We start from the raw sequence: 51998 nt of genomic DNA, 5'->3' as shown, positions 1-51998 counted from the left end.
AGTGGATGGTGGGGCCATAAATGATAGAGTAAAAGAGAATGAGATAAAGGTTGTCAAATGGATATAGACTATTTCTATGGGACGCACGAAAAAGAAAAGATGGTCTATTTCTATGGGATGCAAGGAGTACATTTTTACATTCCAAGGAGGGGGCGAATATGCTATTTTCAGCTCGATTTAAGGGAAAGTTTAGGCTCTCCGAACGGCTAGGAGGGGGCGACACCCCCCCTCCCAAAAGATCCGCCAGCCCTAGCATGATGAGCTCCATCTGCTCCAGGTTGAAGAAGCTGCAGGCATTGTTCGATTCTGAAGAGAAACAGAATGCCTTGTTTGGGGCTGAGGTTGGGTCTCATATTTTCCAGTTCTCCCTTATGAGAAGGTGGGAGTGGGATCATGTAGATTTTAGCCAAATTTTGTGGAACTTACTGCCTGTATAAAAAATAGTAATCCGTAATTGTTTGTTGGTTTCACGGTGTTTTTAGTATTCTCCATTAATGCACTGACTAATTGACAACCCTCGAGCTGTTTTAACTACGTTGTATCATTTGATGAATTATATTTATAACCTGGCAAAATTTCTCCATTGTGTTAATCCCTGGTATTCGCATCATGATGAGATGGTAATCATTTCGTTAGATGAAATGAGGAGAGTAGTATAATACTCCCCCTCTCCCACAATAATAGTCTTGTTTTGTCATTTTGATCCGTCCCACAATAAGAGTAGATTTCACATTTTATCCTATTTATTCCACTCACATTTTATTATAAAATTATATATATAATGGGACCAATATTCCACTAATTTATTCAACTTAATTTTCTTTACATTTCTTAAAACTGTACCAAAATTAAATAGGACTCATATTGCGGGATGAATGGAGTATAATATAAGTAGGATAAAATAACAATATAAGATAAGTCAAAAAGATGTTTATCTAAGATTATATTATTTGAGTAAGAATAAAATGAATAATTTTGGCTTGGAAAATGACTAAGATACATTGCTACGGGCCAAGCTATTCAGAATAATGCAACTAAAAGAAATAAGATTAAACATGATCGTCAGTCACAAGTAAACATAACAACCAAACAATTCTTGATGTGTAAATAATTGTGGAAGTAACACCTACGCTGCTGGAGCATGAATTTAATGGTGAAAAAGTTAAAGTTTTGTACATCAATTCATAATTTGGCAAACTAATACAAGTCCAAGTGAAACACAAGAAATATCCATGCAAATCGCATTAGTACGAAGAGTTATTTTGCTTTCCCCATAAGCATTACTTCTACCATTTCCCACAAGAGCCTCTCACAATCTATTTACATTCAAGACAAGATACAAGTACGTGATATCCCTTCTCAGAAAAAAAAAATGCAAGGAAGGAGTAAGGCTCCTAATCTGAGTCTTCTATTTCAACAGCAGGAATCCTGCGGAAACGAGCAAACTGCCGAAAGTAGGATGTCTCACTGTCCTGTGGAATCACCGATCTCTTTCTCTTTTGAGTGAATCCAGGTTCGTAAGTAGCATCAGACAAGATCCCCATAGTGCTATCCTTCTTCTTGCAGCTACTCTCTTGAGCAAACCTGAAAAATAAACAGAGCTTCATAATGGTACATATTTTCACCCTGTGTGAGGTACTGAAACATCATCTGATGTTGGATGATAGGAGTACTATAATCAGATCTGTCATGTACACGGTGCCCGACAACTCAATAGAAACTACAGAAATTTATGGAATGGGCTTATTGATCCTATGCCTCGCCAGCTGGTAAGTCTTACATGTCACCATGCAGTAGCTTTCCTATACTAGTAAATAACTAAATATCCAGCTTGAAGAATGATGAACATTCAAGGAAGAAAACAACTTCTATAGGAAACAAATTACAGGCTTCCTTTGGTTTTAAAACCAATCAATCAGTAAATACTAAATACCATCGTAGTGGTATAACCATAACCGCGCTCAGAATAATATCAGTTGAATAGATGTTTTCCTTACTTACAAAGTTTGGCCCATGTTTCAGGAAAAAAAAGATGGGTTAAAAACAAGGCTACTTTTGTATACACCAAACATAATGAAATGTGAGAAACAGGAGTAAATACTTTTACTTCTCACTCAAACATCACAAAGTTTATCAAGATTCAAGAGAATAATGACAAAAGAAAAAATCACACCTTTCACGAATGATCTTGAATGCTTCTTTTGTTGCATAAGGTAAACCAGTCTTTGGATCACGATAACTGCATTACACCAGAAAACAAATTATCTAAATTGTGATATGATGTTTAATAACTTAATACAAGTTAAGAATCAAAATTTGATCACACATATGATGACAGCAGTTTATACACAACTATTAATTTTTATTTATGTGATTTTATTTTATTAGGGTGAATTACTCTCTTTCTTATTTTATCACATTCTCCATCATTATATTAAATTTTCATGCCAGATCTAAGTGATATATATAAGCATTTTGAGCAATACTCCACACTAAGAGTACAAGCAAAGAAACAATTTATGTCTAATATTTTATAATTTTATGTACTTACAACACCTAGAAAACTAATATTGCCTCCGTCCATATATAATAGTGTTGGTAGTGGATAACATGGGTTTTAATGCAAAATTGGTAAAGTAAATGAGACATAGAGAGAAAAAAGTGGTTGAAGTGTTATTAGTGGAAATTGGGACCCACTTCATTTGAGAGATCCACTTAAAATAAATACATAGAGACTAATTTTGGTGGACGTCCCAAAATGGAAAAACATGACTATTTGTGGACAGATGTAATATCAGCCATTTGGATTTCAGGCCATTCATTCAAACGAGAAAAAAACTAGTTTTAATAAAAGAACACATCTCACAAAACTTACATTGCTGGAACCCCTGTAACCGCACAAACTGCCTTCTCTGAATCTAAGAAAATGCGATACGATAATCAGTCGATAGCAAAAATGCAGACTTGAATTGGTATCAAGCTGATCTGTAACCCTATGTAGCAAAACTCAAGAGTCAAGCATGCACAGATGTGGCTAGGAATGTGGAAGAAATAATCAGCTGTATATACAGTGATTAAAACCTCGTTAGACAAAGGATGTGTAAATATAGAGCAATATAAAGGCAATGAGTCAATATAGTCTCAGTACAAAAGCAGCATGCTAGAACATGATGGTGATGACAATCAAAATCATCTCACTTACATGGAGTGGATTTGGTTGAGACCCCTGAATCAAACGATGATCCATTCATGAAGGTTAGATATGAAAGGCCTGTACGCAAAATGTACTGAGTTACATTACACATAATTCAAAACATAGTGAATTAGGATATGAAAAAAATCTCTAATCACTAGATACTCTCTAAAGTAGTAACACGTTTAGGATGGTCAGGAAGGGAGTGAACACTTGCCATTTTTAGAAAGAAATCGTATCTGCGGACCACTGTAAACTGCTTTGTGCACAATAGCTCTTTTTTTAACTTCTTCTTCTCTTGCTAACACCTTTTCCAGGTTTCTCACGTTCATAATTTCTGGCACATGGTTGCATTGAAAAGCATGTAGAGTTAATAAGCCCCGCCTGCAACCAGATAAAAAGCTACTACTCCCTCCGTCACGGCTAAGATGACACATTTGTTAGTCGGCACGGGATTTTAGGAGTTGTTGGTTAATGTATTTAATTATAGAGAAAAAAGGTGGGTGTAGGTATTAAATGGAGAGAGAAAGAGAGTTGAATATTTAATTGGAGAGAGAAAAAAGTGGTTGAGTGTATTAATTAGAGAGAGAAAGTTACCAAAAATAGAAATGTGTCATCTTGGTTGGGACAAACTAAAAAGGAAAGTGTGTCATCTTAAGTGGGACGGAGGGAGTATAATACAAGAGGAGTTCCATGGAAAACACCTGTTTGAGCTGCTTCCAGAAGCATCTCTTCTTGTGTAATTTTCTTCTCCTCCCCGGCACTTTTTCTTTTAATAGGCTGAAATTTGAGATGACAGTTATCATCAGGACATATTTACAAAAATAATTAGTCGCTCAACAACTCAAGATAGTTAAAAATGATGCAAGGAATAAGGAATCAATAAATTGCTTCCTTTCCTTTAATGCCTTCCAAACAAGTCCTTACTGTTCAGTAGCTTATCAATTGAAACATTGATTGACGAAAACCGTATAACTTTTTGCAACAAAAGCCTTAAAAATTGAAAACATTCATTTCTGTAATTCAACCATAAACAGTGCCAAGGAAGTTTGAATTATAGCCAGGAAAATATCACAGAAGTTGGGAAGAGTTTTCTGGCCAGTAGCTTTGTTGATGGGAGTAAATATTTCAGACCCGCATAATTGAGAAACTCAAACTTTAAAGCACGTTTTGTTTCTGTTAGACTACAAATAGAGGATCGATATCATATTTATAATACCTTCCATGAATATTTATGGACACAACCTAACGTAGGGTTAGTTTTTACTATGGCAGTATCAGGATAACTTCACTTCTCCAGTGAGTTTGTAGAACTTATAAATTTTTCTTGTACTAGTCAATTTTTAATGTCCTTTAGATTTGATTATGGATTCCTGGAGCTCTTGCCCATCCGTTTAGGAGTAAGGTCATTTTCTAGAAAATCGATCAATCACCTTCTAGAAAATCAGCCATACTAGATCTCATGCTTCTCACCTAAACTAGTGCAAATGCAAACAGATGTTCCTCTTTTAGGAGTTGAAAATGTATGATACATCAATAATCATTTCACTGTACCTTCATCGTAGCTTGCAAAGCTGCACGAATTGCATCCCTTTCGGCTTGCCTGATGATTACAGAAGTTCTAGTTGATTTTCTGACTGATTTTTCAACCTCAGCTTCATCAGGGGCATCATGATGTTCTGAAGGAGTTGATTCCTCTAGATTATTCTCATCATTCGGAGCACTTTCTACCTTAGAAGGTGTGTTGTCTTTCTTCTTTTTCTTCTTCTTTGTCGATGGATTTCCAGGGTATGTTAGTTTCTTTTTTTTCCTTGTCCTGTCCCAAAAGGAAAGCATAAGTTCCACAATCACTTGAGGCTATTAAAACTTGAACAATAGAAAGTCAAACCTCTCATCAGGTTCATTTTCTCCTTCATCATCTGCCTCAGGCTCCTAACAGCATGTTGGGGATAAAAGTAAGAAAAATGGAGTCTATGAGACTGCAAACCTTGATAAAAAAAAACTCACATCTTCATCGAAGTCACTGTCAAAAACATCAGCAACTTCTCCTTCTTCCGCATACTCTTCATCAACCTCGTCCTGGAAATATATGCACGCACAAACTTCGTTCAGTTAAAAAACATCATCATATTAAGTGGGTTTGCAATTACAGCAGGTGTCTTTCATTTCACAGGCACTCACGCATAAATACCATGATTGTGTGCAGTAAAATGTAGTCTGAGACACACATCCAGGGTAGAGGGGAGTTTAACGTAAATAAACGATGAGTTCTTCAAATACATGATAATGCTAGTATGCTGTAACTCCATAACCAACATTTTAACAATCTTCACCAACATTGTATTGTCCATATATCTTACATCTTTCATTTTTATTAAAAATAAAAATAATATACTACTAGACTTGAATCACTTGTCATTGACAATAATTCATATAGATGCCCACCTCTTTGAGAGCATCTTGATTCCAGAAGAGCTCATCTTCCTCAACCTCATCATCAAGCAGCTGTGTCATCCTACGAACTCAATTTCAGTGAAGATTATATTAAGCACAAAAACAATTTGTCCTCGGACAGGAATGTATTGAGCATACGATACCGTTTGCCCCTGCTGGCTCGACTGGCGCGATTGAGAAACACATGTTGCTGCGCCTCTGCTTTTCCGGCGTCCATGAATTCCGCTCCGCCTAATTTAAGAAGGCTCCGCTGCAGCCCTAATCTCAGTCAGACATTTAATCGAACATCAGATCCACAATTGCTACGGCAAAACAGACACAATCCAACATGCTCAAAGGCGATTAGCACTGAAACTATGAATTCATTTCAAATTGCAGGAGCTTCATCTTACCAGTGTACCTGGTTTGTTCTTTTTTCGCGGGACTGACGGAAACAAATTTGGGGAATAATAAAAATGATAAAGATGTAAATACGATTTTTGTTTAATACTCTCACCGTCCCATAAAATATGGGCATTTGAAATAACACGAGTATTAATGCACAATTAGTAAAATAAGAGAGAGGAAAATAAGAGTAGTTTCGTGTTATTGGACAAAGACACATTATTATTCCCGTTTGATAAGAAAGATGGGATATGAGAAGATATGTAAAACAAGATAAGAAAATATGGTTAAAGTTATAATTTTAGTAAGATTGGAGAGGGCCCTTGTCGTATATTAAGCTTTAAGTTAAGCTTAACTATGATATCAAACAATTAGAAATGTTCATATATAATTCTCTATCTTAGTATTGCTAACTTATCAAACACGTATTTAATGAGTTGTAATGGTGAGTTAGACCATCTCCAACCATACACCAAAACCCATTTTTGGTGTAAAAATAATCTCTAACCATACACCAAACGCAAACTCATTTTTGGTGTTTTCTACGTATTTACACTAAATATGGTGTTACTGCAAAAATTTATGAGATATTGCAAATCGGTCCATTTTTATTTAATTATGTGAAATAAAACACGAAAAAAGAATTACAATAACAAATGAAAATGTTCGATTTCAAAAGTATTTGACTTGATATGACGCAAAAAAGAAATAAAATGCTCCTCTGAACTTGCACTAGTTGATCAGTTGTGGGAACAAATACAAATTTCGAGTCTTGAATTTTTTCAATTTTATATCCATATTGTGGTATGTTTTTTTGTAATTGTGATATTTTTAAATATGTTTTGATTTATGTTTTAATTTTATCATGGAAGTGTATATTAATTTTCAAGTTAGTGTATTTTTTTAATATAAAGTACATTTAATATATAATAAGAAAATTTATTTTATTATTTAATTTAATTTAATTTTTTGAGATAATGTTGTGGGCTTAATGTGTAATTTAAATAAGTATGTAGGTGTAATTGAAAAGGTATAAAAAGTAGCGGACGTGGAATATTCTTTTGGATTTGAGTTTTGTGTAAATGATTGGAGTAAAATTACTTTTGGTGTTAACATATACCCAAAAATGGGTTTTAGTTTGGTGTAAATGGTTGGACATGGCCTTATAGTGTTGGAATGCCCCTCTCACCCACCGACCTGCGATTGACGAAATCTCCATAGTCGCCCGCTGCTCTTTCTCTAAGGCGACGACAATTGCAAAGAAGAACCACCGTAGGTTAGAAGTTATGGGTTTGAATTGCAAATGACCAAAAATTTACATTATTCAATTTCAAGATCTTTTGTAGATATGCTTTTATGCTCCTGATAGTTTGATTTAACTGTAATTGCTCTTCTACTCCAAATTAATTCATTCTTTGAATCATGTAAAAAACTTTTAGGGTCAATAGATCCGCCACTTGCAAAATGAAAGGGCTTTATCAAATGAGCGGGATTTACATTGATTTTGTTGATAGGGTTCATAAGGTCAGTCTTAGAAATATAGAAAAAATCAGAGGGTAGTTTTGAAATTTCCTACTATAATGTGGCCGTAAATACCAAACCAAGCATGTGTTATTAAGGACTATAGATAACATACATCAATTCAAACACCACAAATAGAAATGGAAAACCAAGAAAAACATTGCTGCAAAATGGTTGTGCTCTTATCTAAATGAAAGATAAACTCTAATTCAAACACACCCTTAATATAAATCGGAAGAAATAGAAATGTAAGATTTTTGTCCATGAGAAATTACAGTTTCCATGAGGGCATATATAGATGAAAGGGTGAATTGGTGAATTAGAAATGTTAGGTTTTTGTCCATGAGAAATGACAATTTCCATGAGGGCATACATCGATGAAAGGTTTTGAACTGTATTTTCAATTATAAGTGGTGCTAGTCTTGAATCGAAAAAAGTACTAGTTGCATTATGTTGACTGTAAATTGTACTACCTGTGATATATTTTACACATGTACTCATGAATTCATAATGAGTATTGGAGAGATAGGAATTGATAATGCATATCTCTTGGTTGTTAAACTTATCAATTCATTCCTGTTTGCAAATCTTGTGATCCAGAAATAAAGAAAAACTCTTTCTTTTGTAGAATCAAACCAAATAGTTGTTTGTATTTTTACTTTTAGTTTTAAATAGTTGATCGATACCAACAAGAGTACTCTAATTCAATGGTGGATCTACTTGAAAACAGAGGGATACAACTTTATCCCAAAATATTACTCTATATTTAATTATCATTTATGATTCTTTTATAACAAATTCAAGGCAGTAGCATAGTGATATTGAGTACTTTCTGTTGAATGCTAGGAACCAGGTTCGACTCTCCTTCGAATTTGATCACACACTAGCTGGCCGACGCGCCAGCGCACATGGCGCGTACTGGAGTTGGTGTGATACCCAATCGCCCCCTGAGCGTCGTTTTTGACCATATGAATTTTGATTTTTTTTAAAAAAAATTGGCGAAAATTTTTTTCTCACTTCCCCAAATATAACGGCTTATTACTATGTTCTCCCATTTTTCATTTTTTATCACTCAATTTATCCTCGAATCATCTGTAAATATCTCATTCATAAAAAAAATCACACCAACTCTCAACATTTTTATTCTCTCTAATTTTCTCTCCACATTTTCATTAACAATTATGCAAATATGTCTGACTAACAACCACCATCCAATCCGAGCTGGAGCTGGAGCCAATGGAGCACGCCGACGCCGAATTACTTGACATTGGGTACTCAAGGATCAAAGATGCCCAACATGTCCGGATCGCGGCCAGTTGTCTCTCGTCCTTACCTGATAGACATGCAGCACACTGACGCACCATTTGGGTGGACTGCCTACTCGACGGCCAACTACGTCCTGACTCAATCTTTGTCCCAATGCTGAAGTGGACAACGTTCTAGAGTTCAATGTCAGCAAACCGTACTCACCGGGCGAGACTGATAAATTGTTCGAAGTGTGGGTTGCCACTTCGGAAGATCCGATTGTAGGAACCAACCAAAATGAAGAAGTTTTTGGATTGGGTCACTGAAAGATACAAAGCTGTCCGGTCGGATGGAAGTCATGGAACTGTTGTCCACAATCAAAAGATGCTTCACAATCATTTCAAACAAGCAAACGAAGATATCCTAAAGTTCAGCGGCATCTACGTCAATGAAATGAGTCGGAGCGGCAGCCGATTAAGCGAAGCCAACGTTATGGTTCCGGCCAAGCTTATCTTCCAAGAAGACACCCACAAAGCCTTCAAGTTTGTCACTAATTGGAAGAAGGTTCGAAATCTAGATAGGTGGGCGGGTGACACCCAATCCTCGTAGGACTCCACCTTGAAACGGTCGAGGTCGCAAGTCAACCCCTAATGAGGACGAGGTCGTAAGCCAGCTCGCTGGAGCTAATTTCGGTGGTTCCGACTCCAGAGTGAGAGGGACCGAAGCCGGTTATTGACGTCATTAAATTGGGACTAAGGCGACGAAAGCTAGTTGCAGGCGAGGACAGACCCAAGCCCACGATGCCCCTAAGCTCCACCCCCTCCCCCGCCTTCTAATCCGACAAATTTATTCAGATATTTAACCTAGGCAATTGCGGCTGACACTAGCAGGATGAATCCACAACAAGAATGGGTGCATGGCTTGCTGGTGCTGATTGAAATTTGAATCCCTCCAACATGAATTGGGCCTACCAATCATGTCGCGTCCCCCGCCACAGAACTAGTTTTAACTTTTAGTTTCTATGTAATTTTTAATTTTTAGGATTTAAATTTTGTAAGCTTTAAGTTTTGTGATATTATTTTTGGGTTTTTAGTGCAAGTTTTATTGATGAAATAAAATTTTAATTAATTGTATTTTTAAATTGAAATAGAAATAGTATGACCTTTGAATGGTTAAGGGACGGCATGAATTGTTACAAGTGTTGTCCCTTAGTTAAGAGGTGGAATAAAAAACTGGTTAAAAGGAGTGCGAGATCCATGAATAATTAAGAGCCAACTCGCCATGGAGAGCATGGGTGCTAAAGAACGTAACAGTTTGAAAGAATGAACAATTATGCTATATTATATCCGACTTGTAATTTATACACGGGTTTTAGTTTCACACATATTTGAAGAGAGAACGTGGGAAAATATTTGAATGTCAAATATTAGGTACCGAACGTGTTTGGAATTTAAAGGGGGTCAAACAATATTTTTCATACTAATTGTTTGGATGGCGCGCACTAGCTAGTCTTGACCTTGAATATATTTGTTTGACATTTATGTAGAATGTTAAGAGAATGAGCCAAATAATATGGTTTTGTTTGACATTTATGTAGAATGTTAAGAGAATGAGCCAAATAATATGGTTTTGTTTGACATTTATGTAGAATGTTAAGAGAATGAGCCAAATAATATGGTTTCAATGTGGGATAACAATGTGACCGCTTTTTAATCTTCAATTGTGTGTAAAGACATGCATGCAAGTACTAACTCAAATGTTTGAAAGAGAGCATCTATATTTATTACCACTACTACATCAAACCTATTTAAATCTATCTCCAAAGGTGCTTCAAAACTTAAAATGAAGTAGAAAATATATTTAATGGTACTGCAAAACTAATTTTATTATAGTTTTTAAGAAAATATAATTATTTTTAAGTTTACACTAATATTATACCAAAACACTTTTCAAATTTTAATTTTTGCATTCAAGTACAAATTATTTTATATTTATCAAAATAGGAAAAGAGAATGAAGAATAAAATACAGAGAGACTGAAAAACTTACCGGAAGCACAGCAGTGATGGAGAAGAAGAAGATATGAAACAATAATCTAAATTAATTCTATTAATATTTGGTTACTTATTAGTTAGTGGGTTGGGCATATTAGTATAATACACATTTTTATTAATTAGTTAAATTAATACTCCATTATGCCTAATACTACACGTTTTCTCTTTAAATAACGAATGGAGCATAAATATTGATTAGTTATGCCTATTAATATTGATTAGATATGCTTTAGTAAATGACGACATAATTTGGTAGCTTTTAATTGTCAATCTTAAGGATTGGATTATTTTAGTTTAAAAATTGACAGAATCATTAATTTTAAACTAATATTATACCTAAATGCTTAATTATCAAACTAAATACGCAATCAAATATAATAAATAATAGTTAATTAAACATTAATAATTAAAATGATTACATAACATTGAAATTCTAAAATAGAAAAACATAAGCCAAATGCATAAAATAAAAACAGAAGACTACTATAGATAAAAGTGACATGGATCAGAGTGTAATTTAGATAAAATATATAGGTATGATTGAAAAGTATAAAAAGTAAATGAGTGGAGAATATTCTTTTGGATTTGAGTTTATTGGAGTAAAATCAATATTTAATGTGACATTTACATTAAAATGGGTTTGGGTTTAGTGTAATGATTGGAGATGCTCTTACTACTAATTCCTCAATAAAAAATAGTTTTGTTTTGCATTTTGGGTCATTCATAAAAATTAGTTTCTGTCTGTTTATAATAAGTCACTATCTCTAATGTAGTGGATTTCATTTTTTCATTAACAATAACCACCCTTTTTTCACAATATCTCTCTTAATTTATCAATTTTGTAGTATTAATACTAATAGTATTGTTAACAAGACTATTTTTTAGAGCATCCACAACGGCGGCCGTCCACGCGGGACGTCCGCCATTACGCATCATGGAGGCGGACGCGGACGTGTGATGCGGACACTGGAGTTCCGCGGCATTCCGGGGACATCCGTCGGGACGTCCGCCATTGCGCTGACACAACGGACGTCCCGGGGGACTTCCCGATTTTTCATTTTTTAAAACTCTATATATACAACTCGTTGAACTTCATTTCATTCACACCACTTGTTTTAACGAGTTTCTGTCTCTACTTTCATTTCTTCATAAGATAAATGGAGCATTTCGATAGTGATTCCCCCGCTACGAGCGAGTCACAAACGCTGACTTTTCCCGTTAGAGTTGGGGGAAATGCCGGCGAAAGTGCACCGATGTCCGGGGTGATGCCCGGAATGGAGCTGATATGCCCCAACCTCAAATGGCGGGGATGATGCCCAGGTACTACAATATGTACCCCCCTTGGTGCGGGATGATGCCCCAAATGCCCGGGATGAGTGCCGCGATGCCCAGGATGATGCCCCAGATACCCGGGATGATGCAGGGCATGCCTGCCGCTGAGGGGGGAGCAGGCAGGGGGTCCCCAATCGCCTGGGGACAATGTCTATCGCCCCTACATGGATCTATTGTCGGGTGATTCCCCCCAAAGTACTCCTTTGGAGACTCAGTTCACCGGCATCGAGACTTTCTCTTTTGAGGAGTTGGGGCTATCTCCGGTCAGGGATTCTCCCACTGAGATGCCATCGGCGGGAGGGAGGACGCGGAGGCAAGGGAGAGGGAAGGGCAAGGCCACTACCTCGTCTGCGCGTGCGGGGAACGAGGGTGGGACGGGGCCCGGGGGGAGGAAGCCGACAGGAGAAAGAGGACCATCTGGAGCATAGAGGAGTGCGTCGCGCTGGCGAAGGCCTGGATCAGTGTAGTCGAGGATCCCTACGTCGGGGCTAACCAGCATATCGACATAATGTGGTGGCGAATTAGCCGAAGTTACCTCCAATTCAAACCGCCCGGTGAGAAGCCTCACGATGGAGAGCAATGCCGGAAACAGTTTGAGCGGCTGAGGAGGCAGCTCAGCCGATTTGTCGGCATCTACCAAAACAACCTCCGCACGGCAACCAGTGGCATGTCCGCTGATGATGTGAAGCTTCTGTCTCACCAGCAGTACCCCGACAATGAATTGGGTTTCGGGGATTTCAAATATTGGGAGGTCTATCTTGTGGTGCAGACTTCCGTCAAGTTTAGTTCGGGTGTTGAAGCTGGCTGGCCAAAGCGGACGAAGATCAACCCCTTCGGGGAGTACAGCAGCAGTGCCGATTCCCACGAACTCCCTGAAGCCGAGGCAGAGTTCCCGACCCCTCAATCCCGCCGCCGTCGCCCGGTTGGGCAAAAATCCACGATGCGGATGGCTAGGGGAAGCGCCAGCGGGTCCGGACCCGAGGTCGAATCGGCAGCTCCTTCCCAGATCGATCCCGAGCTCCCCGCACTCGCCCGCATACTTTTAATCATCATGGAGAAGTGGCTTTCAGCGACTGACCCCTTATACGAGATTATGCTGAAGGATATCATCGACAGTATGCGGCGCGATTTGGGTATGCCACCCCTGCCCGAGAATTACGACGGGACTGTTTAAATTGTTTAATTCCGTAAATTTTAATTCTGTAAATTGTTTAATTCCGTAAATTGTTTAATTTGGTGAATTTGTGAATTTTTATTATTGTGGGAAGTCCGTCGGGATGTCCTTGGGGATGTCCGTCATTGTGCAGTGGGATGTCCTTATGACGTGGCAGTGCAGTGGGATGTCCTTATGACGTGACATGAGGTGTTTTTGGGAAGTCTATCGGGATGTCCGCCGGAACATCCGTCCCACCGTGGATGCTCTTATAGATGAAATAGCACTTCATATAATATAAAAATATGAAAAAAATAAGTAGTAGAACACGGAGTTTCACTTTTCTTAATCCTATATCATCATTTTTTTATTTTGTGAGATAGCCAAATCCAAGAAAGTCCTTGTAAAATATGAATACTCCTATGTCTAGTATATTGTATAATATTCGGTACCGGCCTCTGGCGGTACTTGCCCTTACATTGACGAGAAAAAAAGGGATTGTGAGATTTGCTTTTCAAATTCAATGGCGGCACATTCTGTTTTAATGAGTTTTATTTTATAAAAAAAAAGGACTTTTATTTTATCAAAAAGGAAGGTACGTAAAAAGTTGGTGGACTGATTGGAGGTGAAAAATATCACAAGTCGCTACTTATTACTGCACTGCGATATATAATGGGGACATTAATAATATTATGAATGATGCAATCAGCTTTGTATTTTTTTTATCTTCTTAATCTTATACTCCAATTAATAATCAAATTTAAATGACGTAGAAAGCGATGCTTCAAATTTAAATGACGTAGAAAGCGATGCTTGTTTTGTGTGTGATATCTCTTTGAAATTAAAAGAGCCATAAATGAATATATATATATATATATAGAGAGGTATAGGGGGTGTGTTAAGGTCCTTCGCAGCTTTTCAGTCCAATGTTCTTTTTAATCACAGCCTTTGGATCCTTGAATTGGATGGTTGTGATGATCTGCATTATTTAACGAAAAATTTGCATTATTAGTCGGTGTGCATTATTCAACTGAAAATCTGCATTATTACACTATAATGGTGCATTATTAGTCGGTGTGCATTATTCAACTGAAAATCTGCATTATTAAATGACACGTGGCATCAATCTAACCGTCGGATGACAAAATCGTGAGGCTGAGATTAAAAAGAACAATAGAACAAAAGATACAAAAAGGAAATGAATACATCCCAATATATATATATATATATATATATATATATATATATATATATATATATATATATATATATATATATATATATAGGGTAGTGATCTATGGCAAATACCCCTTAACCAAATAACTAGAGAACAAATCATAGCCACAAGATCAAAAAAATCAAGGGATAGTATTAATTTTTGAATTCAAGGAGAAATTAGTTTCCTCAATCACAAATTTACTCCATAATAATAAGGCGGGGGTATAATGGTCATTGCATAGCTATAATAACAATCTCGAAGGTCTGTTTCAGCTCCAGGTGAAGATCGGAGGAGATCTCCGGCCACTCGCCGGAGGAGGTGGAGGGGTGCACACTGTTGGGCGACGTGGCGACGGTGGTGACGGTGCTTGAGGAGAGTTACGGGATCAGCGCGATGACGAAGAGGATTGATAGTCTTCGTCATCGACGGCGTCGTCCTCTTTCAATTTGAGCGGTCTGCATGAGCTGCTAGCTGCTATTGTCTGTATTTGTTTAATATGATTTCAATTGAATCTATATATGTGCGTTGGATGCAATCATGATATTCGTGCATTCTTTACATTTTTATCAATTTTTTAATTATTAATCGCTGGCACATCAATCTTGCTAATTGCTATTGTCGGTATTTGTTTAATATGTTTTCAATTGAATCTATATATGTGCGTTGGATGCAATCATGATATTCGTGCATTCTTTACATTTTTAAATATTTTTCTCCATATTAAACTTTATTGTGAGTGTCTATCAAGGAATCTGGTGTGATATTTTATGGGTTTGAAGTATAAGTCTACACACGCTTTACAAATGACATTGTACAGATCCAAATTCTTTGTCTTTTGTTAACTAATAATGATGTGTTTTGTAAACAAGGGTGAAGTAAAATCATACTAAGAGTGATGTGTTTTGTAAACAAGAGTGAAGTAAAATCATAACAAGAGTGAAGTAAAATCATGTTAAGAGTGATGCGTTTTGTAAACAAAAGTGAAGTAAAATCATGCTAGAGTGATGTGTTTTGTATACAAGAGTGAAGTAAAATCATGCTAGAGTGATGTGTTTTGTATACAAGAGTGAAGTAAAATCATGCTAGAGTGATGTGTTTTGTAAACAAGAGTGAAGTAAAATCATAATAAGAGTGATGTGTTTTGTAAACAAGAGTGAAGTACAATCATAATAAGAGTGATGTGCTTTGTAAACAAGAGTGAAGTAAAATCATAATAAGAGTGATGTGTTTTGTAAACAAGAGTGAAGTAAAATCATGCTAAGAGTGATGTGTTTTGTAAACAAGAGTGAAGTAAAATCATGCTAAAAGTGATGTGTTTTGTAAACAAGAGTGAAGTAAAATCATAAAAAATTGTGATTTTTCTGTCGATTTGCTGACTGAAAATTTACATTTGGTAATTATTGGGCGATAATGTCATGCGTTTTTATATAGATTCACATTAATTTTGAATTAATCTCTGGCGATTCTTCTATAGCATAGTGCCAACAGCAATTTCCAAGTGCCGGCCATTACAAACAAAACCTCTTCTTCTTAATTGCTCACAATCTCTGTTATATATATATGCAGTAGGACCCCTTTTAAAACATGTACACGTATACTCCCTTAAGATACACCAATTTAATCAAACCTCCCAATATTAAAGTACTGTGTAACAAATTAAAAAAGAAGCAAAGATAAAATACTCCCATTCCATATCTCTCTCGAACTCCCCTCCCAAAACCCGCCGCCGGAAGTTCTTCTCGACGAACTCGGCGCTTTAGCAGCCGTCTGAAATATGTTATTGCAGCTGCTATCTCCACCATCGCGCTCCGCAGTGGATCCTGCGGAAGTTTTAATTCTGTGAATTATCACCTGCTTCTAATTTTATTTTATTCGCATTGTTTTTTTGCTTTCAATTGCAGCTTATATAATCATGCTAATATTAGTAATATTAACCTCTCCTCCCAAACAACCGCCCGAAACCCCAGCCCCAAATCCCCCATCCACCGTACCGCCCGAAACCCCAGCCCCAAATCCCCCATCCACCGTCATCATGTTGATGGAGTTCAGCAGAAGCAGAGTTTCAACACGGCAGAATCACGTTGTCTGTTATAAATTTCATAATGTAATTTCCAAAAATACCCTTGACATATTTTTATTATTAAAATAAATAATATTTGTTCCATTAAGATGTGTGGCTGAGATTTGTTCTCTAGTTATACACTTAAGATTAGTTATATCTTGATCACTAGCATATATATATATATATATATATATATATATATATATATACTATACTATACTATACTATACTATACTTCAATTTGTACAAGATTTGATGATCATGGTTCTAATTTATAAGATGTAAGAAACATAAATAAATGCTAACATTGATTACATATCTGTGGCATTTGAGATAAGAAAAATGTTTTAGAGATATAATGACATTGCCATAATAGGGATTAAGAAGTAATAGTACATTATAATTTATTTGTCATTAAATTTGTATTCTGTACATTTACCTTGCTACCCCTACATGTATGAAACGGTTTATTTGTATATAATCATAGTGGAACATTAATTATCTACACTTACTTTCCAAATTTAATACTATATAGAGTATTTAATTTCTAAAATACAAATTGTAATAAGGTTATATAGCTTTACTTTCCGATATATAAATTTTAATAAGTTCTAGTATATCTTTACTTTTCAAAAATAAAATTAAAAAGAGAAAAATATTAATTATATATTTGAAATATTCAATATATGAGTTAACATATGTAGTTATTTTTTGAAGGTTCAAAATAAAGAAAATATTTAAGAATTTATAAAAACTAAAATTTGATACTCACACTACTACAAGATTACTAATGGAGCATACAATTTTTATTTTAAGAATTTCATAAATTTACTTTTAATTCTTTACTTTTAAACTCAATTTTAAGATTGTTATATTGAATTTCGATAAGAAAAAAATAATCACACGTTCTTCATAAAATATTAGAGTTCATAACTTAATCCATTACATCATAAAAATACTTTCATAATACTAATTGAGTTTGCTGTTTTGATTTTATAAATTTTATAATTTGTATTTTAATTTTTTACTTTTAAAATTTTAATTTCTTAAAATTTCAAAATTTTGGAATATTTTAGTTGAACTCTATATAAATAGAATCTCAATAAATTTATAATACAGTGACATTAATATGACCTCCAAATGAAGCTTTGTTTTGCTACATAACACAAGCTAAAGAAATAACACAAAGAAAAAAAAATTAAATATTAAAGTGTAAAATGACTAAATAAACATATCTTGCTATATTAAAATATCAAATTATTTTACAATTAAAGGAGTGTAAAATATGGTTACTTGGTGTAGTATTAATATTATAACAATTAATTTATAATCTAAATCAATAATTTATTTAAAAATAATAGCTTTAAAAAAATAATGTCTTTGATTAAAATCATGAATACAGTAAATATGAGAATAATAAGCATGCTTTAATCTAATTATCATAAGTCTAAAATATATCTTTTCAAAATAACATAAGGGAATATTAGTCCATATTTGAATTAAGTTTATGGCAAAGTGACATAAGGGCATTATGGCATAGAGACATTAGGTCTCTAAATCATTACTCTTGAGATAAATACTCGTGAATAATGTGTAGCATATTACTCTTCAATTACTAGGCATTATTTTGTAAAGGGGATAACCTGGTGTAATATCTAAGTTTAAAGTAATTAATTATATAGTGAAAATAAATATAACTGCCGACGGTTTGATATAGTCAAACCAAGCGATTCAGCAGTTTAAAAGAAAGAAAGTTTCTTGGAAGTGTTTGGCAACGTGAAATTAGAATTCAATCTCCCGTGTTCCCAATTATTTACTCCACTTGTCAAACTTCCAACCGCGGCGCCTAAGTCAAACAACCCCTATATATATTCCTCAATTATCATGCACATTTTATACTCTTACAATAACATAGTACTATACTTGCATTTCCACCCACAAAATCTTCTGAAATATTGAAATGGCTCGGTGTTGTAAATCTACTCATCTTTCAATAGTAATTTTTCTTATCATTTTGATAATTATGAAGCCGAGGATCGTGGCGGGGAGGCTGCTGCCGGATAAGAATCTTCTGATCCAGTCTCTTCCGAGAGGCCGCGTGCCACCGTCGATGGCCAACCCGTGCACCTACATTCCCGGTGGCAAAAGCCGTGGACGATGCGTTATTGCCGTTGCCACTAGGGAAGAGATTTCCGGCCAGCCTGCAGCAGCACCCTCCTCAACATGATATTCCATACTCAAACGAGTTTCTACAATTTCATTGTTTTTTGTAAATAGTATACTGTGATTGATTATGTATTTTTTATATACTAGTACTACAATTTAATTATACTTCTCTCAGTTGTAAAAATTGAGTATGAATTTGTGTCTTGTGAATCTTGTGATGGTCAAAAATTTACAATCTAATCAATTGAATTGAGTTTCCTTTCCTCACGTTTTATTGAGAGAGAGCATGCAGATGTGAAAAGGATATATATATATATATAGGGGAGCGTTATTCTCCTTTTCACATCTTAGATCCTTTTTCCTTCTTAATATTACGCGTTAGATCTAAGGCATCAACGGATCAGATTGATTCTATAAAACTGGTTCCGTGTTGCATTATAGAAGGTGGTTGTATGCATTACAGGGTTATTATTGACATTTGACGGAAAAGTAACTGCCACATTTTGGTATCTGCGAATAATGCACCACATGGTCACGAGTAATGCATATAATTGACTATATAATGCACAATATGTGAACTGTAATGCATACGAATAAGATGTACCATGTTATGATGTTTGGACACACGTTTCTTGTTTCCCCTAAGGGTTTAATAAGCTTAGGGGCTAGGGTATAGTACGTAGACACGTATGTAATCTTCACATGGTAACGAGTAATGGATATAATTGACTATATAATGCACAATTTGTGAACTGCAATGTATACGAACAAGATGTGCTGTGTTATGATGTTTGACACACGTTTCTTGTTTCCCCTAAGGGTTTAATAAGCTTAGGGCTAGGGTATAGTACGTACGCATTAATAACAAATTATAAAACGATACGAATAATTCACCAAATTGTCACGAGTAATGGATGTTATTAACTATATAATGCACAATATGTGAACTGCAATGCATACGAATAAGATGTACCATGTTATGATGTTTAACACACGTTTCTTGTTTCCCTAAGGGTTTAATAAGCTTAGGGGCTAGGGTATAGTACGTAGACATTACTAACAAATTGTTGTTATTGGAATATACGTATGTGCATTATTTGGTTTAGGTAGTGCATTATGTAGCTGTTAATTGTCATTATCTCAGTATATTATGCATTATTAGAGGTATTGTGTATATGGGTTAATCAACGGATTGAAGATTACATACGTGCATTTAGTAATGTCTACGTACTATACCCTAGCCCCTAAGCTTATTAAACCCTTAGGGGAAACAAGAAACGTGTGTCAAACATCATAACATGGTACATCTTATTCGTATGCATTACAGTTCACATATTGTGCATTATATAGTTAATAACATCCATTACTCGTGACAATTTGGTGAATTATTCGTATCGTTTTATAATTTGTTATTAATGCGTACGTACTATACCCTAGCCCCTAAGCTTATTAAACCCTTAGGGGAAACAAGAAACGTGTGTCAAACATAATAACACAGCACATCTTGTTCGTATGCATTGCAGTTCACAAATTGTGCATTATATAGTCAATTATATGCATTACTCGTTACCATGTGAAGATTACATACATGTCTACGTACTATACCCTAGCCCCTAAGCTTATTAAACCCTTAGGGGAAACAAGAAACGTGTGTCAAACATCATTACACAGCACATCTTGTTCGTATGCATTGCAGTTCACATATTGTGCATTATATAGGCAATTATATGCATTACTCGTGACCATATGGTGCATTATTCGTAGCGGTTTCCAGCCATTATTAGATTACTATTGTACCCTCATAATGCACAAAATAGGACAAATAATGCAACACGGGATTAATTACCCAATGTTGATCTGGACCGTCCATTTCTCTAATCTAATGGCTGATATTAAGAAGGAAAAAGGAGGAAATATAGGAAAAGGAAATGAATACATCCCTATATATATATATATATATATAGAGGTTAGTGATCAATATATAACTAATCTTAAGTGTATAACTAGAGAACAAATCTCAGCCACACATCTTAATGGAACAAATATTATTTATTTTAATAATACCAAATAGGCTAAGGGTATATTTGGCAATTACATTATGAAATTTAAAATCTCTTCAGATTTTTCGTCAATTAGGGATTTCGGAGTAGAGATGGTTGGAATCTCCGATGAGATTAGTGGCATTAAGAAAAAACTGGTTGGAGGTGTGAGGCCATGCAGCATTTTCTGGATTGTTGGGAGGGCTGGCAGCGGAAGAACAGTTACTGCGAGGATCATCCTTGAAGAGCTGTTTTATTAATAAAAATTGCACGGCGACGCCCTCCTCCACCGGCGGAAACGGGGTGGGTGATGCCAGCGGTTAGATCGGGGTGCAGGGGCACCGTGGCGGAGTGTCTGGCCAACGAGGATGAGGAATTCGAGCTGGATTCGGAGTCGAACAGGCGCATTCTAGCCGCGCGCCGCTGCTCACTGTGCTGAAGTAAAATTAAAATCCTCCACTCTTTGTTAAAATCCGCCACTTAACCAATTTTGAAGTACTAGTTTTGTTAACAATATTACTTCAAAGAGTGCAAATTATTACTGATTTTACTTCACTTTTGTTAACAAAACACATCACTCTTATTATGATTTTACTTCACTCTTGTTAACAAAACACATCACTCTTATTCTGATTTTACTTCACTTTTGTTAACAAAACACATCACTCTTATTTTCATTTTACTTCACTCTTATTCTCATTTTATTTCAGTCTTGTTAACAAAACACATCACTCTTATTGTGATTTTACTTCACTCTTGTTTACAAAACACATCACTCTTATTGTGATTTACTTCACTCTTGTTTACAAAATACATCACTCTTATTGTGATTTTACTTCACTCTTGTTTACAAAACACATCACTTTTATTCTGATTTTACTTCACTCTTTTTTACGAAACACATCACTCTTATTGTGATTTTACTTCACTCTTGTTTACGAAACACATCACTCTTATTCTGATTTTACTGCACTCTTGTTAACAAAACACATCACTCTTATTCTGATTTTACTCCACTCTTGTTAACAAAACACATCACTCTTATTGTGATTTTACTCCACTCTTGTTAACAAAACACATCACTCTTATTCTGATTTTACTTCACTCTTGTTTACAAAACACATCACTCTTATTCTGATTTTACTTCACTCTTGTTAACAAAACACATCACTCTTATTCTGATTTTACTTCACTCTTGTTAACAAAACACATCACTCTTATTCTGATTTTACTTCACTCTTGTTTACAAAACACATCACTCTTATTGTGATTTTACTTCACTCTTATTTACAAAACACATCACTCTTATTCTGATTTTACTTCACTCATGTTTACAAAACACATCACTCTTATTATGATTTTACTTCATTGTTGTTTATAAAACACATCACTCTTATTACCGAGCAGCGCCGCGCAACTGGAACTCCCTTATGCGGAACTCCATCAACATGATGACCCTCTACTTTATATTTTAGTCTACTCAAAAAGCCTGGATTTGAATCTACAATCTTATCAACAATTTAAAATACACAAAAAAGATTTCTTTATGATAAACAAAGGATACCAAAATTAATTAAAATTTTTAATTAGAAAACACGATACATCCAAGAAACTGCAGCATCACCTTCTTAACAAAATCAAGGAAATTTGAATGCTACAACATCGAATTCGACATCTATATCACACATATTAAGAAGATGAAAAAGAGGAATGAATCATCGATTTCTTGCAATGAGCAATAGCTGCATTAATGGAAACCTCAATCTCTGCGGCGCTGCTGCTCCGCCGGAGAAACTGCAGCTCATGCAGACCGCTCAAATTGAACGAGGACGACGCCGTCGATGACGAAGACGAGCAATCCTCTTCGTCATCGCGCTGATCCCGTAACTCTCCTCAAGCACCGACACCACCGTCGCCACGTCGCCCAACAGCGTGCTCCCCTCCACCTCCTCCGGCGAGTGGCCGGAGATCTCCTCCGACCTTCACCTAGAGCTGAAACATGCCTTTGAGATTGTTATTATGGCTATGCAATGACCATTATACCCCCGCCTTGTTATTATGGTGTAAATTTGTGATTGAGGGAACTAATTTCTCCTTAAATTCAAAAATTAATACTAGCCCTTGATTTTTTTGATCTTGTGGCTATGATTTGTTCTCTAGTTATTTGGTTAAGGGGTATTTGCCATAGATCACTACTATATATATATATATATATATATATATATATATATATATATATATATATATATATATATATATATATATAGGATTGTATTCAAATCCTTTTTCCATATTTTCTCATATTTCCTTCTTGATCTCAGCCCCACGATTTTGTCATCTGACGGTTAGATTGATGCCACGTGTCATTTAATAATGCAGATTTTCAGTTAAATAATGCACACCGACTAATAATGCACCGTTATAGTGTAATAATGCAGATTTTCAGTTGAATAATGCACACCGACTAATAATACACCATTATAGTGTAATAATGCAAATCATCTGGACCGTTGATGAATGAGATCTAACGGTCCAGATTAAGAAGGAACTTAAATCTAAGGGGAGAAAAGGAGTTTAACACTACCCTATATATATATATATATATATATATATATATATATATATATATATATATATATATATATATATATATAGGGAGATGATCAAAATAAATATGTGTTTAAATCCAGAAATGCAGACCAAATCTTTGCCCTAGGATTAGATGATCTAATGGTCAATAATTAACCAAAAACACGGAAGGTCATAATTAAACAATTTTAGGTCATATTATAATATTTGGGTTTAATGTCATGCTAAGATCGTTTTAGGTCATGCTTTGTTAGCATGACCTAAAAATTACCTAATTATGACCTAAAAGTGCCCTAATTATGATATTGTTCTGCGTTTCTGTATTTAAATCTAGTTTTGCATAGATCAAAACCCTATATATATATATATATACATATATATATATATATATATATATATATATATATATATATATAAAAGGATGTGATCATATGATAACTCATATTTATGGTGATAATCTAATAACCTATCATTCTATGGATGAAATATATCATTTTATAAAATAGAATATCATTTTATGGATTAAAAGTATGCTGAAAAAATATCATTTTATAGTGTATAAATATCATTTTTAGTAAAAATGATATTTTTGACCCATAAAATGATATTTGTCTATTCACTTGTAATCTTAGTTATTGATTTTTCTCAGAATTTATTAGTGATTTTGCATATTTATTTCTTTCGAGACCTTCTTAAATGGAAATAGGATCACTCCCAGTACCCGCATGGCAACAATGATGAAAGTGTATATAATACGATTTATGGAGGTCAATTTTATTGATTGGTTTTCATTTAAATGTTATCAATTAGTTATTCAATAAATATTCTGTTTTTTGTTACTGTTATGACTCAATCATCTCGTTGTTATGTTCTTCGTTGTGTGTCATCCATCATCATTGTTTAAATCTTCAACTATGTTTTTTGCATATATTTGTAGCATAGAATTGTGATCAATCTCGAAACCAATCTTAAAGACCAAACTGCTGAACCTATCATTGTTAGCTTGTTATAGGTCATTGTAAGACATTTTTAGTTTGTTTTAGGTCATATGATAAAATCCGAATTTGAAAAATGCGGATGTCATTTTTAGATCATTTTAGGTCATGTTTACTATCATGACCTAAAACCGACTAAGAATGACCTCCATATTGTCTAAAAATGACATATGGGTGTGGTTCTGTGGTTATGCTGTGATAGCATATTTTATGACTCGTATATACCTTTTTTATGTTCTATTATGACTCCTTTTTACCGTTGCTATGTTGTGATAGATGATATGACATGAATATGCCATTATTATGCTATATAATTTATAAAAGAATGACTTGTATTTAAGTTTTTCAAGCCCCAGACATTTTCATATAACAATGACCCTTATAGATAAAATTAATTTGTCACATTAATAACTAAAGCAAACTCACAATATCAAGATGCAATGAAGTTTTACTGAGGAATCAAACCATGTTCTCTTAAATTACATATAATAAAATGTCAAACATAAAATCCAATGACATATCTAAACTACAAAAAACAAGGTGATGAATGGAAAATTCTAAAGTCCCTCATTTCAATTGGTGAATAAAATAACCAATGTAACCGGCCATGAATATCAGTAGTGTCCCACTAGACCCTTTTCTGACAACGCCTTTTCCATTGGCCCTAAAATCACAAAGTGGCCATCAAATCAATTTAGAGCATGGCAATACCTTGAATGAGTCATTTACTTACCGAACGTCAAAATACATCATAATAGTATCTAGATAATAATATGTAAAGTAATTCCAAAACATTTCATTTCTAATTACTATATTTCACATTTTCTGTTGTATACTTGCTCCCAACATTAGTAGTATCCACTAATGGCTTCTCTGGAGTAGGACTCAAAGGCAAGGGTTCCACTCCTTCGCCAAATCTAAAACACTCTTGAAAGCTCTGTCCCAAGAAAACGGACAAAGAACGAGGGGCCCAGAAAGAGGAAAGAAAAGAGTACAAGCTGCTTGACAAAGACGCACGTTTGAACACCTTTACTCAAATCCTTAGCCCCAATTGGACCCCGATTGGCTCCTTCAAAGAAGGTTTGATTCCGATTCCGGTTGGCCAGTTGACTCTATTCTTTAGTTTCGAATCCGGGACGAGAAGCTCCTAATTCAGACTCATTTCCGACTTTCTTCGCTAATTAAACGCTTGAAACCGGGTAAAATGTAGCTGCACACTTTGTTGACCCCTCCTTTTCTAGTGGCCATGATAGCACAAATAGGATACACATAACAACATATAAAGTACAATGAATACATACTTTCAGCATAATTCGTAATAAAAGCATAGTAATATCTGAACAATTATATTAGAAAATAAATATGTCATATTTACATGCCTATTACGTCATTTAATATCAAAATTCAGGTCATTTCTATATAAACTCGGTTACAACAACAAAACAATTTATTAACCTGATAAATATGTCATTTATTAGCAACAAATAGGTCATGGTTTTACTGACCATAGGAAATCAACATATTTACTGTACAGAAATGTAATTGTTCCCAAAACATCATTCAGAAAGCCCACAGTCACATAAAATTAAAAGTAATTTCATCAGATGTTCCTCAACCCTTCTTCTAAACCTGTTTATGTTCGAATTTCGAATTTCCAACTTATTCCAAAATAAGAATGACCGACAATGTCAACAAAAAAATTCTTTTCCGACAGCCCCAAAACCATATTCGTTGTATAATTGTTTGTATTCGCAATCGATTAAATGTGACGATTTCTAGAGAGAATTCTTCCTAAAAAAATACAGTTGACCACATAATACCTTTTGGAGGGTCCTTTTTGGGTTCGCTTTTCTTCTTTCCAAGGCACGCGTTCATAAACTCCTCAAAAACATGAGAAACGAACTTCAGTTCATGCAGATTATAGCAAATCACAAAAATGCGCAACAAGAAAAACCCTTAACCTTTCCATCTTTGCTCTTGGTTTCAGACCCCCCGAGTTTCCACCATTGTTGTAGACGTCGTGAAATAGAAATCAGTGGAGAGTAATTGTAGAAAGAATAGGGTTTCAGAGCAGGGGTTCAATCATTCTCTTTAATTTCACTCCCACACGTATTAAGTTTTGATGATATATCTTTGTTGAATCCCATAAAATTCGCATAATAAATAAATTTAATCACTCCCATTAAATCTGCCCACTAAAAATGGAAACGACGGTTCCACTTATTTGCAATCCCGCAAATACCCTCATATGACCTAATCCGAACTTGTTTTGACACAAAAGAAACAACTTTTACGACAAATCGTAGCCCTTAAATAATAAATCGAACGGTTGATAATTGAGCTGTATTTTGGTACTTAAGGGCCTCTTTTGATAGATTAAAACCCTATATATATATATATATAGTAGTGATCTAGGGCAAGTGCCAATTAAGTACATAGCTAGAGAACAAATCTCAGCCACACATCTTAATACTCCAAATTAATCTCATGGCTTAGCTATTTTTACATGTTTTAAATAAAAATTAATTAACAAGGGTGAGTGGACCGTAGCCATGGCGGAGATCGAGTTCGTCTTCCAGTTCGAAAACTTTGCACCAATTTACATCCGGCATCGGCATCAGCGTCATTACAGCTAGGGCGGGGCCGGATTTGGAAAGATGTGAATGGATGAAATCATCAGTGACGAGTAGATTGAGCCATGCTTTGCAAACACGCTAATTGCAATGCTTCGCACAGAGAGCCTTGAGAGGATATTGGGGATGATTTCTGATGGTAGATTTGAAAGGAAAGATGGCTTCATTTTGTAAATGGATGCAGAGATTTATTGTTGTGCAGAGAAAGGATATCAACGTTTAAATAGTGAATGAAGGGAGCAGAACTACACTATGTAAATATAAAGAAAAACTCAATTATACTATGCTTTTCTCAAGAAAAATGGAATGATGCTCATCACTATAAACACCTTCGGATGCACTATTGAGGTTGTATATCTAGCAATATACATTATCTATGCAACCAAGGAATCCAGAGTAATTACAGTATTTGTTTACAATCTTTTTTTTTGTTTCTACTACTAAAATACGTCACTATAGCCAAAAATCAAAGAAACATCACTTAACTGTGGAACACATCACTATTAGCATGATTTTACTTCACTGTTGTTAACAAAACACATCACTATTAGAATGATTTTACTTCACTGTTGTTAACAAAACGCATCACTATTAGAATGATTTTACTTCACTGTTGTTAACAAAATACATCACTATTAGCATGATTTTACTTCACTGTTGTTAACAAAACACATCATTATTAGCATGATTTTACTTCACTGTTCTTTACAAAACACATCACTCTTAGCATTATTTTACTTCACTGTTGTTTACAAAACACATCACTCTTAGCATCATTTTACTTCACTGTTGTTTACAAAACACATCACTCTTAGCATCGTTTTACTTCACTGTTGTTTACAAAACACATCACCCTTAGCATGATTTTACTTCACCTTTGTTAACAAATCACATCACTATTAGCATGATTTTACTTCATTGTTGTTAACAAAACACATCACTATTAGCATGATTTTAATTCACTGTTGTTAACAAAACACATCACTATTAGCATGATTTTACTTATGTGTATCAGAAAATCAAATTTAAGCTACTTCCGGTTAATTTAATTTTGGTCAATTAATTTTTAAAAAATTAATGAATATAAGCTCACATGAAAAAAAAACCATTAAAGAAAGGACAAACAAACTGATGCATTCCATAATGAAAATATTACACTTCCATTATCTGATTATCATCAGATTTACACTAAGATCATCATCGGTTCATCATCACACTTACAAAAATAACAACAGTGTAATTAATTAATCAGCTAATTAATATGTAATTAAGGTGCAGCAAAAGCATCATCCACCCATCTAATCCGAGGAACTGAACTCTGGTTTCCATCAGCAGCAGGAGGAGGACACTTTGCAAAGCGGACTTGAGCTTGTTCACGCGCTTACGGTGGCGGATGCGGCGGAGCACCACCGCTTTGTCGAGTGTGCCGACCGGCTTCAGATACAAGTGGCTGCTCACAGCGCCGCCGTCTTCCTCCTATTCATCTTCCACTTCTTTCTTCTTCTCGACTAATTGGGAGTTCATATTTGTTTGCTTTTATGCAAGTGCTAATTAAAAGGAACTTTGATATCTGATAGGTTCAGATTTCTTCTCTTTTATATTTGTTCCATTAAGATGTTTGGCTGAGATTTATTCTCTAGTTATATACTTAACATTAGTTATATCTTTATCAATATATATATATAGAGAGAGAGAGTTTAATGTGTGACAGAAGTTAAATACATTCCCCAAAAGGGTTTAGTAATCCATGGGGCTGGAGTATAAATAATGTACGAAAATTGGCCTTTAATGTACATGCGTAATACTAAATGATGTACATGTGTAAGGGTTGAATGTTTGGCGGAAGTTAAATCCATACCCTTTGGGTTTAGTAATTGAAGCAACTGGTTTTCGTTGTGTTACGCTGTGTTTGTGCCTAATTCCTTGGTCCAGAGGATTCGCTAGAACACAGGGTCTAGGAGATCGTGAACTTTCAGAATATCGTCGTTGCTGTAACAACCTTTCCTCAAAACCTCAACCCTCTACACTATTGGTTAGTATAGGGAAGTCGGGATCGAATCCACGAGGACGGAAGGGTAGGAATGCATAGAGAGAACTTTTGGAGGGGTTGACTGCTGCCACGCAACTTGAGGGTCGAGTTTTAACTTCTAGGCCTGGGAATTTAAATCTAGTCTATTCTAACTACCAGACCTGGAGAACTGAAAGAACGTAAAACATAAATGCATGCATGATTTGTATCAAAAAGCAACTTAAGAGCATTTATGAAATTCCTGGGTCAAGTAAAACAGTTTCCTAAATAATCCAAACACAAGGTTAGCAAAAGGAAATGGGAGAACAAATTACTCTAATTAGCTACTGACAAAAGCTGCAACTAACAAACTAAAGTAGTACGACTACAACTACCGATCGACTTCATCTCTTCCAACAAATGAACACGGAATGAACAGAGTAGACAAGAAAAACAGAGCATACTTCAGATCGAGCGTCGAACGCTCAAATTAACCTCGCAGTTATCAGATCTAAACTAGTGGACTAAGTAAAAAAACAGTAACAAGGTTTCCCATGCAGATCCGAGCTCACATATTCCAGATTCGATCTATTAACAGAAATCTAAGCTTGATCTACCAGAATCAACACCAAATAAACTAGATCCACAGTGTTCAACATCATTCCCACTCTGATTCAACCTAAATTCAAAAGATCGACTCCGATCAACACTGATCTCAACTCCGATCAACCAAAATAATTGCAAAACACATCCAAATCAGTAATCAAAGCACTAAACATTAAGATCAACCGAAAACAGAAATTTAAACTAGATTAAACATAGGTCGAAATGAGTCACAAAGCAATCGCTGAATTTCCGGCAAGGAAATCGACGAGAAAAGAGCACGTGCAGAAAGTAAATTGTTTTTTCACTCCTTCTCGGAGTGGTGTTACACCTTCAGCTGAACATAAACAAACAACCACTAACTACCCCAAAACTCCATGGAACCAAGTGCGCGAGTGAATGTGTGAAGAGTGAGCCCAAAAATACTAAGGAAAATTCTCTAACTTCGTGTCCTCCTCCTTCTTTGTAAGCTTCCTGGTATTTATAGGCGTGGCTCAAATCCCTAGGGCAACGGTCGTCTTGATTTGACGATTGTACCCTCGCGGAATTCGCTTCTTTTCTTCACTTTTCTTCTCTATTCTCTGTGCCCTGGTAACGTTTTTCATTCTTGGGTTTGGCAGATTTTTCACGCACCTGGACTTATAAATGCATGTTAGCACCTTAGAAATCACAGAATTCATACGTAAAATAGATGCATGAAACGAGCCTTATCAAACTGCTCACACTTAAATCTGATCTATGAATGGTAACGGAAAGTGGTCCTTCCGCGTAGCCTCATTTAATTTCCGGTAATCTATACACATCCGCCACCCGGTTACTAATCTTGTGGGCACCAACTCATTCTTCTCATTTGTAACCACTTGGATGCCTGACTTCTTAGGTACCATATGGACCGGGCTTACCCACTTGCTGTCTGGAATAGAATATATGATACCCAGCTTTAGCAGCTTGAGTACTTCTTTAAGAACATCTTCTCTCATATTCGGATTCAGCTTCCTCTGTGGGTCTCTGTGAGGTTTGGCTCCATCCTCCAGGCGGATATGGTGCATGCAGAGATCAGGACTAATCCCCACCAGGTCTGATAGAGTCCATCCTATAGCGGTCTTATTCTTCCCGAGGACTTCCAGCAACTCTTCTTTCCGTTCTCTAGTTAGGTTACTGTTGACAATCACTGGGAACATCTCGTTCTCTTCCAAATAGGCATATCTGAGGCCTGGGGGTAATGTCTTCAGTTCCTTCTTTGTTGCACTTGTCTCCTGGGGTAATAGATTCTTCTTTTGCTCTTTGGTTATTAATCCTTCATGTGCTGGTAAATGTTCCCCACTAGTGACACAAGCTAATTCCTTAGACCTGGCAAAATCTGGACTTCCACAAAACTACAGAATTGCTTCTACTAATTCTTCATCAGTCATTCCCAGCGTGTTGACTGCCTCACACTAACTGGCCACCTCCTTGCCGATGGAGTGACTCAACTCTGAATTTTCCACCTTTTCCTGCATCAACTCTGTCTCAAGAAATTCTTGTACCAGAGGATTAATTACATCCACAGCATGCATATTCTCTATATCCAATGGCTTTTTCATAGCCTCATCAATGTTAAAAGTAAACATCTCTCCATGATAATCTAGACAAATGGTTCCATCAAACACATCAATGATTGTCTTAGCGGTGCGTAAAAACGGTCTTCCTAAAAGCACTCCACTAGACTCAGCAGACTGGTACTCACTCATCTTAATTACATGGAAATCAGCAGGATACAGAAAATCATGCACCTTAACGATTACATTTTCTAAAACGCCCTCAGGACTGATGCATGACCTATCAGCTAACTGAATTACCACCTTTGTTTCCACCATCCTTACTCCCTCCAATTTCTTATAAAGCGAAAGCGGTAAAACATTTATCGAAGCACCTAAGTCACACATGGCATGCTCAACATTAATGTTCTCAATCGAGATAGGGAGAGTGAACATACTAGGGTCAGTACGCTTGGAAGGCATTCTTCTCTTCTGGATCATGGCTGACACAGTTTCTCCAATCACAATCTTCCCGCTGGGTTTGGTCTTCCCAACGATGAATTCCTTGATAAACTTACTGAAGACGGGCAGCTTAAGAGCCTGAAGAAACAGTAGGTTAATTTCCGGCTTTCCAAAAATTTCCATGAAGTCCGCTGGATCTTCCTTCTTCTCCCTAGGTTCACCTCTGTGGGGAAAGGGTTTCACTTGCCTCTCACTGTTGCTAACATTTCCCTTAGAAGATTCTCCAGTTTCTCTGCTGATTTCTTCTATCTCCACCTCAACTCCTGGACCTGGGGGATGTTGGTCAGCTGTCCGGGGTATTGCTTTCTCACTGTCTGTACTCTGGTTGGCACTCCCTGTTCCTACCTCCCCTGTTTCAGTTTCCCCTGTTCCGGTTTCCTTTTCCAATGGAGTGAGAATGGACTCTCCATCTTTCTTCACACTTGGCCCATCATATCCTCGCCCCGATCTCAGGGTTATCTGGCTGATATTTGCCCTATCTGGTGGTTTAACCGAGGCGGAATTCTTCCTTCGTTCCCGCGCATCTCACTCAAAGAAGTCGCGATCTGAGAGAGCTGTTTCGCTAACATGTCCATGGCCGCCTTCTGCCCAGTCTGCGCATCTTGAAGCTTATGCACCACGTCATTGTTGGATTGCATGTTGTTCTGAATGTGATGTTGCGAGTTCACCAGATCACTCACCAATTCATCAATGCTCTTCGGCTGGCTGGTGTTCGAAATTACATGGACCTCCTGTGTTGTGATACTGCAGATTCTGCTCTTGTTGATTTTGATGATTGGGCTGAGAGTTCTGATTATTGCCTTGATAATTCCTCTGGTGTGGTGGCTCAAAAGAACTGGCTGGATTGTTCTGATTCATGTTTGCCCAGTTGGGTTGGTCATTCTGCTACCGATTGCCCCAATTGTTCCCCTCATGATTTCTGTTAATCCAATTCGGTTGTCGCTCCTGAGGGTTTGCATAGCGGTTTCCTTGTTGTGGTGGCGGCAAATTCGGATCATTGTCAGACCATCTGAAATTTGGGTGATCCCTCCAGGGAACATCCCTTTGCCTGCCTGGGTTCCAACTTCCGTTTGGATTCCAGCTTCCCATTGCATTTGCTTGAGCTTGGAAATCTCCTTCGTTCTGCTGACTATAGCATTGATACACTTCCTCTGGACCAGACAATTGTTTGGTCTTCTCTCCTCGGACTGGGGAATTGCTCTTTCCCAAGGCAATTAGGATTGCCTTCTCCAGCTTATCTATCCTTTGATCTATCCGATCTTCACTCTGCACGTTCACTGCTTCCACACTCCCCCTCTTAAGGATGGTGCGAGGAGAGTCGTACGCCTTCTTGGCATCAATCAGCCTGCCCAAAATTTCTCGGGCCTCACTTACTCATTTCTTGGTAAAATTTCCCCCGCTCGAGGAGTTTAATAAATCCTTGGACTCCAGATTCGCCCCTTCATAAAAGATGTTGTAGACCTCTGCTTCGCACATTCGGTTATTAGGGCATGAATAAAGAAAACCCTTGAATCGCGACCAATACTGACTCAACGCCTCATCATAATCTTGTCGGCATGTGAAAGGACCTCGGTGCGTAGGTGTCGTTCAAGCAAGGATATATCCTACTGATCAGGATAGAGATCCTAACTAACCTAGACCTTGGTTTCAAAGATTCCTCAACCCACTTCTACTGATCAGTATAGTGGTGGTAAGGGTCGAATCCCACAGAGATGGTGCGTTCTTAAACTACCGCGGTGACAATTGGAAGATTTGGTTAGCTACCACGCTTGGGTTGAGTTTCTACCTAGGCTGGAACTTAAAGGAGGTGTTCTACTGGTCAGACGGTAAAGAAAACATTTGGAATGTAACTGTGTACGTGGAATGGGGAGACAATTTTGTAACAGAAAATATTTGGAAGGTACGGGTTTCTATTTTGGGCTAAACAGAATATTCAGAGTGTAGTGGAAGTTTGATGACTAGGCTGACAGGGCTTAACTAAAAGTGAAGGACAAAAGCAAAAGCATCTCGAAAAGTAAGTGGTCCCCTCCAATTGAAATAGACATCATCTTCTTCAACAAACACTTCCAAAATTCAGATAACAATTCCAGATTCAACACGGAAAACTCAGATTAACAACTCACAAACACAGATCCAAAACTAAGAAATCAAATCTGAAATCAAACACTGAAACTGGACTTCTGCATACTGGTCAACATGAAAGAACGATTCAGAAATTAAAACTAAGCTTTGCATGCAACGATCTACTTTCCGATCAAACAGTACTTGTTTATCTATCCTAAAGAAATTTGTTACGTAAACGGAATTGAGAAATTCAGCACTTTAAACACCGAGAAACTTTAGATCTAAGCTAACTAGGCAAGGGAATAAAGAAACACCACAATAAACGAAACGGAAATCAACTTCATAGCATAAACACGTTCGGATCTTCAACAAAGTACTTCAAAAGCAGAAAATATCCAAAGGCAAACAAGATCCAACGTAAGGAAAGCGAGAAATTTAAAACTACGAAAGCAATGTAAAAGTGTTTTGCCACTCCGGGCGATGAGACTCTAAACTACGATCTTGCTGGCTGGAATGGACGATGACTGGAATTCTGGGAACATCTGAACGTCAAGTGATCATGGCTACGGCGAGGCAAGAAGCGGGACACGGCTGAAAGACTAAAACTACCGAGAAAACTTTCTACCTAAAGATGGTGGTGAATGAGTGAATGTGTATATCCTCTCTCTCCAATTTGGCTTCCTTTTATAGGGAGGCTACCCTTGATTTTAAGGTAAATCCTCGTTGCAATTTGACTTCTTTGCCCTTAATTGTGGGTAATCCGTCCCAGCTATCCGTCTTCTCCATCTCAAGCCGTTTTAGTACGAATATTGATCAGTATGAGATCATGCTGGCGCCTCCTTCACCTGAACATTCCGAAACTTCCCTACTGGCTAGAATGCTTAACCTGCACACTTTAAACAACTGTTTTGCAAATATAATCAATTAAGCACATCATACTGACCCGTAACCAAGGCCTAGAATACGACTTATCAGCATGCCAGAATCTCCTTCTTGATTGCATTCGTCTTGTTCGATGGAAAGAAGTAATCCAAGAACAGTAACCTGAAATCTGCCCATGAGCTTATAGAATTTGCCGGCAGCCTCAGTAGCCATGTATTCGCCTCTCCCTTCAGTGCGAAAGGTAGAGCACGTAGCCTATAATCTTCCTCAGTTGAGTTAGGTGGCCTCTTCTGAATGCTGCAGAGCTTGCAAAACTCATGTAGAAACTCGTAGGGACATTCTATCTTGCGGCCATAGAAGTGTGGCATGACAGCCAGTACATTGGTCTTGATGTCTATCAATCTCTGAGCTTGGGTGATTACTATTGCTTGTGCCGGCTCGCCGTTCAAATGAGCATTGAGCGAGCCGATCTCTGGATCATTGTCTTGTTAAGCCTCCATTCTGACGGTTCCTTCTTCTGAGTCGGTAGCTGACTCAACTTCCTCCTTGATGGGTGGGACTAAGTCGTCTTCACTTTCCTAACTCAGCTGGACTGGATCTCCTGTTGTCTGCCCAGATCGGGTAGTAACAGGGGAGACTGTCTTCTTAATCTGCCAACTAGTCTGAGCGTCTCTCCAACCAAATGAGTTGTTCCAGTGTCATGACTCTGAGCCTCTGCGCATAAACTGTAATCAAAACGAAAAACAACGAATAAAAAAAACTATATACGCCAAAAATCTCTAGATGCAAACATAAATAACGCCATCCATCCCCGGCAACGACGCCATTTGAAGCGGCTGGTTTTCGTTGTGTTACGCTGTGTTTGTGCCTAATTTCTTGGTCCAGATGATTCGCTAGAACACAGGGTCTAGGAGATCGTGAACTTTCAGAATATCGTCGTTGCTGTAACAACCTCGCCTCAAAACCTCAACCCTCTACACTATTGGTTAGTATAGGGAAGTCGGGATCGAATCCACGAGGACAGAAGGGTAGGAATGCATAGAGAGAACTTTTGGAGGAGTTGGCTGCTGCCACGCAACTTGAGGGTCGAGTTTTAACTTCTAGGCCTGGGAATTTAAATCTAGTCTATTCTAACTACCATACCTGGAGAACTGAAAGAACGTAAAACATAGATGCATGCATGATTTGTATCAAAAAGCAACTTAAGAGCATTTATGAAATTCCTGGGTCAAGTAAAACAGTTTCCTAAATAATCCAAACACAAGGTTAGCAAAAGGAAACGGGAGAACAGATTACTCTAATTAGCTACTGACAAAAGCTGCAACTAACAAACTAAAGCAGTACGACTACAACTACCGATCGACTTCATCTCTTCCAACAAATGAACACGGAATGAACAGAGCAGACATGAAAAACAGAGCATACTTCAGATCGAGCGTCGAACGCTCAAATTAACCTCGCAGTTATCAGATCTAAACTAGTGGACTAAGTAAAAAAACAGTAACAAGGTTTCCCATGCAGATCCGAGCACACATATTCCAGATTCGATCTATTAACAGAAATCTAAGCTTGATCTACCAGAATCAACACCAACTAAACTAGATCCACAGTGTTCAACATCATTCCCACTCTGATTCAACCTAAATTCAAAAGATTGACTCCGATCAACACCGATCTCAACTCTGATCAACCAAAACAATTGCAAAACGCATCCAAATCAGTAATCAAAGCAGTAAACATTAAGATCAACCGAAAACAGAAATTTAAACTAGATTAAACATAGACCGAAATGAGTCACAAAGCAATCGCCGAATTTTCGGCAAGGAAATCGGCGAGAAAAGAGCACGTGCAGAAAGTAAATTGTTTCTTCACTCCTTCTCGGAGTGGTGTTACACCTTCAGCTGAACAAATACAAACCACCACTGACTACCCCAAAAACTCCATGGAACCAAGTGCGCGAGTGAATGTGTGAAGAGTGAGCCCAAAAATACTAAGGAAAATTCTCTAACTTCGTGTCCTCCCCCTTCTTTGTAAGCTTCCTGGTATTTATAGTTGTGGCTCAAATCCCTAGGGCAACGGTCATCTTGATTTGACGATTGTACCCTCGCGGAATTCACTCATTTTCTTCACTTTTCTTCTCTATTCTCTCTGCCCTGGTAATCGTCTTTCATTCCTGGGTTTGACAGATTTTTCACGCACCTGGACTTATAAATGCATGTTAGCACCTTAGAAATCACAGAATTCATACGTAAAATAGATGCATGAAACGTGCCTTATCAGCAATCCATGGGGCTAGGTTATAGTACCGACTCACAAATGAAACCATCACCAATAGCAGGGGATTAGGATAATTCCCCTAGGGTTTAGCAATCCATAGAGCTAGGGCATATTACCAACACATGCATAAAATTTCGCTTTCTAATGTGTGGTTTGGATTTTATACATGAAATAATGTACGAATATAGTCTTATAATGTACACACTTAACATTATTAATGAGTTTTCGTACATTATTCACTAAGAATAACTGCATTAGTTATGTATTTTATGGACTTCATTCGTTTAGGCAGTGAATGACTACATTATTTACTATGAATGGTTACATTATTTATGAGTTTTCGTACATTATTTATAAGTGAATGACTACATTAGTTAAGACTTGTATATACCTCTTCCAATTACTCTATTACAATGGTATATTATTATATCATGGTGCGTTACATTAAATAATGTAAGCGTTTTTAAACAATTAATGTACTATGTATACAGTAAATAATGTACACAATGTTATCATTAATGTATAAAAGTCAAATTGTACATTAAAACATAAATATTATAAACAATGTAAGCGTTTTGGCGTGGCAGCACGCTTAGCCTCCCTATCTGCAGCCATTTCCTCCCTAAATTGATGTATAAATGAAAGGGGAATGTCTTCATTAAAGTCATCATCGAAGTCGGCCGCTGTTGTCCACTTTGATTCTAATAAGACAAACGTACATTTATTAGTTTAGATGTAAATTGAATGCCTAATAACACAACTTATTAATGCAGAATAAGGATTATACAGATCGAAATAATCGATGTAATATGATGCTTCAAATTGGAAGACTTGATGTACACATAAGACTGGATAATGTATCAATGCATAGGTAATTAATGTACATATTAAATCCTTACACATATACATCACTTACTATTACGCATGTACAATAAATGCCACTTTTCGTACAGTATTTACTGTATGTAATCCAAAAAAAATGAAATTCAATGCATGTAGTGGTACTATACCCTAGCTCCATGGATTGCTAAACCCTAGGGAAATTATTCAAAAGCGTATCAATGCATTCTAAATGTATAGCACACAATAATGTACCATATCGGATCAAAATAATGTAAAATCTAGAATACCTAATGTAACACTCGATCACACATAATGTAAAAGAATTATGAGCAAAATGTAATTCGCCGAATAATGTAAATTTAACCTCGTAATAATGTAATAAGTAATAGACTAATGAACTCAAAACAACTAACATTAACAATTTCAAAGGCATAGACATGTGTAAACCCTAATCTGTAAATTGACAAAGCAGATAATGTAAGAGCATAAATTTAATAATGTAGCAAACCAAAATCGAAATCCATCACCAAACCAAAATCTGCAAATTGACAGAATATTTGTAGAAGCACTAAAAAAATACCGTAGAATGAAGAGAAAACTCGAGACGACAGACTAATGTCGAGATCAGATAATATTTACGGTGAAAAACGACTTGTATTGCGGTTTTTCTGATTGATTTTGGGGCGGCTAGGGTTTTGGAAGAGAGGGGAATTGAGGGAGAAGAGAGAGATGAAGTGACGGTGAGAGAGTGGAAGGTTAATGGTCTCTCAAAATTGGAATGATATCAATATGCTGAAATCTCGGATTTTGCAGTTTTGAAACGCATGTATAAAATCTTGTGATTCCTATTCTACCCCCGTAATGTACCAAATCGACAAAATAATGTAACACGGACTATCACATCTCCTACTAATCTAATCTGTCCAACATCTTAATCCAATGGTTGATATTAAGTTGGAACTTAATACTAAGGGGGCAATAGGACCTTAATGCTCCCCTATATATATATATATTTTGTATAATGATAATTAATATAGAAATATATAAATGATACAAGATTTAGATCGGGGATATTACAAACATTACTTTAACTACTTTTCTCTTCATCTATTTTACTTTACTAATTATGTATTAATTCTCAAGTCATTTGAAATGCACATATTTTTAGGGCCCATGGGAGTATATAAAAGTGAGTCTCATATTCCACTAACTTTTCATCTCACTTTCTTTTACATTTGTTAAAACTCGCGTTGGAACCAAATTGGACAATTAGTGGGGTTATGGAGGGGGTAATATTTAGATTTTATATAAAAAATTGTACTTGTTTGGATGTCTTAATTGGTTCATGCGATACTCCCCTCGTCCTATAAAAATATGGACATTTTGAACGGCACGGGTTTTAATGCACAATTGATAAAATAAGAGAGAGATTGAGAGAAAAAAGTAATATGAGTATTGTTAGTGGATAATGAAGCCCACGTCATTAGAGAGAAAGAAATTACCAAAAATAAAAGGGGTTATTTTTATGAGACGGACCAGAATAAAAAAATGTCCATAAGTATGATTTATTGGGATATTGGCATCTAATATCACAAAACTTTCAGAAAGTTGGGTTTTTTCCCACGAACTTTAAAATTGACAAATAATATCACGAACTTTACCCCGAGTTTGTTTTTTCCCACGAATGAAAAAATTTCCACAAATAATATTATGATACAGATTTTTTTTGAATTTTGAGAGTTTCAAGTTTTTCAATCTTTGAAGATAGTATTTCTTGAAGCACACCCTCCAAAATTGTTTTTCAATCTATTAACATAACATGAATTTTTTCATTCGTGGAAAAAAAACAAACCCGGGTTAAAGTTCGTGATATTATTTGCCAATTTTAAAGTTCGTGGGAAAAATCCAACTTTTTGAAAGTTTTGTGATATTAGATGCCAATATCCCTAATTTTTTTGTGTTAATTATAGAAAACAAAATTTTAGATTTTCGGTTTTTTTTTGTTTTTGTTGGATATGTAGTGCAATTTTGGTTTCCGTTTTTCAGATTTTTTTAGATATATTTTATGAAATTTCGACTTTTCTATTCGGATCGGTTTATATAATTCGGATTTCAATTTTTCAGATTCCATTTTTTAGATAATTCGGTTCGATTTAATTTTCATCCTCACCAAATTTCAAATTTTCAGTTCAATTCCATTTGGCGGAAAAAACTAAACCGAAAAATCTATTCATCAGAACCCATATCTAACCTGGGGTCGACTTCTCCAAATAGCACAGACACATACAGAGAGAGAATCCGACAGAAATTGGAAAGATGTCGGTGATGCAGAAGCTGAAGATGTTCGTGGTGCAAGAGCCTGTTGTGGCGGCTTCTTGCCTCATCGCCGGCGTTGGTCTGTTTTCCTATTTCTATCTAATTCTAACCGTCTTTTCACCTTCCTCTTGATGGCAGCTCTTCGTGCATTTCCGAATTCCATGGCTGAAGCTGGATTTCATTTTGCTTAATTCACCAGTGCTATTCCATTACATTAGAGTTAGACTTCATGGATTTAGAATTGCCGACTCAATCATTAGCTATTGTTTTTATTCCACATACCCTAAATCCAGCTTCAGATCAACATTTGATTGTTTACAAATTTCATTTTTGGTAGTTGCTACCATACAATTTGGAATTGGACATATGCTCAAGACCGTATTTTTATTATTCCATCATCAAATCTTTTTTCACATTGCAAATTTAGTGAACTGCTCTTTTCTTTGACCTTGTCCTATAAATTAGGGGAAATTAAAAGGCTGGATTGTTTTAATGCACTACAATTTCGAATAAAGATTTGGTATATGTTCAAGCCAGAATTTTTTACATTAAAAAGTCGAGTATATGTAGCCTTTGAATGGAAAATATAGTATAGTGACGATCTTGCTTTCAAATGATGATGGTCTTTCTTTTTTGTTGATTATCTCTTGCTCCATGTTTCAAAAACATCTTTATATAGGTAAAAATTTGTGTCCTCTTATTTTGTGAAAAACTATACATTCATTTCTAAGAGATGTGGCATCTTGGAATTTGCAGGACTCTTCCTTCCAGCTGTGGTTAGGCCTATACTGGACTCCTACGGCACATCCAATCAAGGGCCCAAGACTTGTATGAGTGATGTAAGTCATATGTTGCATTAGGCACATTTTTCTCCGTTCAAATCACAATTAATATGGTGGTGTGATTTTTTCCACGGATCACTTGGTTTCATCCGTCACTAACTTACCATGCTTCAGATTACTGTTGAATAGCCTAATAAACCAATGGTTGGCCGTGTATATAAAACACTATCACTTTCTGTGGAAGTTAGTCTTGTTCCTGCTTTTGTTGCCATCTCATATACACACTACTATGTAAACTATAGATCCACTTCGGTCAGCTGTATTGCTGGTGTCATTTTCCCTAGCACGTGGAACTCGTCTTGTACTAACAAGAATAGTAGAAAACTCGAGGCTTAATGCACATCCTCTATAGTTTGTGCCCCTCAACTCTCTCTTTGGGTATCATCGTGCTTCCACTCCACTCTTTCCAGCTTCTGATGATACTGTGTTTTACTCCTACCACATACTACTCCCGTGCTGTTGATTTCCTGTCGGATAGGCAATTCATCTTTGATAATAGATTGAATAATGGCTGGACTTGTTGAAATTATCTTCTGTTTCTTAATTTGCAGATAGTTGCTACTATGATTGAGAAGAAGAGATAAATGTCAGATTCGGATGTCATTCTGGAGCTTCATGAGAAAAAAATTAACCCAAATCTGTATGCTCCATAAATGTTAGTACTATTTTTACAATTATTACATTCTACATTGTAAAAGCACGAGAAGACTTCTATGCAAAATTTCAAGGTTTCAGTCACATAATTGGTTGTATGATCTTTTTTTTTTTAATTTTATTTTCATTAAAAATCTGTTGTTCTTGCTGCCAACTGACTTTGTTCTGTATGAAATCTTGTGTTGCTTTTTAATGTAAAATCATACTCCATATTGCTTAGTTCTTGGATGTGACTGTCATTTTTTGTTGATGATCATTGTTATGATTGGTATATTGAAATGCATGTTTCGAGTAGTTTACACAATTAGAATTGTTTGCATACAATAACTCTGCAATCCACTTTTACCCAAGGTGAGAAAAATTAATTATTTTATTATATTGTGTTTGCTTATGCATTTATAATATGTTTTTCAAATATTTAAATGTATAAGAAACAAATAAATTTAATTTTTCTGCTCAATAGACCTGGGACCGAGCCAGGAATTTATATAGAGGCAAAAATATACATAGGCATAATCTAGATATAAAATTCCTAATATGTTTCCTTGCAGTGAAAACTGCATCTCTTTCTGTTGAAGCCAGTCTATTGCAAGGAAATATATTAGAAGTTTTGTGGTTGAGTACGAAGAATAAGGAAACATATTAAAAGTTTTGTGGTTGAGTACGAAGAACATCATGTGGAGAAATCGAAAGCCATCTTCCATTTTTAAATCATAAAATTCATTATTTAAAATTTAATTCCTTGCACGTGAATTATTTGCGTTCTAATTTGTAATTATATGTTTAGCATATGAATTTTATAAATGTCATAGTTCACCATAACTCTAACATTATATATCGAAGTCAGCTTTTTGGCTCTGATGATGTGAATTAATATTCTGTTATTTGATTGCATGAAGACATGAGTTTCTTCGTTAGCTATGTGTTGTTTCTCTCGAAAATCGACCGCGAACGCGAAGGGCACACTCTGGTGAGCATGTGGAGCCCACGCTTGCGCCGAGCTGCATGTGGCAGAGCATGCCAGCCTCAGCGTCGGGCAACAAGCAGCAGAGGAACGAAGCGCCGGATGGCCATGGACAGCCGAGAAAGCTGGTGTTTGAACCGAGGGCGTGTCCTTGCTGGAAGAGAGTGTTGGGCTTGCGACCAGCAACGTCGATGATCTGTGTAATCAGGTGTTATTCTGAAAATAAACCTGGGTTGTATTAAAGTATGGGCAAAACCCATTTTTCTTGATGGGCAAAAATGTAATAATTCTTGGACCACAACCAACCAACACACTATAATTTTCAACTGTAGAGAAACAGAGGACCACACCACAAGATTAATTTCAAAATTGCAGATACAAACAAATTCTACATACTGACAGAACTAAAACCAACTGTCCACACAAAAATGCAAACACATCAATCAAAACACAAAGTATGTAGTATACAATTTATACAGACTGATTATGGCTATAAATCAGCAACCAAAACAGACAAAAGACAAAAATCCCATTCAGCTACCCCACCAGATTCCTTGGACCGATTACCAGTTCCAAATCTACCTACTAAACTTTGATTAAACACCCACAAACATCTGTATTTACAACAGCACTCATCCTGTTTTCATGAGAGATGATGACTATGCTGCCTTTCTACTTCCATCCCTCCTTCACCTAATACTAACATACCAAAGTAACAAGCATCACTCCTAGCCTACCACATAGTATACCCCGAATCTAAACCATTATTAAACACGAGAAATCGGATACACTAAGTTCATGCTTCTAACTTAGGTTGTGATTCCGAGCTTATGATTGTTGCGGCTTCACATTCTGATGGTGATATAGGAAGCTTGCATCTCGGTCTCATCTTCTTCACTTCATCACTAGAATAGATGCAAATCTTCTTAGCCATCTTACAGAATTCCCTGCAAAAAAAATATATGTTGGAATTGATCATGAAAGAGTTTTCCATGATATCATGATGAACTGCTTACTGCCAAGGGTCATCTCCCACGAGCATCATGTCTCCCTCATTGTCAGTGTAAACCACCTCCCATTTGCTGCGAGGGCGAAGTTCTCCCTTGATATCGAACATACTCTCCAGTTCCTCAATGAGATCATCATAGCCACGAAAAGCAGACAAGTCCATACCACGCCCCACAGCAATCCCTTGCATTTGAACCTAATGGGATACGTCGTCATAACTAAATTCTAAATGCACTTCATTAATCAAAGGGATTGGTTACCTTGATCCGAGTTCTTGAAGATGAAACATAATCCTGCGGTCCCTGAGTATCATTTGGAGGGGCCTCCATTTGAGCATCATGTCTTTCCTTTGATGAAGCCAAAAGGTCGACGCCTGGTTTCTCATCAGTTTCAGGCCTCTTAGGCGGCAAGTCAGAGTCCGGGATAGTGCTTGGACGAGGCAAAGGTACTTCTGTTTCCAATGGAGGGGAGATTTTGTTCGAGTTGTTCCTCAAATCAAAGCCAAATAAACGGCATGCAGGCGCAGTCTCTGACTTTTTTATTTGGTCTGGACAATTACTTGCCCTTGATGACATAGGAGAGTGATAATTAGGAAGAGCAGAATGTAACAAAACATTTTTGTTGTCGTTTGTAGATTCTCGAAACAAGCTCAGAGAACCATTTAAACTTAATAGAGATGGACACGCTCCACCAGAATGTGGTGCAGAACTTGGGAGGCTGCTGCCATGGTGATCTTTCGGCTTAGGAGGCCAGAAAACTTGTTTTTCGCTGCTTTGAACGTCGGAATTACTAGTTAGGTGGCTCAATTCGAGGGACGTGGTTGATTTCTGATACCAGACAGGAGATGCAGCAGAAGCAGTAGTAGTTTCTACATCAAGAACGGGTCTCACCAATCAAACAACTAGTGTAAATATATGATGACAAATATGTTATAATGTTGTATACCGGTAAGAGGTAGATCAAGAGGTCGAGGCCTTTTGATTTTCATAGCTGGCTGTGATGCATCAACAGAAGCCGAAGCTACAAAGGGCTCGATCTCCCATAGTGAGACTCTGTCTGGCCGCAGTATAGTCGCAGGTTCGTCCCATTGCACCTGATAGAGAAACATATACTCATATATATCTAAGTGAAATTCATTTTATTTTTCGCACGAAATAAGCTATGGTTTTGGAATTGACAGTAACCTTGAGCGAACGCCATGCAGATTCAGTCCACTGCGAAGAGAGGTCTCCAAATCCAGTAATAGTGCCTGTGAACCTGAAAATATGTAGTTTTGTTCCATTGATATCAGAGCAATCAAGCTGGGGGATCAAGTAACGAAAATGCGGGAAATCAGAAATATTATAACCTTCTCTCAGGTGAATCTTCTCCTTCAAATCTCATTTTGAAACGCATGCCAACAGAAAATCCATGTTTCATAGCCTCAAGGTATTTATTCAGCCCGATAATGAACTGACTTGTCCTGGTCGTAGAGTGCACAAGATGAAGCAAGAATCTCATAAAGATGCAGCAGTAAGAAAATGCAAGGATGCAAGAAAGGAATACCGTGGTTTGTAGTAGACCACGAATAAGGTTTGTGCTGTAATAGCATGTGATGCAGTTGCAAGCACGCCAAGATGCATGCTTTGGCTGGAAATGACAGAGGGTGGCATTGAGCTCTGATGTCGAGCAAGGTGGCGTATGCCTACACGCAATTCCCCATTATCACCCCTGTGATTCAGAGTTCAGATTCAAAAGTTAATAGTGAAGCTGCATTCAGTAAGCACGCAACGAAATAAAATGAAAGAATACCTCAAGAAAACAAAGCAATCACCAGCAGCCAATCTCTTTGAGGTGACAAACATACTCCATCCAGTTGTAAGTAAGTGCCTCCTCGGTTGGCCTGATGAGAAGCAAATTGGAGCTCCAGCAAAAGAAAGGTATATGTATTTTCTGAAGAAGTGACAGCAAAGAAAGTGAAATGCAAGTGTACATGTAGACTTATTACCTCTGAATATGTGCTTGAAACGCCACTCGTATCCATGTAGATCTTTGGCGACCAAATCCTGGGTTGGGGTTGGTTGGCTCATATCCTAGGAATCAGAAATATCACAAACAAAATTAGTGATTAACTATTTTTGCTTTCTGTCACATAATCATCTGCTAACAATATCTCCGGGTTTCAAACTGATGCAAGTCGCATATAAACTACAAGAAGAGTTGCTTACTAATGGAGGAAGGCATTCATTTGCATGCTTCCGAAGGACAGAGAAACCCCCATGAGTGCTTGTATCAGACGCTGTCAAAATCTTACAAAAAGATTGAACAGATGGCTTTGGTGGATCGGGAGGGGATGGATCCGGGCTCGTGGGCTCAGTTTGCTACAAGAATATATGTACACGATCCACAGACGTTATACATACAATACGTTCAAGAATCAATACATCCATTAACATGGCAGAGTGCTTACATCTGGTTCTGGCTGCAAAGTGATCTGGGCATAAACTTCATCTGTTTCTGGTTCAGCCTATAAATCAAGCCACCATAACATATGTAAATTTTGAGACAAAACAGAAGAACAAAAGTGACCTAACTAGAAGCACTATGCAGAAAACAATACCTTTAATTGAATGTAAACAACACGACAAAGGATCTTCGGAGGGAGATTGAAGTGAGGGATTTGTTGATTCAGTTCCTGATTCGTGGATGCCTCTAACTGTGGATTAATACGCTCGTAAACCAAATTGCAGCGAAATAGTATTAGGAGACGGGGCAAAGGGAGAGGCTTACTTGTTCCATGTGACCTTGAGGAAAGTAGTAAACTCTTTCTCCCACACAAGGAACATCCACCAAAGGCCCTGCACATGCCTTCCATAGTTCTGTGTACAGATCATCACCTCCCACACCTACCGAAGATCAATCAAATAAGTCTAATAATCAAAATTGAAAGAACATAGAACCAAACATCTCAACTAAAGATTATTTGGTTCTTGTTTCTCGTGGAATAAAACTTGAAAGGTGCATCAACTTAGAAAACTAAATGTAACAACACAAAATCAACTGCAACCAAAAACACTGAAACATAATGAAAACATTCACTCAAGTTCAAAAAGGCAAACCTTTCGGTCAAATAATCAAATGAACAGTAATATATGAAAGCAATATTTTAAAAATAGGGAATGAAATTGACAGAAACCAGCCCAGAATCAAATTATGTTGTACAAAAACAAAATTTTGCAAGCCTTTCTTTTTTTTGTCGGAAAAAAAATAATAAAAAAAAACCCAAAAAAGATGAAACATTTTACTCACCTCTTTCATGAGAGCCTCCTCTTATCAGGCCATCAGCATGCGCCATTCAAAGCTCACAGAAACAGAGCAAAAACACTAAAAAGTAGAAATTGAAAAGAAAGGGGGAAAAAGGTCTCTGAAACTTCAACTAATGATATGTATAGACAGAACAAAACACCAAAAAATAAAAAAGCTCGAGTCTTTGATGCTCGAAGAAGAAAGAAAGAGAAAAATTAAAGCTCCTCCTCTCCCTCACTTTCAACCTACCCCGTTTAACATCGTCATCAATAATCAAAGGCGAAACTTTTCCAATCTCATTCATACACAAAGAAATCCTATCCCTCTCTTTTCTGGGACAAGGATCTCTCTCTCTCTTTAAATGTGTGTGAGTCTAACAGCTATGGAGGAGTGCAACAAATGCTACTAGTAGTATGTGTTTTTGTGAAGTGGATGCAAGAATTCAACTCATTTTCTCTCACTTTTCAGTTACAAAACCTCCCTCTCTTTGCTTTTGTCTCTTAACTAACCAATACCACAAGCCTTTCTTTTTTCTCACAGCATTTACTTCAAAAATCTCTCCTTTTTCTATTTTTCTTTTCTCTCTTTTCCTCTCTCCTTTTTCTATTTCTCTATCAATTTTGAAACTAATAAATCCGAGTTTCTTCAACTCTATTAGCACCTTTCATTGAGTTAAATCTTAACCCGGGTTGACTCGAGGAATGATTAGCATTACATGTTTCTTTATTATAACAGAAAGATGAGGAAAAAGCATATGGGAATCCACATTAAAATACGTCGTACATGAATAAAATACAATTACTCACACGTTATTGGCTGTAATAATGTTTTTACTTTTATTCTCTGTAAATAAGAATCCTACAAAAGTTTCTTTCTTTTTTGCTTTAAGGGGAAACTATACAAATATATTCATACACATATATATATAGACTCAGTCTCCCATTATTGATTTTAACTGTACCATATGTTCTTTATATTTATTTATTTATTCTTTTTTTCTAAGTATGTTTTTGGTGAAGTGGTCAAATTTTTGGCTTATGAAAGGGAAATAGTATTCACATTTGTTGACATTATTACAATCTTGACAAAAAAAACTCAAGAAATTCAACGTATTCTAATTAACTACTACGTAGATAATGAAATTATATGACTGATTAAAATCATACATGTATGCCGTATGGTCAACCATATATATCGTTAACTTTAACATATGAAAGTAAAAATTAAAACAATGTCGTTTGACATAAAGATGTTAGTATAAGATTAAAAGAATACTCACTTTATTACTATTCGAAATATCTATACTTATAAAATTATAACAGTGCTAATTGATTTTGAGGTCATCTTCAAATTTCCATGATAATTTTTCTCCATTTCTCATTTCTCATAGTCATGGAAATTTCTTTTCTTTTCTTTTCTTTTCTTTTCTTTTCTTTTTGCTTTCTTTCTTTGGAGTGTCAATCATGATAAGTTGATTCTGTAGTTGAGGACAAAACAAAATTTGGTCATTCCCAATTGTAAAGTTTCAAGTCTTTAATAACCCTAAAATGGGCACTGAATTACAATACTTGTTGACTTTGTTGGTTGACTTTGAAATATTTATAGTCCGTCTACTCAATTCTCAATTATTACAAAGCCTCTAACTTTGAAAACGTGAGGAATTCGCAAAATCACGTTGCTTTTTTTGTCCTACATACATCTCTAAGTTATTTCTAAAAGGTGCAACTCTTATAACTAAAATCTTATAAATACACGATTTGGTAACATTGTAAATATTAATTATGTTATAATGCGATAATTTGATAGATTAGATATATAGCTTAAGTTATAAAATTGTTACGTATGCAAACTCACTTGTAAAAAGAGACTCTATCTCATTAAATGGCTTATGTTAAAATGCATATTATTTTAATGTACAATTAAAACTAATTTTATACTATTAAATTTAAAATGAAAAATATGATTGAAGCTTCTGGATTTCAATAAATAGTAGATAAAATATTACTAAAAAAAGCGCTGAATAGTGGTGGAATTAGTAACGGTGAATGATAGCTCAACAACTAGTGACAGATAAATGACTGAAAAGCGTAAGTCACTAATTAGTGAAGATTACTCTGTCACTAATGCGAAGCAGCCGCCTATATTTTCCGTCATTGGGTGGGTTAGTAACTTTAGTGAAAAACAAATCCGTCAGTAAATTTTTTACTGACAAGTTTAAATGACGGATCTGCCGGAAATTAGTCTGTAACTAATCTGTTAAGTGAAGAAATTTCACTAATCCATCACTAAACAATGAGTTTTTTGTAGTGTATTAACAAGTGGTGAATCATCAATATGTTAGAAAATAGAAACTATTCTATCTGTCCCACAAGAATATGTATTTTTGGTTGAGCACATGTTTTAATGTACAATCGATAAAATAAGAGAAAACTAGAAATAAAGTAATTAAAGTATTGTTAAGTCAGAATGAGTCTCATCCAAGCCCCTTGGCCTAGCAGTAAAGGGTGCTGAATACCGCGTCCATCCTGGAGGTCTCGAGTTCGAACCCTGGGTGGCGTAATTTGTCTTTCCTCCTTGTTATAGGAGTTGATTTGTAATTTCCTCCTTCATATATATGATATAAATATATGAAGTTAATTTTATGAAAAAAAAAAGTGAGAATGAGTCTCACCTCTTTACACTACCTCCATCACTAACTATGGAGGGAGGGTCACTCATATAGGACAAAATAGAAGTAAATAAAAATGCCTGAGGCTAATAATACTTGAGACCAAAGGTCTCGAATTCGAGTCCTCCGTGGCGCGTCTTTAAATTTATGTTCATTTAAGGGATATTGGTCTCTAAAACCATGAACTTTGACCAAAATTTGGTATTTCCCATGAACTTTAAAATTGATTTAGAATATCACAAACTTTGCACTTTGTTTGGTATTTCTCATGGCATGTCTATCACCATATTTGACTAACTTACGAGACTTTTTTTTATCATACTTGATACAATTAAATCAATATCGTTTTCTATGTGACTTTTTATCCTAGTTGTTATGAACTTAAAAAGTGGTTTAAAATACCATAAAACGTATCACGGTTGGTCACGTAAAATAAGATTTTGATGAAAATATCTTATTTCGGTCATTTTGGGAAATACCAAACAAAGTGCAAAGTTTGTGATATTGTAGACCAATTTTAAAGTTCATGGTAAATAACAAACTATGAACAAAGTTTATGATTTTAGAGACCAATATCTCTTCATTTAGGGCATCCACAGTGGGGCGGACGATAGGCCGCCCGATGCCTCGGGCGCCCCATCGTCCGCCACTGTGGGTGCGCGAACGATGGACGATGCGTCGTCCTCACCCTAAGCTTAGTCCGCGGACGAAGCGCGGACGATAGGGAATCGTCCGCGCCATCGGCCGCCCACTGTGGGCGACGCGGACGATGGCGCAGACGATGCAACGCGTTTTTTGATTTTTTTATTTTTTAAATTCGAAAATTGTGTTTATATAAATACCCCTATCCCACATTTCATTTGTAACCTTTCGATTCAGTTTTCCACTCTCAACTTACGCTATAAAATGGATTCCGGTGAATACTCAAGCCCCAATAGCCCGATGTTTGGAGACGGTGCACGTTGGCCGGGTACACAACCTGACGAATATTACGATCCAGATTTCAGTACGAATTCGTACGGTCTCTATGACATGGAGCTGTCTCCAACTCTCTGACATGGAGAAGTTCCAAGGCGGGATTCTGCACACCGGTGCGACGAAGAGGACGAAGACTACTGACGCTGGTGGTTACACGAGAAGCGAAAGCGGAACTTGTCCGGTGGACCTCAACCGTACGTACACGGAGGAAGAGAGTTCCGGCACACCGATGTCCTCCCGGCGTCCCATAGGCGTCAAGGCTGCGAAGAACAAGGGGAAGGCGAAGGCGACATCCTCCTCGCAAGCCGTCTCCCCATCGCCGATCCCGACCCCGACCCTTACCCCGACCCTGGCGGCACTTGCCTACTCGGAGTTGGCAACGACCTCGATGGCACGGACGTTGTTGGACACGCACAACGCCCTCATGAAGTGTACGGATCCGGTCAGAGCCGAATACCTACAGGGGTTGATCGATGAGCTGTGACGGAAGTTAGGAATTTTGTAGAGTAGAACTTTTTTTATTTCTAACCCGTGTAACTCTTTTTTAATCAATGTAGTATTTGTCGTTTTTCATTTAATCGTTGTGTTTTTTAATTAGTTTACATTTATATATTTGAAAACATTTAAATTAATTAACAAAACAATAGCAAAACCTATAGGGCGTGCCTTAGGGCGCCCCACTGTAGATGGAAGGGTAGGAGGATAAAAATGCTGACATGACGATGCGTAGGGCAGGCTTTAAGGCGCCCCACTGCTGATGCCCTTAACCATATGAAAAAAAAAAAAAATAATTCTAAACTAAATAAACCCAATCCCGTCTCTACTCCTCGTATCACCCAGCCGCCCCAAGGAAAAGTGGGGGCACGTACACATGGCTATTTCCTATAGGTGCAATATTGAATTTTTTTTTTTTTGTTTCTTTATTTTTAATTATTGATTTATTTTATTACTTGATTTATGTCATGATGTTTATATATATATATTGTATTGAAATAATTTGAACATATATTTATATTACAATAAAAAATAGTATATAATTATTTTATTTGTATATTTTATTATGTTGTACTTCAAATATATGAATGTGTAATAATTTTTATTATAAAAAAGTTTATATAATTTTTATATGATTTTTTAAATATATTTGAATAAATTATAGTACAATTTATATTAATTAAAAATATATGAAAAAAAAATATTTAATGGGGTTGAGTTGGGATCACTAATGGAAGTAAAAGTTTAGTAAGTTTGGGGTTATATATATGGATGAAAGAGAAATGAAAATTTTATTTAAAAGTTAATTGGGGTTGGGTTGAGTGAGGATTACTGATAAGGATAGTCTTAGAGAGAGAAAAAATTTCAAATTTAGAAAGTGCATATTCATGTGGGACGGATTAAAAATGAAAGAGTGCATATTTTTGTGGGATGAAGATAGTATAATTTAAAAAAATTGATGTATATATAATGGGATGTGCTTAAAAAACAACTAATTTTAAAGTCACACCGTACTTCCAACCACTTGTTGCCAC

The 51998-nt window shown here is 36.4% G+C and overlaps 2 protein-coding genes and 1 long non-coding RNA gene across 6 annotated transcripts; 1 reads left to right on the top strand and 2 right to left on the bottom strand.

The window, feature by feature from the left end:
* Positions 1 to 1146: 1146 nt before the first annotated feature.
* Positions 1147 to 6110, bottom strand: LOC121797208 (SWR1 complex subunit 2). Of its 4 annotated transcripts, none has more exons than XM_042195957.1 (12): positions 6040 to 6110; positions 5791 to 5897; positions 5639 to 5708; positions 5201 to 5272; positions 5082 to 5125; positions 4748 to 5009; positions 3898 to 3973; positions 3411 to 3530; positions 3203 to 3271; positions 2876 to 2918; positions 2174 to 2239; positions 1147 to 1584 (listed from the first exon to the last, which is right to left on the bottom strand). In XM_042195957.1, exons 2-12 carry the CDS (start codon positions 5862 to 5864, stop codon positions 1395 to 1397), a joined length of 1086 nt encoding a protein of 361 aa, XP_042051891.1. In that variant the 5' UTR covers positions 5865 to 5897; positions 6040 to 6110; the 3' UTR covers positions 1147 to 1394. The 4 variants fall into 4 exon arrangements, with proteins under 4 accessions (XP_042051891.1, XP_042051889.1, XP_042051890.1 ...); XM_042195955.1 differs by having other exon boundaries at positions 5791 to 5905; positions 6040 to 6096; XM_042195956.1 differs by having other exon boundaries at positions 5791 to 5905; positions 6048 to 6081.
* A 33780-nt stretch (positions 6111 to 39890) lies between these two features.
* Positions 39891 to 41785, top strand: LOC121795293. The gene is made up of 3 exons (XR_006049448.1): positions 39891 to 40149; positions 40827 to 40909; positions 41464 to 41785. It is a non-coding gene; the product is annotated as an uncharacterized LOC121795293 (long non-coding RNA).
* A 1102-nt stretch (positions 41786 to 42887) lies between these two features.
* On the bottom strand, positions 42888 to 47484 carry LOC121795292 (auxin response factor 18-like). Its single transcript, XM_042193797.1, has 14 exons — positions 46827 to 47484; positions 46308 to 46423; positions 46138 to 46233; positions 45988 to 46044; positions 45746 to 45898; positions 45526 to 45610; positions 45330 to 45420; positions 45084 to 45248; positions 44887 to 45000; positions 44723 to 44795; positions 44484 to 44631; positions 43799 to 44406; positions 43547 to 43734; positions 42888 to 43477 (listed from the first exon to the last, which is right to left on the bottom strand). Exons 1-14 carry the CDS (start codon positions 46870 to 46872, stop codon positions 43327 to 43329), a joined length of 2091 nt encoding a protein of 696 aa, XP_042049731.1. The 5' UTR covers positions 46873 to 47484; the 3' UTR covers positions 42888 to 43326.
* Positions 47485 to 51998: the final 4514 nt, after the last annotated feature.

The sequence above is a fragment of the Salvia splendens genome, chromosome 3 (genome assembly GCF_004379255.2).
Source record: "Salvia splendens isolate huo1 chromosome 3, SspV2, whole genome shotgun sequence".
Taxonomy (NCBI): Eukaryota; Viridiplantae; Streptophyta; class Magnoliopsida; order Lamiales; family Lamiaceae; genus Salvia; species Salvia splendens.
The sequence above is the reverse complement of the archived record's forward strand: the minus strand, read 5'-3'. Positions and strand labels throughout refer to the sequence as shown.

Excerpts from the sequence above, each read along its gene's own strand:
- LOC121797208 (XM_042195957.1), bottom strand. The coding sequence starts at position 5,864 with ATGGACGCCGGAAAAGCAGAGGCGCAGCAACATGTGTTTCTCAATCGC. Across the intron at positions 3,531-3,897 it reads TCTGGAAGCAGCTCAAACAG|AAATTATGAACGTGAGAAAC; the intron begins GTGTTTTCCATG and ends ACCATGTGCCAG. Across the intron at positions 3,272-3,410 it reads ACGATTTCTTTCTAAAAATG|GCCTTTCATATCTAACCTTC; the intron begins GCAAGTGTTCAC and ends TTTTGCGTACAG.
- LOC121795292 (XM_042193797.1), bottom strand. The coding sequence starts at position 46,872 with ATGGCGCATGCTGATGGCCTGATAAGAGGAGGCTCTCATGAAAGAG. Across the intron at positions 45,611-45,745 it reads ATGAATGCCTTCCTCCATTA|GATATGAGCCAACCAACCCC; the intron begins GTAAGCAACTCT and ends TCTGATTCCTAG. Across the intron at positions 44,796-44,886 it reads GAAGATTCACCTGAGAGAAG|GTTCACAGGCACTATTACTG; the intron begins GTTATAATATTT and ends ACATATTTTCAG.